Consider the following 69,055-nt stretch of genomic DNA (forward strand, 5'->3'; position numbering starts at 1 on the left):
CTAAACTCCAACACCGGAATCTTGTTAGACTCCTTGGCTGCTGTGTTGATGGGGAAGAACAGATGTTGGTCTATGAATACATGCCAAACAAAAGTTTGGATGCATTTCTCTTTGGTTAGTTCATGCTTATGGCTTTATTAGTATCTTCCAATATTACAATCTAAAATGATCTACATCACGAGACAAACGGGAATGATATTCTTGGTTTTGGTATTTTAGTCTCTAAGATCATACTATGTCTATGTGACTTCACCAAATTTATTTCTATTACATGAAAAAAAGCAAATAAACTTGCTTTTGGCGGCATAAAGTCTTAGGGCCTAATTCATCTCATAAAACCGATTCTATAAGAAAGGGTTGCTCATTCTTTATAAACATGCATATGATCTTGTCCATAGGCAATGTGGGATTATTCTTTAACACCCTCCCTCAAGTGTAGGCCGGTATTTTTCTTGGTCCTTATCACGGGGTAAGTAGTGTATGCCTAATTTACCCTGTGGTAGGCTCTGATACCATGAAAGAAAGCAAATAAACTTGCTTTTGGCGGAATAAAGTCTCAGCTTCGTTCACATTGTATTTATGGGGAAAGAGTTACAATTGAAAAACAACTAGGAGGAGAACTAATACAACTAAAACTAGGAGAACTAATACAACTTGAACTAAGAGAACTAACACAACTAAGAAACTTAATACAAAGAGAGATAAAACCACATAAAAGATAATACTAGAGTAGCATCGAATCTAAAGAGGATAAATCTGTTTTGGATAAATCTAGAACAGAGTTTGCGTAGGACTCTACTACTGCAACTACTGGTTCGTTAACAGTACAAACATGACGTTCATTCACCTTTCAAGTTTTATTTGAGTGTAGTTTATTTTTCTAATTTGTTTAGAATAATTTCATTAGATTCAATCAAATCAAAAGTACTAGATTGGAGAAGACGCTTCAACATTATGGAAGGAATTGGTCGAGGTTTGCTGTACCTTCATAGGGATTCCAGATTAAGGATTATTCATAGAGATTTAAAGGCAAGTAACATCTTGTTAGATGAAGAGCTAAATCCAAAAATATCAGATTTTGGCATGGCTAGGATTTTTGGGGGTAATGTAGATCAAGCCAATACTACAAGGGTTGTTGGAACATAGTAAGTACCTATGTTTTACCAAATTCATTACGATACAAATCATAATATTTGAGATAACTAGATTTGTATGTGTCTTATTGTTAAAATTCAGTGGCTACATGTCCCCTGAATATGCAATGCAAGGGCGCTTTTCAGAGAAATCAGATGTCTTCAGCTTTGGAGTGTTGTTATTGGAGATAGTAAGTGGGAGAAGAAACAATAGCTTTTATGATGATGACCATGCCATGCACCTTCTAGGATTTGTAAGTCTCCCTCTATCTCATTGCCGCATTTTTTCTTTTTTCTTTTTGGGTTAAGTACTTTTTTAGTACTTCGGTTTGCAATTTTTTTATTTTTTTCTCTCTAAGTTTCCAAAACGGTCAAATCTGGTACCTCACCTTTGGGAAAATATAAAATCAATACCTCGTTAGTTTCCGTCAGTCACAATTAACGGCATTCCACGTCATTGCCATGTAAATGAGCTGTCAGACCGACATCTGACCCTAGTTCCACGTTACCACATGTAATCGGCCACATCATCTAACCGGATTCCTCGTTCTTCTTCAAACCCGAGCTCGATTCGGATGTTGATAATGTGGCCAGGGTTTAGGAGGAATCCGGTTAGATGATGTGGCCAGTTAAATGTGCCAACGAGGAACCAGGGACAGACGTCAGCCTTACAGCTTATTTACATGGCGATGACGTAAAATTTCGTTAATTGGAACTGACGAAAATTAACGAGGTATTAATTTTGTATTTTCCCATAAGTGAGGTGCGAGATTTGACTGATTTGGAAACCTAAGAGGAAAAAATAAAAATCAAAAAGTGCGAACGGAGATACAAAAAAAGTACTTAACCTTTTTTTTTTTAGAACTTTCATTACTTGTTTCTTATGAGTTTTAGTATTGACGCGCGCAAAGAATTTGAATCCTGTTTTCATGTTTCCAGGCATGGCAAATGTGGAATGCAAACAACATTGTGGCATTAACAGACCTGATGATACGTGAACCCTGCTTTGAAATGGAAATTTTGAGATGCATACACGTCGGGCTGCTGTGTGTGCAAGAAGTTGCTAAAGATAGGCCAACTGTCTCCACTGTTATTTCCATGCTTAAAAGTGAGACTCTTGATCTGCCTCTTCCAAAGCAACCTGCATTCACGGAAAGGCAAATTGCCCCAGATGCTCAACAGAACCCAAGTAAATGCTCTGTTAACAATGTTACTGTTACAATGGTTCAAGGCCGATAGCTAGTATGTTAGTTTGATTTTGGACTTGTTAATTATATGATTTACGTAGTAGGAACAGTTTTATCATAAATTGCTCTGCGGCAATTTTTTTCTTACAATTCTAATTCAAATCATTCAAGAATCATAAAAAGCTTACCCCTTGAGTTCTCTTGAAGCTTTTACTTCTCCACAAGCCCCTCTCTCCTTCCTTAGCTTTCTCTATCTTCCTTTCTCAAGTCTCTCTCCCAAACTCCTTCTCAAAACTCTCTTGTGTCGCTCTCTGTTTTCTCCACGGCCTTTCGAAGACATTGAAGAGAACAAAACAATCCAGTTGAGCAATATTCAAGATGACCAGTGGGGTTCATGAGATTCCCTTATGGGATCCATTCCAAGCAGACAGGGCAAATACAGGGCATTACAGCGGTCCAACGTAGCTCCCTCTGAGGTGACTTTAACATCTGTTTTTCTAGGTTGTTAATTCTGCAAGCAGTTGAGGCCTGTTTTGTTTCACGTGGAGAATTCAACGACTTCTTTATGAACTCTGTCAAGTTCTCAGTTAGGAAACTAGAAAACAAGGAAGGAAGAAGAGGACTGAAAACAGAGTAGTTTGGAGAATGAAATGATTCTCTGATATTATTGAATAATATGAGATTACAGATATATATACACATGTAATAATACGTGGATCAAAGACAATCAACAAGTTTAACTAACTGCCAACTCATCTTAACTAACTCAGCTAACTTCAACTAATCCAACTGTCAACAACTCAAAAGAACAAGTGGAGTGGAGGGGGATCTCCACCCCATTGAAGAGGTGGTGGGGCCCCACCCGCCACCTCTGCTTTTATTTTTATTTTGTTAAACATAATTAAAATTTTTTACAAACTAGTTTGTGTTTATTACGCGACTGTAGGTGACTTAACAACTTGGTAATGTGGAAAAAACTAATAGAATGAATGATTTTTTAAAGTAATTAAATCATAGGAAATGATTTTATATATATATATAATAAAAAAGTAATAAAAAAGCTTATGGAGTAATTTTTAAGAAAGTTAAAAAAACAAGGACATTTTGTTATTTTCCCTACAATTTTTATCATATTCCCCGTCAAACTATCAATTATTTATGCATGTAATATTGTATATTACCTAAATCTTACCTAAATCTTACCATAATAGACAAGTTCAATTCCTTTTAGCACAATATGGTAAATGACATTATAGCCTTGGTTATAACTTTTGGGGGAAACTACATTTAATTTTTGCAATGTCTTTTCCAATGTTTGCATTTTTGTAATGTCTACATATGCTCAATAATCGGACTGTGGAAGAGGAAGAAATGGTAAAGATGTTTTTAGCAGTCTTGTACTTTTTAAAGATATGCAATCAAAGATAGAGTTTACATGGGTGAGCCATGTACTTGGAAACTCTTTTCTTTATTCCTTCCTTTGTGTTTGGCGGCAAGTATCACCCTTCTACATCACATGGCTAAAAGATGATCCTACAATTTAACTTGATATCGTATAAAGATTACATTGATGACAAGAAAAACGTGAGATTCAGATTCCGCCACAAGCCTTTAAACTTCCAAATCTTAATCAATATGATTTGTGATTCAAATGTACTATAGATCTGAATATTTATTCCTTATCTATATATTAATGGAGAGACATTACAAAATAGATAATAGCAAAAGGACAAATATACTTAACCCAAACTTTTGTCTACACTATGCTCATTAATCGGACCGTGGGAAGAACCAGTGGTAAAGATCTTTTAAGAATATGATAACTTAAGATAAAGTTCACATAAGTGGGCTATTTACTTGAGGACTTTCTCTTTATTCCTTCCCATTTAAGTATTACCATTTCTATATCACATGGCTAAAGCGGATTCTACACTTTAACTTTTGTTGAATATATATGTATGAGTGTAAAAAGGATAGAGTACTATATATATACGTAGGAGAAATGTAAGAAGTATGAGTAGTTAATATAGCATGGTTGGGTCCAAACCCATAAGCTTAAACTTTTGGGTTGAGTGGTGTATAACATGCTATATTATACACTCATTAAAAGATTCCCCAAGTATCAATACCGTATAAAGGTCACCTTGACTACAAGATGCATATGAGAATCCAATTTGGCCTTAAGCCTTTACACTTCAAATCATAATCCATATCACTTGTGATTCAAATGTGTTGAGCTTAGAAATCCCGTGATTCCTTTCGTGGATAATGGCATGATCCATTGTAAAGCTAGAGGAACAATTTCCTTGTACGCCAATATCTTTTTGGTAATTAACAAGTGCTCCATTTGCTTCTAGAACAATTATCGAGCTAGATAGGAAATAGAGACAACTTTGGGACCCAATATAGCTCATATTGTCGGTGCACTACTCGTGAGCCTATATAAGGGTGACTGAGCGAGTTGAGATATATACATGCAACTTTCTCAAACTTCAAATTAAATGTTGAACGACAATTAAAACTTGAGATTCAAAATTCACTTCCCTATCTATTCTTTGCATTTGTTTTCTCACCAACCCGCAACAGGTATGTGGTTTTTCCTTTTTTTAGGTTCTATAAGAGCTACCATGCACCTGCCATCAATGTATTTATGCAATCCTTGTGTATGTGTTTATAGTTTGTCCATAAAGTTCGTCTTCACCATTGTCATTTTTATTCAAAATTATTTAGTCTTTGTGTGGATACAATTATTCTAATAGAAAAGCAATTTCCAAACTTTGATTTACACATATTAATTGATCTGCTATATTAACAAATTATTAGTGACGTGCGAATCTTGATACGTCACTAATTAATGATGTGTCACTGTTCACACGTCACTAATTAATGACATGTGGATATTAACACGTAACTGAATTTTTTTTTTTAAAATTTTAGTAGTGACGTTTTACTCCTTGACACGTCACTATTTGGTGACGTTTTGAAAACCAAGGTACTGTAGACATGTTACTAAATCCTGAATTTTTTTGTAGTGAACTCTAGTTAATTACCAACTATTATATTGAGTGTATTTATGTTCAAGTGTCATAAATTGTCGTTCAAAATAGCAGAATATAAATCTATACACTTAAAAACTAACACTTAAGACTTGTGATGTTGAACAAGGTGAAAGAAAGGAGAAAGAAAATTAAGCAATCAAAGGAAGGATATGTTTAGCCACATCTTTACCGTAGTGAATGAGAAATTTGACGAATGGAACATCCAGTTTTTTGTTCTATCGAGTCTCCTACTACAGGCCATTCTAATTCTGGTTTGCACCATTCAGAAAGAGAACAGAAAGTTGGAAGGTACTATTGTTGATCTGGTCAACCTATATACTGGCCATTTGGACCAGTAACTTTACAGTGGGACTTATTTCCAATGGTAAAAAAATTCCAAAACCTCATGATTGCTCTGGCATTCTGGCGTTTTGGGCTCCCTTTCTTCTGTTACACCTTGGTGGTCCAGATACCATAACTGCTGTTTCTTTGGAGGATAATGCCCTCTGGCTAAGGCAGCTGGTTGGGCTCCTAGCCCAGTCCGTTCTCTTCGTCCAATCCTTCAGCCGATAGGCCCAATACCAACCCAGAAACAAGTTATGGCTCCCTACTTTCCTTCTGTTTCTCGCTGGAACCATCAAGTATGGTGAGCGAACACGTGCTTTATATCGGGCAAACCTGAAAAACTTCCGGAAATCAAATCTAACAGCACCGGACCCAGGGCCTAACTATGCAAAGCTCATGGAGGAATACGCTTCGAAGAGAGAGGCCAGCCTCCCAACTCAAATAGAGTTGATACGAGAACCTAATCAAGAATCCAAGACTTCACGTTACCCAGTCGAAGAAGGCAGGCGGGGTGATCTTGCGGCGGTGAAGCATGCTTATCACTTCTTCAAAATCTTCCAGGGTCTCGTTGTGGATATCATCTTTAGTTTCTTTAGTTTCCGGGAGCGCGAAGAGAGCCGGCTATTTTTCCAGAACAGAGACTCAGAGGATGCCTTTCAAGTGCTAGCTATTGAATTCAACTTCTTCTACGAACTTCTCTACACCAAAGTTATTGTACTGCATTTGAAGTTTGGATACTTTGTTCGATTTACATCGTGGTGTGCTCTTGTGGCAGCCATTTTAACCTTCTATTCAATAGATAAGAATGATTTTCGCAAGATTGACGTTGGAATTACATATACCTTGCTCTTTGGTGCCATATTCTTGGATACAATTGCTCTGTTTATGATGGCTTTCTCTGATTGGGTTGCCGCTGCCATCCAGTTGTCATCCAGCCAAAATAAGTACATAGTAGCTGTAAAGAAATGGTTCCTCCTAAAAGCTGTAAAGAAATGGTTCCTCTTTCTCCTCCGAAACTATCTCAAGCTCAAGAGGATAAACTGGCCGCAGACAGCAGATACAAGTCGCTATATATGGACGGGCTGGACAAATCCTATTCCAGAGGTGGTCTGAATCTCTACGTCAATACAACTTGATACATTATTATTTGAAAGAACGTCGTCGAAAGATTAATGATTTTGTCCGTAAATTGATTGATTTCTTTGAGCGATGGGACCCTGAGGATTTCTTTAAGAATATGTATGAAAAGAGGACGTATGTGTCCAAGACACGATTTACAAAACTGCTATGGGATTTCATCTTTAACGTGCTGAAAAAAAAAAATTCTTATTTTCTAGAAGATCCCGAGTCTGACATTACGAAGAGGATATATTCAACTCGAGGAGAATGGGTTCTCCAGAATGCTGATCTTCTTGAGAGTAGCAAGTTGAAGTTGATGCATTATAGAGTCGACGTAAAATTTGATCAGAGCCTTATATTATGGCATGTTGCTACAGAACTCTGCTTCCAGAAGGAGAAGGAGGAGATTCATGAAGACAGTAGTAGTGATCATCGTCAATTTTGTATAGAAATGTCTGATTATATGTTATATCTTCTAGTTATGCAGCCCACAATGATGTCTGCTGAAGCACGTATTAGCGAAATAAGATTCCGCGATACCTGTGCCGAGGCCACACACTTCTTTCATAGAAAGCTCGACGACCATGGATAAGAGCAATTTTATCAAGAGCATAAAGAGGCATGTGCTAGAATCCTTGAAGGAAATACTGAAGTGGAACCTGTTGCTGTGAGGGGAGACAAAAGCAAATCTGTGTTGTTTGATGCATGTATTCTCGCAAAAGAGCTACTAAAGTTGCAGGAGGAGCAAAGATGGGGTGTAATCAGTGAAGTGTGGGTGGAAATGTGTTAAGGCATGTGACTTAAAGCCATCAAGCATGTGCTTGTGGGACCCAATCGGTTTATTGTCCTACAAAGGCTTGGAATTGGTTTTCCTTTTTTGGGTCAACTATGACTCCTTGCCTTGCACGGACTTGGAGTTGTTTCTCTTTGCCAAAATTGAATTCCTTCTCCTAGTTGTATTGGTGTCTTGCACAACCGACTTATGACACTATAAAAGGACTTGCTACGTCCTTGTGAAGTGTGCCAAGCCATATTGCTTCATAAGTGTACTAAATTGTGAGCACCAAAAGGAGGAGAAAATAGAGAATTTGAGAGAAGGAGGTACAAGGGATGCCACGGTGTTTTCTTCTTGGTGGTTTTTGGAGGAGCCAAAAACAAGTAATTAGAAGAAAAGTTGCCGCAAAGTGAGAGAAGATAATAGAGATCAGCCGCTATCTGTTCCAACAAAATAAGAGTTTGTATATCTGTCTTTTGTATTCTATTTTGGGAATAATCTCTCTTGTGTGATAGTGAGATTTGGATGTGTTGGGGCTTTGGGATCTGAGTGATTTTCTCTCTACTATTTTTGTACTCCATCTTTTGATAGTAGATTTTCTCTGGGTCGTCTCTGCTAGTGGATGTAGGCTTGTTAAGCCGAACCACTTAAATCTTTGTGTCGTGTGTGATTGCTTATCTTTGTTATTCCGCATTCTTCTTATCTTTCGCAACTCACGGGTCTTGGGAAATAAGATTAATTTCCTAATAACTGGTATTATAGCTTTTGATTCGAGTGGGAGCGATGGCAGGTGAAGAAGGAAAGATAGGAATCGAGAAGTTCGACGGCAAAGATTTTGGGTTTTGGAAGGTACAGATCAAAGATATTCTTTATGGGAAGAATCTTCACCAACCTCTTTTGGAAGAACAACCCAATGACATGGATGATAGCAAGTGGCTTTGCTTGATCATAAAGCCCTAGCAGTTATCAGGTTATCACTGTCAAAATCAGTTGCACACAACGTTGTAAAGGAGAAGACCACAGCAGGTGGCTTTATCAAGTATGTATGAAAAACCGTCGGCTAACAACAAGGTGCATTTGATGAAGAAATTGTTCAACCTAAAGATGGCAGAAGAGGCTTCAGTAGCACATCATCTCAATGAGTTCAACACTATCGCAAATCAATTGTCCTCGGTGAAAATTGATTTTGATGATGATGTTCGCGCATTGATCGTCTTGGCATCTTTGCCAAATAGCTGGGAAGCAGTGAGGATGGCTGTGAGTAACTCTGTAGGAAAGAGTAAACTGAGCTATGAAGACGTCAGGGATTTGATTCTCAGTAAAGAGGTTCGCAGAAAAGATGCGGGTGAAACCTCTTGTTCTGATGCTGCTTTAAATCTCAAGACTCGGGGCAGAGGACAAGACAGAAACTCTGGTCAAAGCAGATCAAATTTCAGAAAAGGGAGAAGCAAATCCAGATTCGGACAACAACCTGAGTGTTGGAACTGTGGCAAGACTAGTCACTACAAGAAGAATTATAGGGAACTGCGGAAGGAGACTGAGAATGATTATGCAAACGTAGTGACAGAAGAAGTATATGATGCCCTACTTCTCTCTATTGACAGTCCCCTTGATTCTTGGGTCTTAGACTCAGGAGTATCTTTTCATACGATAGTGATTCGTGAAATTCTCGAGAACTATGTTGGTGGAGATTTTGAGAAGATGTATTTGGCTGACAGAACGGCGTTGGATGTTGTGGGCCTAGGCGATGTTCGCATTAGAGTTCACAGTGACTCGGTATGGAAGCTACAGAAGGTCAGGCATGTTCCGGAGCTGAAGAAGAATCTGATTTCAGTGGGACAGCTTGATGAGGGAAGGGCATTCAATTCATTTCCACGGTGGAAAGTGGAAGGTCAGCAAGGGAGCCATGATTTTGGCTCGTGGTCATAAAACGGGTACCCTCTATATGACGACGAATAACAAGGATACAGTTGTTGTTGCAGATACGGGTGCTAACTCAAAACTATGGCCCCTAAGGCTTGGGCACATGAGCGAGAAAGAGATGAAGGTACTTATGTCAAAAGAGAAACTACCGAAGTTGAAGTCAGTTGAGTCTGATTTGTGTGAAGGCTGCATCCTATGGAAGCATAAGAAGGTGAGTTTCATGGAAGTTGGCAAAGCACCTAAGCTTGGAAAGATGGAGCTAGTACACATGGATTTGTGGGGTCCCGCACCACTGGCATCGCTTGGAGGCTCGCGGTATTACATCACATTTATTGATGACTCAAGAAGCAAGGTATGGGTTTATTTCTTGAAAAGTAAATTTGATGTATTTGAGACTTTTAAGAAATGGAAGACCATGGTTGAGACTGAAATGGGCTTGAAGCTCAAGCGTTTGAGATTAGAGAATGGAGAAGAATACGAAGACATGGGGTTAAACAGTTTTGCGCAGTGAATGGGATTAGAATGGAGAAAACTATCCCGGGAACGCAGCAGCAGAATGGCGTGGCTGAGTGCATGAATCGGACTCTCAATGAGCATGCTAGGAGTATGAGGTTGCATGCTGGGTTACCAAAGACTTTCTGGATTGATGCGGTGAGCACTGCTGCATATCTGATGAATAGGGGGTCTTCCGTTCCCCTGAGCCATAGACTACTGAAAGAAGTCTGAAGTGAAAAAGAGGTAAATCTTTCACATCTAAAAGTTTTTTGTTGTGCTTCGTATGTCCATGTTGAGTCTGATGCTATGAGTAAACTAAATGGTAAATCTAGTAAGTGTTTCTTCATTGGATATGAAGATGAGGCCTTCGGTTATCGATTTTGGGATGATCAAAATCGAAAGATCATTAGAAGTCAGAATGTGACTTTTAATGAGTGTGCTATGTATAAGGATGGATCAAGTGCAGAACCTGAAGTTACAGAGCAGGAACCGAAGAAATTTGAGTTGTTAACTTAGATGAGCTTTCTGAAAGTACAGTGCAGAAAGAGAAACAATTCGTGGAGGTGGAGCTTGATGAACATTGTTCACTCACAAATGAATGTAAAGACAGAGAATCTTCAAGAGACTTACAGCACCGGGAAGAGTATTCTTTAGCAAGAGGCAAAGAGAAACGTAATCGAAAAGCAACCAAGAGGTATGGGTTGAGGATACGGTTTCTTTTGCTCTGACAGCTAGTAGTGGAGATCCATCGTCTGTTCAAGATGGTATACTGAAAGAGGTGGAGTTACTACGGAAAGGTAAAACTTGGGAATCAGTAGGATTACCCAAGGGAAAGAAGGCTAAAGGGTGCAGATGGGTCTATAGGAAGAAAGAGTCATCAGCGAAAGCTGTATGGTCGACGGGACTAATAGGGAGGCATGGTGTAATGTCTAAATCAAGTCTTATGCTCAAGTTCAAGAAGCGTTTGGACTTGAGTGATACTTGTGGAGTGTGATTGCTCTTAAGGGCTGAGGCGGAGACATCCGGAGGAGACACGTTTTGTTAGACTTGATGGGTTTCAAGTCAAGGTGGAGATTGTTAAGGCATGTGACTTAAAGCCATCAAGCATGTGCTTGTGGGACCCAATCGGTTTATTGTCCTACAAAGCCTTGGAATTGGTTTTCCTTTTTTGGGTCAACTTTGACTCCTTGCCTTGCACGGACTTGGAGTTGTTTCTCTTTATCAAAATTGAATTCCTTCTCCTAGTTGTATTGGTGTCTTGCACAATCGACTTATGACACTATAAAAGGACTTGCTACGTCCTTGTGAAGTGTGCCAAGCCATATTGCTTCATAAGTGTACTAAATTGTGAGCACCAAAAAGAGAAAAGAGAGAATTTGAGAGAATGAGGTACAAGGGCTGCCACGATGTTTTCTTCTTGGTGGTTTTTGGAGGAGCCAAAAACAAGTGATTAGAAGAAAAGGTTCTGCAAAGTAAGAGAAGAAAATAGAGATCAGCCGCCATCTGTTCCAACAAAAGAAGAGTTTGTATATCTGTCTTTTGCATTCTATTTTGGGAATAATCTCTCTTGTGTGATAATGAGATTTGGGTGTATTGGGGCTTTGGGATCTGAGTGATTTTCTCTCTACTATTTTTGTACTCCATCTTTTGATAGTGAATTTTCTCTGGGTCGTCTCCGCTAATGGATATAGGCTTGTTAAGCCGAACCACTTAAATCTTTGTGTCGTGTGTGATTTAATATATTTGTTATTCCGCATTCTTCTTATTTTTCGCATCTCACGGGTCTTGAGAAATAGGATTAATTTCCTAACAAAATGTTGTCTTATGCTGCAAGACATTGCAAACCCAATGTTCATGCTGCTCAACTAAACAGAGGAGGAGAGCTTATCACCTTTGTTTGGTTATTAATGGCTCATTTGGCTTAGGAGATCAGCTCCAATGAAATACCAACGATGTAAGAGCAAAATCGATTGTGGGTATATAAATTGAATAAGCTAGTAGTCAATCCAATGGTTTAGCAAGGCAATTATCGGGATGGTGGTACCCAATATAAATTAAAAGTTAAAGATGAGCTATCAAAAATAATTGTTAAAATTCAGTGGCTACATGTCCCCTGAATGTGCAATGGAAGGTCAATTTTCAAAGAAATCAGATGTCTTCAGCTTTGGAGTGTTGTTACTGGAAATAGTTAGTGGAAGAAGGAACAACAGCTTTTATGATGATGAGCATGCCATGAACCTTCTAGGATTTGTAAGTCTCCCTTTATCTCATTTCCTCATATATTTTTTTTTTTTTAAAAAAAAAGATTTTCATCGCTTGTTTCTTATGAGTTTTAGTATTGACGTGCGTTAAGAATTTGAATCTTGTTTTCATGTTTCCAACAATGGAAAATGTGGAATGCAGACAACATTGTGGCATTAATAAACCCGATGATACGCAAAGCCTGCTTTGAAATAGATATTTTGAGATGCATACAAGTCGGGCTGCTGTGTGTTCAAGAATTTGCTAAAGATAGGACATCCGTATCCATTGTTATTTCCATGCCTAAAAGTGAGATTATTGATCTGCCTCTTCCAAAGCAACCTGCATTCATCGATAAGCAGATTGCCCCAGATGCTGACTCCTCTCAGCACAACCTAAGTAAATGCTTCGTTAACAATGTTACTGGTGCAATGGTTCAAGGCTGATAATTAGTATGTATTATTTTTTTTCAAAAAAAAAGAAAATAATTTTATGGTTATACATGTTAAAAGACTTTTAGCACAACTGAGACATTTGTCAAAGATATATGTTATGAATCTTGTGGTTATTCAAATTTACCATAGTTCTAATATCCATTCTGTTTGAGAAATATTGATAAGACCATGTTATGATCTTAAGTGTACTTGAGGATTGAACTTTGAACAAGACTCCCACCCCAAATAGATTCAACCTTTTGTTCAAGAACAAATTAGAATGAAAATCTTATTCTTAATTTTTGTAGAAAGTTTGTAGGATTTTGCATATGGAACTAAAAGTTTTTTAAAATTAAAATTACTTGTTACACAAATAATAGAATTCTCTCAATTTCAAGTAAAATGAAAATAAACCATTTCATAGTTCGGATTAAATTTTACATTTGTAGTCATTGTGTACACAATTAAATACAACAAAATAAAACCTAATAAGTAAAATGGTTTCTCAATTTAAAGTGGGGAGATCCTTTTTTCTACTCAAGTAATGTTACTCGTCAATCTTCACACTCATTTATTACATTTATTTTACATCGACGGACTGAAGTATGTATTTTAAGTGGCTGATATAAAAAGTCACTTAGGTTATGAATATGTGTGAATCGTCCAATTAATAAGTCCGTCGATATGCAAAAAGTGTAAATAGGTATAGCGCATTACTCATGGTCAAGTGGAAAATTGAAGCGTCCAAAACGTTTGTATCTTTGAATGATAAGAAGTCTAAACATTGAACTCTTGGTAGAAATATCTGTCCATAAAAATTACGTACGAAGACGAGAAGCAATGAGTCAATAGAATACAAAAAGGTAATAAAATTTAGATATGCTCTTGGTCAAGGAGCTGCAACAGCCTTTGCAATTGATATTGAAGAGGCTGTGCATACAAAGGAGAAGTGAAGCAAGATTCCTTGAGAAGGAGACAACAGGTAACTCTGAGGTTAATTAGGGACACATCTTTAGTTTTACAACCATCGGCGTAGACTTATTTACATGGTTGTGGAGATTCTTTTGGTTTTAATAAGAGCTTCTTAGGGCTCTTGTGGCATGATACTGGAATGACTTGTATTGTTGCAGTTGGTGAAGTATCTTCTTAAAGTGCATGAAAAGTGGGAACAGAGAGGCAGATCTAAAAATCTCAAAAAAAAAAAAAACTTCTCTTTTTCGTATTTTCTCTTCTCTGCTTAATATCCGCCCTATTGACGTCCTGTTCACTTCATTTGCCATCTGCATGTACTTGAACCTTAGTTTCTCCTCTTAGATGTAGTAAATCTGTATAATTTGAAACTGTTCTTGTTTCTATAAATCTAAATTCTTAGTTCATTTTATTGTTGTCTTGGTTTTAGTTTATTTGATAGGAAGTCTTGTGCCATAATTTGAGCTTTTTGTTTTTTTAGTTGAAAGTGGTTATTTGTGGGCGATTCCTAGAAGGCCTGAGTCAGACTATAAGATATCCCTATTCTTTCTTCTTCTTAATTCTGCCTCCTGGAATCCAAAATCTGCATTCCCACAACCGAGCAGCTTTGAAACTATGGGACTTGTTCGAAATACCAACTTGTCAGCTCTTCTTGTCTTGCTATGTTGCTTTCGTTTAGAGTTTGGCTCTGCCACAGATACCATCACAGCCGCAAAATTCATTAGCGACCCTGAAACCATAATCTCCAATGGGGGTGACTTCAAACTGGGATTTTTCAGCCCCCCAAATTCTATCTTTCGCTATGTTGGAATATGGTATGCTAACATTTCTGTGCCCACTTTCATATGGGTTGCCAACAGGAACAACCCCCTCAAGAGTTCCTCTGGGATTCTTACCATATCCCAAGACGGCAATCTGGTAGTATTAGATGGCCAAAAGAAGGTTCTTTGGTCATCAAATTTAACAAATTTTGTTGTCAATTCGAGTGCCCAGCTTTTAGATTCTGGAAACCTTGTCTTGCAAGGAAACACTACAGGGATATTCTTATGGGAGAGTTTCCAACATCCTTCTAATACATTCATCGAAAAGATGAAAATTAGTACTAATGTTAGAACGGGTAAGAAACTGCAGCTGACATCATGGAAAAGCCGTTCTGATCCATCCATTGGAAACTTCTCTGCGGGTATTGAGGTTCGTAATCTTCCTGAATTTTTTATTTGGAATGGCAGTAGACTCATTTGGCGGAGTGGTCCATGGAACAGCTGGTTCTTTATCGGAGTACCGATCATGTATTCTGCATATCGTGATGGATTTAGTCTTGTAGATGATAAAGAAGGCACATTCTATATAACTTTTACCTTTTGGAACGAGTCTTTCCCAAAACATTTTGTCTTGAATGAGCAAGGAAATCTACTTCAAGCATCTTCCATCAATGAGGAGGATTGGGAGGTCACGTGGTCATCTTTCCAGACTGAGTGCGATGTTTATGGCAAGTGTGGGGCATTTGGAAGCTGTAATTCACAGAATACACCAATTTGCAGCTGTTTACGGGGGTTTGAGCCAAAAAACACAGAAGAATGGAACAGAGGAAATTGGACTAGTGGATGTGTGAGGAGGACACCCTTGCAGTGTGAGAGGGTGAACAATGGCAGTGATGGGGGCAAAAAAGATGGATTTTTGAAACTGACGATGATGAAAGTGCCAGACTTGGCAGATTGGTCATCTGCTCGTGAAGAAAATTGTAGAAACCAATGCTTGGAGAATTGTTCTTGTATTGCTTACGCATTTGATGCTAGCATTGGCTGTATGCCATGGACAAGAAGCTTAATTGACCTACAGAAATTCTCGAGTGGCGGAATTGATCTTTATGTTCGTTTGGCCTATTCAGAACTTGGTGAGTTGTTTCTGTTTTCTGTCAAAATTTATCTTATGCTTCAAAGCATCCACTCCTGATGCAATTGTTTCGTTACTTTCTGTTGCAAAATTGATAAAATTGTGTTACAGTTCAACCCCTATCATGTTGAGGAGATAAACAGCTTGAGAGTTGTTACTGAGCTTGGGCCGGGCCTTCTTAGGTATATTAAGTAATATATATATATATATATTCTCAATGTGAGACTTAACACTCATAAGTGCACTCAGAACAACCTCCCCTTCAACCGGATGCATATGGACACCCGTACACCCGTTCCAGGAAGCTAAACACTCTCACAAGTACACTCACAACAATCTTCCCTTCAACCAAATGCATCTGGACACCGGTACACCCGTTCCACGAAGCTAAACACTCACACAAGTGCACTCATAACAATTTCATCCTCAACCAGACACATCTGGATGCCGTACAACCGTTCTAAGAAGTTAACCACAGCTTTGATACCACTTGTTGCGAGATAAAGTGCTTATGAGAGTTTTTACCAAGAGAACGTTAATATATATATTTGAACACCACTCCAGCACAAAAGCCTAAGCTAATAGTTTGGGTCTTCTTAGGTATATATTAACTACTATTTTTTCTTTATATTTTCTCAATGTGAGACTCAACATTCACAAGTACACTCACGACACATCATTCCCTAACTTTCCAAGCTAAGGAAGTCTTTGGATGAATTAGTTTGATGTTTTCTCTGAATTTACAGATACAAAAGAAAAAGTGAAAGTAATCATCACAGTCACAGTGATCATAGGATTAATATTCATTGGCATCTGCACTTACCTATTGTGGCGTTGGATGGCTAAACAAAAAGGTAATATGCACATTCCTTTTCACTTAGAAAATAGTCTTGATATCTCAGTGGACTAAGAACTGTTACCAGATTTCTACAGAGAGATTACTTACAACTATTGTATAAACACCCAGCAGGGAGAAGGAAATCAAAAATGTTATTGTACAAATTTTCTGGTGAAGAGAAGCTTGGAGACAACGTGAACCAAGTTAAACTACAAGAGCTATCGTTATTCAACCTTCAGGAGCTGGCAAGTGCAACAAACAACTTCCATCAATCCAACAAGCTTGGGCAGGGTGGGTTTGGTCACGTATACAGGGTAATGGTTGCTCTTGTAGAGGCTTATTACCTAACAACTTTAATATGTAGTCAATTAGTTGTTTCTTTGTTTACAGGGAAAATTGTCAAATGGACAAGAAATTGCAGTAAAAAGACTTTCAAGAGCCTCTGGACAAGGGCAAGAAGAATTTATGAATGAGGTGGTGGTGATATCTAAACTCCAGCACCGAAATCTTGTTAGACTCCTTGGCTGCTGTGTTGAAGGGGAAGAAAAGATGTTGGTTTACGAATACATGCCAAACAAAAGTTTGGACGCATTTCTCTTTGGTTAGTTCATGCTTATGCCCTTTGTTAGTATCTTCCAATAGTACAATCTAAAATTATCTACATTGAGAGGAAAAAATGAAATGATATTCTTAGTTGTGGTATCTTAGTTTGTAAATGCATACTTTTCTTATGTGACTTCACCAAATATTCAGCTTTTACAAACATGATAGAGTTCACCATGCAAGTTCAAACCGAGTGTACTTTTTTTTTTTCTTTTCTTATTTGGTTAATTTGAATAATTTCCTTTAGATCCAGTCAAAGTAAAACTACTAGATTGGAGAAGACGCTTCAACATTATCGAGGGAATCTGTCGAGGTCTACTGTACCTTCATAGGGATTCCAGATTAAAGATTATCCATAGAGACCTAAAAGCGAGTAATATCTTGTTGGATGAAGAGCTAAATCCAAAAATATCGGATTTTGGTTTGGCTAGGATTTTTGGGGGCAATGGAGATCAAGCCAATACTGCAAGGGTCGTTGGAACATAGTAAGTACCTTTGTTTGGCCAAATTCACAAATATAATTATACTAATATTCCATGTAACAAGATTTGGATGTGTTTTATTGTTAAAATTCAGTGGGTACATGTCCCCTGAATATGCAATGAAAGGGCGATTTTCAGAGAAATCGGATGTCTTCAGCTTTGGAGTATTGTTACTCGAGATTGTTAGTGGAAGAAGAAATTCTAGCTTTTATGATGATGAGCAGGACATGAGCCTTCTAGGATTTGTAAGTCTCCCTTATATCGTTGCCTCATTTTTTAAAGAACTTCAATTGCATGTTTCTTATGAGTTTTAGTATTGATGCTAAGAATTTCAAATCCCGTTTTCATGTTTTCAGGCATGGAAAATGTGGAATGCAGACAACATTGTGGCATTAACTGACCCAATCATATGTGAACCATGCTTTCAAATGGAAATTTTGAGATGCATACATGTCGGGCTACTGTGTGTGCAAGATTTTGCTAATGATAGGCCAACTGTATCCATTGTTATTTCGATGCTTAAAAGTGAGATTATTGATCTGCCTCTTCCAAAGCAACCTGCATTCACCGAAAGGCAGATTGCCCCAGATACTAGCTCCTCACAAAACAACCCAAGTAAATGCTCTGTTAACAATGTTACTGTTACAATGGTTCAAGGCCGATAGCAAGCATCTGTTCTTTGAAAAAACCACTTCGTGTTTATAGGTGTTGAAAGATTTCAGGGTTATATTATGAGAACCCTTTACCGAATCACCTCTTGACTTTCCCTTTGGTTATTTGTATAAGTCTTTGGAAATAGTTTGGGTTATCCAGCATTTAATTTGCTTTGTGATATTGTTGTCCCTGTTCCAATTTGAAAAGGGATTACGTCATCCTTGTAGTTTTTAGGGTTGGTTAATTCGTTGTTCAAAAAGGCAATTAATTGTTTATGTAAAGCTTGGTTTGGTATATGTTCATTGGTGCTTCAAATGGTTGAAGCTTTGGTTGCATGCTCATTCGCTTGTGGTTTGAACGGCATTCCTCTGTACAGAAACCCGAGAGTTTCGTTCACTACACGCTCGCAAAAGTGTCCGAACGTGTAGCGAAAGAAGGCATGACATACTTTTACCGGTTCCAATAAAACCTTAAAAGCCAATGTCATCTATCAATTAAGGAAGCATTTTTTGGGGAAACTTTCTTGGACTATCTTGCCTCTTAGACCTAACATTTTCAAGTTTTCCCCTAGCAGGATCTGAAAATATTACAAGTCCTACTATTTATAGGAAAGAAAACTAACAAACTATTCTAAGTAAACTTGGCCTGGCCCTAACATGATTGGCTGAACAATGGCAACTGGCCATTGGTTCCCTAAATCTGGCAGTAACTTCTCATTGGTTTTCCTTAATTGGCGGAAGCTTCTTATTGGTCCTCGGTTGTTGGCAAGGTCAGTTCTGACATTATTCCTTTGCGGCTCTGACATAACTTTGCGGCCTTTAACTTTGCGGCTTTCCCGACTGTGGTTCTGACATCACTGTCCTTCTGATATTCCGACCCTAATATATTCATGTCCTAAGTTCTGACAATATTCTTTTGGCACTGGCAGATTCTGTCAGATATCAGAATTGAGCTTCCCAAGTATGCCTCGGTCAAGGGTGCCTCGGTGTTTCCCGAGTATTCCTTGGTTCTTGATTTCCCTAGCCGAGGCTTGACCCTCGGTTTGATTGAACAATACTCTGTGGCTGAGTATTCCTCGGTTCTTGATTTCCCGAGCCGAAGCTCGACCCTCGGTTTGGCTGAACAATGCTTGGTGGACTGTCCTACATGTTCGGCCCTCGGTTCGGCTGAATAGTTCTCAGTGGATTGTCCTACATCAGCTTTGCTGCCCAATTTGTCAAGGCTCAGCAGAATCGTTCCATCACATTTTTTTTTGAGTTGCCCTTTCGCCAGAATTTTGTGGAGGAATTCTCAATGGCCTCTAGATACGTTGGCCTTCTCCTCTCTTCCTTTTGACTCCTAGATTAAGGCTATTCTCAACGCCCACTCGGCACTGAGGCGTTCCTTGGAAAGAAGCCAGAAATTTTCAGATTTCGGCTTTGATAATGATGGATCAGATCTGGCTGGCTCAGAATAAATTGATTCATGATTCCATTCAACCAGCCCCCCTCTCGGTTTTGAAGCTTATTAAGATCACCACCCATAATCACCTCTCTGTGTGGAATTCTGGAGACCATGCCTCTTCAAATTGGGTTTCGCCCTCATTATGCTATCTCAAGGTGAATTTTGTCGTGGTCATTAGGCCTAATTTTGCTGTTGCTACTGCAAATCATGAATGAAATTTTCTGGCTATGAATACCTTGAAGCTCCTTCCTATGGAAGCAGGCATGGGTGAAGCTCATGTAGCCCTTCTGGCTTCCAGAATTGCAGTCTCCTTTGTTTGCCCTCGCTTGATCATTGAAGGGGATTCCCTGCTTACTATCCTTGCTGTAAAGGATCCCCACCTCTTCTTGAACTAGAACTCAGTGCCTGTTATTTCCAATATTCAGCTCCAATTGCTTTCCATCTCATAGTGGAAAGCTGTGAAGATTTCCAAATCTACGAATATAGGTGCACACCTTGTAACTAGATAGGCCGCTTCCCACTTAATGTTCGGAAGCATTCCCATTATTTCTCATTTTCTTTCCTCTATCAAATTAAGGAGTGACAAAGACCCTCCTTTATAATTCCCTTTCCTGTTTCTCCTTTATTTGAATAAAAAAAAAAAAAAAAAAACTCAGTTAACAACAAGAACAACCAAAAAATTGTCATACTTCATACCAACAACAAAGATAGAAAACCCTCTCTCTCTCACCATCATTTTTCCAAATTCAGTCAAAAATTTAGAAAAGAAAAAATAAGCAATTTGAATAAAAGTAAAATATAAATTAGAGTAGAAGATAAAGACACAAAAGAACAAAACCATATGAAATAAAGTCAAAAAAAAAAAAAAAAAAAAAGATAAATAGTACTAATCTAATACAAAAGAACTATCTTTTTTCTGTACTTTTTCCGGTTTTAATAAATTTTATAGATATAGGAAGAAGTCTTGTCAAATAAAGATTTTTTCTTCTTACCATCTTGCTCATGTAAAAAAAAAAAAAAAATTACAAAGATAGGAAATTCTCTCTCGTAAAATTTATAATGAAAAAAAAAATCAATTCAAGTAAAAATTAATTAGAAAAGAAAATTAGGACAAAAAAAAGAACGAAAGTTGAAAAACAAAAACACTGGAAACAAGGACAAAAAACGAAGTAAAACAAAAAAAAAAAAAAAAAAAAGGAGAGAGAGAGATCGAGAAGAGAAACGTGAATACCAGCCGTCATCCACTTTGTTGGACTATATGGAATTTCAGGAATCACCATCATTCACATTGGGAAAGCTACAATGGACGATTTCCGTTGGATTTGATATTTCTTGGATATTCACTTTCCTATTTTTTGAATCTTCAAAAGTTTTTCATTGTTAATCTTACAAGTTAGGGGAAACTTTACTAAGGACCTCTAAATTTTCATCCGTTTTGAAATACCCCATAAACTTTAAAATCTCTAAATTTAGTTCTCTGAACTTTCAATTGCTCTCAATTTGGACCATTCCGTTAATTTTAACCGTTAAAAATTCAAAAAAAATCAAAATATCCCTAATTTTTGTTTTTTTAAAATAAAAAAAAAACGTTTTAGAAGTTGAAATTTTATACAAAAGTCAGGGGTATAAACGTCATGTGACGTTTAAAATCTGACGGAGGGGTTTAAATTAAAAGCAATTGAAAGTTCAGGAGACTAAATTGAGAGATTTTGAAGTTCATGGGAGTATTTCAAAACGGGTAGAAGTTTAAGAGTCCTTAGTGAAGTTTTCCCTACAAGTTAAGCATCTCTAAAGCTTTTATATGAAGATATATTTTTCCCGGGCCAAATCATGTTCACAACGCAATTAATAACTCTTAAATATAGGAACTTTTTTAATGTTGTGGATGATATATTTTTATTTTTATTAAGTTGAAAGGCTTCGAAAGTTTTTATTGTGTCAATTTTATGGCACATTAGTTTGCTAAATGGACTGTTTCTAACTTTGTGTTTGGAAATATTCTCAAACGATCTTTCATTCTTTTTTTTATTCATATTAAGAGTAAAAATGATATGATCTTCCATTGTAACATTTTTCCGTATTTGATTAAAAAAAAAAAAAAAAGCTAATGAATTTATCAAATGCACCTTCTCTTAAGCCTTAAGGTAGAAGTCATTCACAACAAATGGGAGGCTTCGTTGACATTGACCAACTTTCCACCAGGAAACTGATATGGGTTTATAATTATTTTTTTTCATAGACTACTTTTCACCAATAAATTTAATTATTTAATTTATATTCTAACCCACTTATTCCAAATATAATATTTACAATTTAAATGACAAATAAAAGATAAACGTTACCATATATTTGAACTTGAAATGTGTTGCTGACGTTGTGGATGATCTGTTTGAACTTGAACCGAGGCTAGCTTTATCTCTAACATTGATGATGTTAGACCACTTTCATGGTGAAGCGGACAATTGAAGGCTGAATTTTAACACGTGTATAAACTAAATAAACTAACTTTTTCTGTTAGTAAGTTAGTTAGTTTAGTTAGTTTTTAAGTTCAATTTGTTAAATTGCTTTCACAGTTTCAGTTGCTTCATTGGAAGCTTGTATATAAGCTTTTTTTTTGCTTCTACTTGTAATCCATGCGAGTTTATTATGCTAATGAAGAACTTCTCTCCTTCTCTGCTCCATCTACTTGCTTCTTCTTTCTTTTTCTTCTTTTGTTCTTCTTCCACATAGCATATGCTCTGTTTTCCTTTGATTCTATTCATTCTTGAATAGTTTGACATGGTATCAGAGCCATAATCACAAACTGTGATTTCTCTTCATATTCTAGTCCATCTTCAATGGCTGATTGTTCACCATCTTCCGCTCATGCAAACATTCTACCTGAATTTTCACCAAACATTTCCCCTGTTTTCTCTGCTTCAATGGCAGAAAATCAACCACACAATCATAATCTTTCTAACAATCCTTTCTTTGGTCCTTTCAAAAATACTTGTCCCATTGATCCATCTAGACAACTCTTTCTTCAAAGTGGTGATAATCTTGGACTTTTACTGGTTCCTTAGCCACTCACAGGAGAGAATTATAGCACTTGGAGCCATGCTATGCTTGTTGCTTTGAGTGCAAAGAACAAGCTGTGCTTCATTGATGGTTCACTGCCAAAACCATCCATTTTTAAGAGTTATTACAATGCATGGTTTGTTGTAATGATCTTGTAGTTTCATGGATCTTGAACTCAGTTTCCAAAGAAATCTATCCTACTGTGATTTACATCACTTCTTCTGATGATATGTGGCTGAACCTCAAAGATAGATATTCTCAAAGGAATGGTCTTCGGATTTTTCAGTTGCAAAAAGCTATTTCAATGGTTGCTCAGGAGAATTCCACTGTAAGTCAGTACTATACTCACATCAAAACTCTTTGGGAAGAATTAAATAATTACTGGCCTATCTCTATATGCAATTGCTGCCATTGTGGTCATATGCAATCTATTCTTGGACTCTTTAGTCAAGAACATGTCTTACGGTTTTTGATGGGCTTGAATGATTCTTTTTCTGTTGTTAAAGTTCAGATTCTATTAACATCTCCTCTTCCCTCGATTAATAAGGTTTTTTCTCTTATCATTCAAGAAGAAAAACAAAGGGAAATATGTGTGAGTTCCATTAGTCATGATATTTCTTCTGCCTTAATGACTAAATCAGCCTTGTCCAAACCTTCTCCTTCAATTCATCCTGAACCTATTGCATATATGACCAAAACTTCACCAGGGCCTAGGTTTTTTAAGCAAAAATATAATAGAGATCATCCCATATGTTCACACTGTGGAGTAGCTGGTAATACTATTGAAAATGCAACAAAATTCGTGGTTATCCACCTGGTTTTAAGCTCGCTTGAACCAGACCAGTGTCACATCAGCCAATCAAGTGCAATTGCAAGGAATTGACCTTAGTGGTCCTATTTCTCATGCTCCTCAATTAAGCAATTCCATTCAGTTGAATGATTCTTCGCAGTTGAGTAGTCCTTAGTTGAATGGTGATGAGTTGTCCATGATTTCTGCTCAATGTCAGCAACTGATGAATTTACTGAATCAGCATCAATACCCTCAATCATCTACCAACTCTGTTGTTGGTACTTCAGGTATACTCAATCCTAAGCATTCAGTTTTTTCTGCATATGTTAATATAACTTCTCATTCAAATCAGAAAAATCACTCTTGGATTATCGATACTGGAGCAACTGATCACATGATCAATTGTTCATTTATGTTTACCACCATCACTACTACTGTATCCACTCATGTTAAACTACCTAATGGTTCAATAGCTACTGTTACACACATTGGGACTGTTACAATCTCAGAAACTTTTACACTAACTGAAGTTTTGTGTGTTCCTTCTTTCACTTTCAATTTGATTTCAGCTAGTAAACTCATGAAGTTTTTACCTTGTTGCCTTATATTTCTTGCTGGATATTGTTTTATACAGAGTTTACACAACTGGACAACGATTGAGGTGGGTGAAGAAGTTGTTGGTCTGTTCTATTTGATGCAAGCAAACAAGGTTTCAGTCAATGCATCTATTTTAGTTCCTTGTATTCCTTCTTTTGTCAAACATTTATCTTTTAGTTCAATAAAGGACCCCTCATGTGATCTGTGGCAATACAGATTGGGGCATCCTTCTCAGTCTAGAATAAAGTTGATACAAACCATTGTTCTTTCTATTTCTTGTAAACAAGATTCGGTTTGTCCAATTTGTCCATTGGCTAAACAACACAAATTACCATTTCCTGTTAGTAGTTCTTTTTCAAAGTCTGCTTTTGATTTACTTCATTGTGATGTATGGGGTCCTATGGCCACCAATTCCCTTAATGGATCCAGATTTTTTCTCACAAATGTAGATGATTACACACGGTTCACTTGGGTCCATTTGATGCAGCATAAGTCTCAAACTTCTTCAATCATTCAATCCTTTTCTACTATGGTCCAAACTCTGTTTCAAACTAAAATCAAAATGTATCAGATCAAACAATGGTACTAAATTTCACATGAGAGACTTCTTTTCTGCCCCAAGGCATTATTCATCAACTAAATTGTGTAGAAACCCCACAACAAAATTCTATGGTTGAAAGAAAACATCTACACCTTTTGAATGTAGGTATATCCTTAAGATTTCAATCCAACCTTCCTTTACCTTTTTGGGCAGATTGTTGTTAAGTGCTAAAATATTCATATTTTTAGCCCTTAACTTACATGTTTTAATCCTTTAGTTTTAATTAATTAGGTTATTTTAGCGCTTTTATTTGTTTTCCGTGATTTTGTAGGTCATTGGAAGAAATTTCAGAAGTTTTGGACTTAAAAAGAGCTATTTTGGAAATTGGAAGGCTCTGGTTGTGCGATCAATCACAGGGAAGCTGCAATCGAGTGCACTACAAGCGAGGACCACAACATGTGAGGCAACCGCGATCGAGCGCCAGGCAAGAGGATAGATCGCAGACTTGCAATAGATCGCACACGGGCTGCGATCGAGCGCACCTGTGCGTGATGGCCAAGTCAACCGCTAGCCTTAATAAGGAAAAAGCAACTTTTAGGGTTTTTGTAGCTTAGTGCGAACTAGGGCTCAAGCACAATGATTTTTAGGGTTTCTAGAGTATTCCTAAAGGCCTATAAATAAACCCTTAAGCCTCTAGAATAGATATACTTTCCAAGGAGAAGAATTTGAGCTCTTCAAGTTCAAGTTCAAGTTTCGGGTTTATTCTTTTCCTTTCTCTTATTTTATTTTATGAAGATGTTTAACATCAAACTTATGTGTAACTAATTTATTTAGTAGGGCTAGATTGAAGCCCTAGTTATGTTTAGTTGATATTCAATATTGGCGCCCTTGTGATGATCTTGTTGTGATATTTAACTTGATTAATGTCTGCTTTCATGAATTCATTATATGTGTGTGCTGATCAACATATGCATGTGGTATGGACTAGTTAGTTAAATCAATTTGGATGACCGAGTCCTGGGTTTAATAAAAGTAACAAAAAAAATCCACACTGGGTTCTTGGGTTAATTAACATGGGGAACCGGGAGTAGACACCCATCCCCTAGGCCTCATGTGTTTGTCGATTTTCACAGTTTTATGCTTTTTTAAAGAACAACTTAGTAGACACCCATGTCAAATCCTTTAAGAAAGAAAAAAATTACAGTAGACACTCATGCCTAATTCGTTGCTTAGGAAAATCAATAGTTTAAGAAGTAGACACCAATGCCCTGAGGTTGACAAACATTAGATATTCATAACATGATCAAAACATTGGCATATTGATATATTAACTAAATATAATTTGTGGTGGATATCAAAGCCCTACCTTTTTATTATTATCAACTCAATCCAATTTTTGTTTTATTTTACTTTTGGAATTAATTTTAAGCAAAATTTAGCAATCCACGTGGGAATGATCTCGTACTTGTACCCTATACTACTGTGTTGACCTCGTGCACTTACGAGCAAAACATCCAATTATTTGCCTATTAATTTAGGTAGATATTTGTGACAACAAGTTTTTGGCACCGTTGCCGGGGATTGCGGCAAATTTTGTTTAGAATTAATTTCCTTTAGTTGCATTATTTTTCAATTTTCAATTTTGGTTTTTCCTTTAATTTATGTTTTTTGTTTTAAATTTTTTTTGTTTTTCTAATTTTTTTTGCAGTTCCTGTTTTGTCTCTGGAGGTGCGCTTAAGCGCCCAACCAGGGCGATCGAGCGCACCTTATGGTGCAATCGATCGCACATCTAGAGAGCAGCACAGTTACTACACTAACTATAGATCTGATTTTTTTCTTTTGTTTCATGTAGGGACATACGAATCTGCATATTAGTAAGTTTTCTTTTTAAATTTCATTTTTTCCTTTTTATTTTAACTTTTTGTTATTTTATTCACACATGTGGGGAGGCGTTCCAACACCCCATGGACCATGTTCTTTATGCCATGACCCTTATCACCATGTTAGAGAATGTCTTGTAATGAAACAATTTCTAACAAATTTAATGGGTATAAGAACACAACGTTCTTTAGATGGGGGAACGGCCGCTATTTTGATTCCTGTAACCCTACATGGAGCCAACAGTCCAATCTCTCATGGCAAGCTCAAGCTCCCGGAATTCATGCTCAACAATCTCATGGACTGCAACATCACTCATCTCAGCAATTCTATGGTCATGTATATTCCTCTCAATTAGCTCCATAACAACAATGTCAGGCGGAACCACCTTCTCTTATAGATATGATAAATACATTGATTAAGACTACATTGCAAGCATCTGAGGAGATGAAGACCTACTTCAAACCGAAAGGCAATAGTCTCAAAGAAGAACAAGCATATCAAGAGGAGCCATCTTCCACCTATTGGCCTCCACAATACCAAGAAGAGGAGCCACCTCTCATATATGATCATTTGAATTCTTCTCCACATCAACAATATCAAGAAGAACCACCTCCTCTAAAAAGGTCTGTCTTACAAGAAGCAGTTGCTGCCTTAGAAAAACAGTATGCTGACTTTACAAAACATGCAGCAACTCATCTTAGCCGCACGGAGGAAAGAGAGCAATCATTTGAATGGATGGGGGCCAACCTCAAGAAAAAATCAGATACACTTAAAGAAGAAGAAGAAGAAGACTGTCAAAGTGAGTTGGTGGCCAATCCTAATGAGCATTACATGGAGGAAGAGTGCACCTACTATCATGAGCAAGTTGTCACGTTGAGAAGAGAAGAGGTGGTTGAAAATCAAGTGGAAGAGAAGAATGGGGAGCAAACCAAAGTTCTAAAAGAGCTACATCGGGAAAAGGAAGACAGCACTGAAACTTCTTCAACATCTATTCCCGAATTCCTAAGAATTTTAAGTTAATCTTTTTTTTTTTTTTTTTTTTTTGAATCTTTAGTTCTGTTTCTTTTTACTTGCTTTTATGTTCTCTTATTTTGTAGGGACAAGTATGCTTTAATTCAAGTTTGGGGGTGTGCTATGAGCCATGCTTTCCAAGACTATGTCGTCCATCTCCCGGATACATTCTTTCCTTAATTTATACACATTGGGAACAATGTAGCATTTAAGTTTGAGGGTATGGGCACACATGTTGTTCACACAAATCTTGTCCCAATTTCATGTTATTTGTTTTGTATGTTTGTTTGAAAAAAAAAACAAAAAAAAAACAAAAAAAAAACAAAAAAAAAAAAAACAAAAACAAAAACAAAATTTTGAGTTAATCTAAAAGAATTGTGGCTTAAATTCTCAGTGAGCTTAAAATTTTTGAACACATGATCTGATGAGAGAAATTGTTAGTTTGATTACTTGCTTATGATAGTTGAAAAATCACATGTTTGATCTGATCACACAAGCACATTAGCACATAATTTGTGAGGTATGACATGTGGTCTGATATATGTGTTTTTGTATCTTGGATGAAATTGGATGACTTATTAGATAGACACTTTGGCATATATATATGATGAAAAATAAATAAATAAATATATAAATAAATAATCATTGATAAGCTTTTCACTGGGTAACTGGACATCTTGCCTCAAAGGATTGAGTGTTCACGTCAAAAGGTGAAAAATTTGGATTTGTAGCTTTTTTTTATTTGAGTTAGTAGGTCTTAGGGATGTCTCTATACCTAATACCCTAAAACCATTTGGTTTGAGAGTCATTGACTTAACACTCGCTACATGAGTCAATTAGAAAGCTTAAGGGAACCAAACATTGCACAACCTAACCAAAAAAAAAAAAAAATGCCATTGTTGTTCATTCTAATAAGAATTTCGATGAATTTTGAAATATGGAGACATTACACATTTGAAGGATCTGGAAGCCTCATAATTTTGTGCTAATTCACCTTACACTATTTCAAACTTGTGATGATTTAGCGTGTCCTTTGTAAGTAATTGAACTTTGAGATTCCAATTCATTGTGAAGATGGGGTTCATCTTTTTAAGCTTGCTAATGAATGAAAATTATGATCTTGAAGTGATGCTTTAATTTTTTGAATAACATGAACTGTGCATGATGTTTGTGTGTAACATCCCTGGAAAACTCTTACGAGACGTCACTCGTCCTCTAGGGAATTCCTAGGAGTTTAAAAGGCTTGTTGCATATACTAAATGCTATCGTATATCCCACGAAAGATGGATTTATCTTTTTGTTCTCTGTTTTTCATTTTTGTTTTTAGTTTTGTATTGCTAAGGGACTAGCAATATGTAAGTTTAGGGGTGTCTTAAGTGCTAAAATATTCATATTTTTAGCCCTTAACTTGCATGTTTTAATCATTTAGTTTTAGTTAATTATGTCATTTTAGCTCTTTTATTTGTTTTCCTTGATTTTGTAGGTCATTGGAAGAAAAAGAAATTTCAGAAGTTTTGGACTTAAAAAGAGCTATTTTAGAAATTGGAAGGCTTTAGTAGTACGATCAATCGCAAGGGAGCTGCGATCGAACGCACCAAGCGCCAGCCAGGAGGATCGATCGCAGACCTGCGATCGATTGCACATGGACTGCGATCGAGCGCACCCATGCGTGATGGCCAAGTCAGCCGCTAGCCTTAATAAAGAAAGAGCAACTTTTAGGGTTTTTGTAGCTTAGTGCGAACTAGGGCTCAAACCCTACGATTTTTAGGGTTTCTAGAGTACTAAAGGCCTATAAATAGATCCTTAAGCTTCTAGAATAGATATACTTTCCAAGGAGAAGAATTGGAGCTCTTCAAGTTCAAGTTCAAGTTCCGGGTTAATTCTTTTCCTTTCTCTTATTTTATTTTATGAAGATGTTTAACATCAAACTTATGTGTAACTAATTTATTTAGTAGGGTTAGATTGAAGCCCTAGTTATGTTTAGTTGATATTCAATATTGGCGCCCTTGTGATGATCTTGTTGTGATATCTAACTTGATTAATGCCTGCTTTCATGAATTCCTCTTATGTGTGTGCCTGATCAACATATGCATGTGTTGTGGACTAGTTAGTTAAATCAATTTGGATGACTGAGTCCTAGGTTTAATAAAAGTAACAAAAGAAATCCACACCGAGTTCTTGGGTTAATCAACATAGGGAACCAGGAGTAGACACCCATACCCTAGGCCTCATGTGTTTGTCGATTTCCAGAGTTTTATGCTTTCTTAAAGATCAACTTAGTAGACACTCATGCTAAATCCTTTAAGAAATAAAAGAATTAGAGTAGACATCCATGCCTAATTCGTTGCTTAGAGAAATCAATAGCTTAAGGAGTAGACACCAATGCCCTTAGGTTGACAAATATTAGATATTCATAACATGATCAAAACATTGGCATATTGATATATTAGTTAAATATAATTAGTGGTGGATATCAAAGCCCTACCTTTTTATTATTATCAACTCAATCCAATTTTTGTTTTATTTTACTTTTTGAATTAATTTTAAGCAAAATTTAGCAATCCTCGTGGGAATGACCTCGTACTTGCACCCTATACTACTATGTTAACCTCGTGCACTTGCGGGTAAATCATCCAATTATTTGCCTATTAATTTAGGTGGATATTTGTGAGAACAATTGTGTTTTAATTGCAGCTCATATTATCAATAGAATTCCAACACCTCTTCTATCCAATAAATCTTCACATGAACTATTATTTTCCATTGTACCATCTTATTCACACCTCAAAGTGTTTGGATGTTTAGCTTATGTTTCAACTTTGTCTAGAAATAGAACAAAGTTTGATCCAAGAGCTACACCTTGCATTTTCGTAAGTTATCCATATGGCATGAAAGGACATAAGTTTCATAATCTTCATACTCATTCTGTTTTCATTTATCGAAATGCCATATTTCATGAAACCATATTTCCTTACGCTTCTTCTCTAGGTCAGTCCTCACCTTCAATGCATATGCATGATGCTGTTTCCCCTTCTATTTCTTTTCCAATGCCTCCTGACACAGAATTTTTTGATTCCATACCATCAAACATCCAACCACCTCCTACTGTTCCATCACCAAACCACAATTCTACAGATATATTATCTTCTTCTTCTGTAGACATCATTTTACCTATTCATTCTAAATCTGCAGAAATTTTAACTTCTCCTTTTACAGACACAACTTCACATTATGATTCTACAGAAAATTCATTTTCTCCTTCTGCAGACACCATTTTCTAGGTTCCTAATGCAGCACCTTCTCCTATTCTTAGAAGGTCAGCTAAAATCAAACACAAACCTAGTTACTTGCAAGATTATCACTGTAAACTGGTTTCTGCTTGTTCACCTCAATCGGCTTCAAATTTTGACAATTTAGGTAAACCTTATCCATTGTCCAATTTCATTTCTTGTGATAGCTTGTCTTCTTCTCATAAGCATTTCTGTCTTTCCATTTCATCTCAACCTGAGCCTAAATTTTATCATCAAGCTGTTAAGAATCCACTTTGGTGTGAGGCTATGAAAGCTGAGATTAAAGCTTTGGTGGAAAATAAAACTTGGGTAGTCACTGATTTGCCTTCTAATAAACATCTCATTGGTTGTAAATGTGTTTATAAAGTGAAGTACAAATCTAATGGAAGCATTGAAAGATACAAGGCTAGATGTTTCCCGGCACTTGCAGCAGCAAAGGATTGGGTTTTACATCAATTAGATGTAAACAATGCATTTTTTGCATGGGGATTTAGATGAAGAAGTGTACATGTCTATGCCTCCTCGTTTTGGCACTAAAGGGGAGACAAAGGTTTGTAGGTTAACTAAATCTTTGTATGGATTGAAGCAGACATCTAGGCAATGGTTTTCAAAATTTTCCACTGCATTGATTGAGCTTGATTTTACACAATCCAAGGCAGATTACTCATTGTTCACTCGACTCAAAGGATCTTCTTTTATTACTTTGTTGGTTTATGTTGATGATGTAGCTATTGCAATCAATGATCCACAGGCAGTGTCCTTTTTTATTACTCTTTTGAATGACAGATTTAAGTTGAAGGATTTAGGGTCATTGAAGTACTTTCTTGGTCTTGAGATTACTAGGTCTACAGAAGGACTTTCTGTTTGCCAACAAAAGTATGCTCTTGAAATCCTAGAGGATTCAGGTTTATTGGCTGCTAAACCTGTTAAATTTCCTCTAGAACAAAATTTGAAACTCTCAAAGGATGAAGGTGATCTCATTTCTGATTCCACAAGCTATAGAAGGTTAGTTGGCATGCTACTTTATTTGACAATTACAAGACCAGACTTAGCTTTCTCAGTTCAAATATTTAGTCAGTTTATGGACAAGCTACGACAACCTCATCTAAATGCTGCTCATCAAGTCCTGAGATACTTGAAAAATTCTCTTGCTGAAGGCTTTACTTTCTCTACCAAATCAGATTTTCACCTTAAAGGCTTTTCCGGATATTGGGTAGGTTGTTTAGATACTAGAAGGTATATCATTGGTTTTTGTGTGTTTATTAGTGATTCACTTGTGTCTTGGAAATCAAAGAAACAGCACACAGTGTCAAGATCATCTACGGAGACAGAATATCGAGCTCTTGCTTCCACATGTTGTGAGTTGATGTGGCTGACTTCTCTTCTCAAGGATTTCAGAATTCCTCATCCACAGGCTGCTCTTTTGTTTTGTGACAGTCAATCAGCCCTTCATATTGCTGCAAATCCAGTTTATCATGAAAGGACCAAGCACATCAAAATTGACTGCCATCTAGTTCGTTCTACTTGCTTCTTCTTTCTTCTTCTTTCTTCGGTTCTTCTTCCACATTTCATATGCTTTGTTTTTCTTTGATTCTATTCCTTTGCTCCCGAAAAAAAAAAAATAATAATAATTGAAATAAAAAAATAATAATAATCAATAAATAAAAAGTTAGTTTATTTAGTTTATACACGTGTTAAAACTGAAGCGTCTAGTCCAAAAAGGCAGCTTTCAACGATAGAAAGTCGAAAGCATTGACAGAAAAACGCGTTTGATAGAAATATCTGTCGAAGGAAAGTATGAGGACGAGAAGCAAGGAATCAATAATGCTCGTCGTTCCTGCCATTCAAAATCTGTATTCTCACAAACAAGAAGCGTTGAATCTATGGAACTGGTTCGAAGCACCAACTTGTCTGCTTTTCTTGTCTTGCTATCTTGCTTTTGTTTACAGTTTGGCTCTGCAACAGACACCATCACAGCAGCTAAATTCATCAACGACTCTGAAACCATCATCTCCAATGGGGGTGACTTCAAACTGGGATTTTTCAGCCCTCCAAATTCTACCGATCGGTATGTTGGGATATGGTATGCTGAAATTTCTGTGTTCACTGTCGTATGGGTTGCTAACAGAAACAATCCCCTCAAGAATTCCACTGGAATTCTTACCATATCCGAAGATGGCAATCTGGTAGTGTTAGATGGGCAAAAGAAGGTTCTCTGGTCATCAAATTTAACAAATTCTGTTGTCAATCTGAGTGCCCAGCTTTTAGATTCTGGAAACCTTGTTTTGCGAGGTAACACTACAGGGACAATCATATGGGAGAGTTTCCAACATCCTTCTAATACAGTCATAAAAAATATGAAAATTAGTACGGATGTTAGAACGGGTAAGAAAGTGCAGACGACATCATGGAAAAGTCCTTCTGATCCATCCATTGGAAACTTCTCTGCCGGTATTGAGGTTCGAAATATTCCTGAATTTTTCATCTGGAACGACAGTAACACATACTGGCGGAGTGGTCCATGGAACGGCCAAGTCTTTATCGGAGTTCCGAACATGTATTCTCTATATCGTGATGGAGTTACTCTTGTACCTGATAATGATGGAACATTCTATTTATTATTTTCCTTTTCAAACGAGTCTTTCACAACAAATTTTGTCTTGAATGCACAAGGAAATATACTGGAAACACATTTCGACACTGGGGATGATCGTTGGGTGATCGGGTGGTCAGCTTTGAATACTGACTGCGATGTTTATGGCAAGTGTGGGGCATTTGGAAGCTGTAATTCACAGAATTCACCAATTTGCAGCTGTATACCGGGGTTTGAGCCAAAGAACAGAGAAGAATGGAACAGAGGAAATTGGACTAGTGGATGTGTGAGGAAGAGACCCTTGCAGTGTGAGAGGGTGAACAATGGCAGTGATGGGGGCAAAAAAGATGGATTTTTGAAATTGACGAGGATGAAAGTGCCAGACTTGGCAGATTGGTCATCTGCTGTTGAAGAAAAATGTAGAAACCAATGCTTGGAGAATTGTTCCTGTATAGCTTGCGCATACGATTCTGGCATTGGTTGTATGCTATGGACAAGAAGCTTAATTGACCTACAGAAATTCTCAAGTGGCGGAGTTGATCTTTATGTTCGTTTGGCTTATTCAGAACTTGGTAAGTTGTTTTTGTTTTCTGTCAAAATTTATCTTATGCTTCAAATCATCCACAGCTGATGCAATTGTTTGGCTACTTTAAGTTTGATGTTTCGTCTGAATTTACAGATAAAAAGGGAAATGTGAAAGTAATCGTAACAGTCACAGTGATCGTAGGTGTAATATGCACTGGCATATGTACTTACTTATTGTGGCGTTGGATGGCTAATCAAAAAGGTAATATGCACCGTCCTTTTCACTTAGAAAATAGTCTTGAATGCTACCGAGAGATTACTAATAACTATTGTATAAACGCCCAGTAGAGAAAAGGAAAAGGAGGATGTTAGTGTTCAACACGGGGGAAGCATATAAAAAATTTTCTGGTGAAGACAATCTTAAAGACAACGTGACCCAAGTTAAACTCCAAGAGCTACCGTTATTCAATCTTCAGGAACTGGCAAGTGCAACAAACAACTTCCATCAATCAAATAAGCTTGGCCAGGGTGGATTTGGTCCTGTATACAGGGTAATAATGGTTGCTCTTGTAGAGTGTTATTACCTAACAACTTGAATATGAAGTCAATTACTTGTTTGTTTGTTTGTTTACAGGGAAAACTTTCAAATGGACAAGAAATTGCAGTAAAAAGACTTTCAAGAGCCTCTGGACAAGGGCAAGAAGAATTTATGAATGAAGTGGTGGTCATATCTAAACTCCAGCACCGGAATCTCGTTAAACTCCTTGGCTGCTGTGTTGAAGGGGAAGAAAAGATGTTAGTTTATGAATACATGCCAAACAAAAGTTTGGACACATTTCTCTTTGGTTAGTTCATGCTTATGCCTTTGTTATTATCTTCCAATATTACAATCTACACTTATCTACATAGAGAGACAACAATGAAATGATATTCTTTGGTTGTTGTATCTTAGTCTGTAGATACATACTTTTCTTATGTGACTTCACCGAATTTACTTCTATTACAAACATGACGGAAGATCACATTGCAAGTTCAATCCAAGTGTACTTCCTTTTTCTCATTTGGTTAATTTGAATAATTTCCTTAGATTCAATCAAACCAAAACTACTAAATTGGAGAAGACGCTTCAACATTATCGAGGGAATCAGTCGAGGTCTACTGTACCTTCATAGGGATTCCAGATTAAGGATTATTCATCGAGATCTAAAAGCAAGTAATATCTTATTGGACAAAGAGCTAAATCCAAAAATATCAGATTTTGGTTTGGCTAGGATTTTTGGGGGCAATGAAGATCAGGCCAATACTAAAAGGGTCGTTGGAACATAGTAAGTACCTTTGTTTGGCCAAATTCACAAATATAATTACACTAATATTTCATGTAACAATATTTGAATGTGTCTTATTGTTAAAACTCAGTGGGTACATGTCCCCTGAATATGCAATGGAAGGGCGATTTTCAGAGAAATCAGATGTATTCAGCTTTGGAGTGTTGTTACTCGAGATTGTTAGTGGAAGAAGAAATTCTAGCTTTTATGATGATGAGCAAGACATGAGCCTTCTACGATTTGTAAGTCTCCCTTATATCATTGCCTCATTTTTTAAGAACTTCAATTGCATGTTTCTTATGAGTTTTAGCATTGATGCTAAGAATTTGAATCCTGTTTTCATGTTTCCAGGCATGGAAAATGTGGAATGCAAACAACATTGTGGCATTAACAGACCCGATGATACGTGAACCCTGCTTTGAAATGGAAATTTTGAGATGCATACACGTCGGGCTGCTGTGTGTGCAAGAATTTGCTAAAGATAGGCCAACTGTCTCCATTGTTATTTCCATGCTTAAAAGTGAGACTCTTGATCTGCCTCTTCCAAAGCAACCTGCATTCACGGAAAGGCAAATTGCCCCTGATGCTAACTCCTCTCAACACAACTCAAGTAAATGCTCCGTTAACAATGTTACTGTTACAATGGTTCAAGGCCGATAGCTAGTGTATTAAAAATGTTTTTACATGTTGAAAGTGTTTTAGTAGAATCAAAATATTTGCCAAAGATATATGTTATGAATCTTTTGGTTATTAAAAGGGGTCATTTGTATTTCCAAACTTTGATGTGCTAAAAGCAACTCTATTAAGTAGTAGGTTCTGCTTTTTAATTTTTAATTATATGATTTACGTAGTAGGAACAGTTTTATCATACATTGCTCTGAGGCAATTTTTTTTATTTCAATACTAATTCAAATCATTCAAGAATCATAAAAAGCTTACCCCTTGAGTTCTCTTGAAGCTTTTCCTTCTCCACAAGCCTCTCTCTTCCTTTCTCAAGTCTCTCTCCCATACTCCTTCTCAAAACTCTCTTGTGTCGCTCTCTGTTTTCTCCACAGCCTTTCAAAGACAATGAAGAGAACAAAACATTCCAGTTGAGCAATATTCACGATGACCAGTGGGGTTCATGAGATTCCCGTATTGGATCCATTCCAAGCAGACAGGGCAAATGCAGGGCATTACAGCGGTCCAACGTAGCTCCCTCTGAGGTGACTTTAACCTCTGTTTTTCTTGGTTGTTAATTCTGCAATCAGTTGAGGCCTGTTTTGTTTCACGTGAAGAATTCAACGACTTCTTTATGAACTCTGTCAAGTTCTCAGTTAGGAAACTAGAAAACAAGGAAGGAAGAAGACGACTGAAAACAGAGTAGTTTGGAGAATGAAATGATTCTCTGATATTATTGAATAATCTGAGATTACAGATATATATACACATGTAATAATACGTGGATCAAAGACAATCAACAAGTTTAACTAACTGCCAACTCATCTTAACTAACTCATCTAACTTCAACTAATCTAACTGTCAACAACTCAAAAGAACAAGTGGAGTGGAGAGGGATCTCCACCCCATTGAAGGGGTGGTGGGGCCCCACCAGCCACCTCTGCTTTTATTTTTATTTTGTTAAACATAATTAAATTTTTTTACAAACTTACGCGACTGTATGTGACTTAACATACAGTTTTTATAATTTGGAGGAAAAAACTCAAAATAATTTGGAGGAAAAAACCAATAGAATGAATGATTTTTTAAAGTAATTAAATCATAGGAAATGATTTTATATATATATATATATATATATATATATATAATAAAAAAATAATAAAAAAGCTTATGGAGTAATTTTTAAGAAAGTTTAAAAAACAAGGACATTTTTTTATTTTCCCTACAATTTTTATCATATTCCCCGTCAAACTATCAATTATTTATGCATGTAATATTGTGAATTTTATATTAGACCAACATGGAGATCTTACCTAAATCTTACCATAATCGACAACTTCAATTCCTTTTAGCACAATATGGTAAATGACGGTTACAACTTTTGGGGGAAACTACATTTAATTTTTGCAATGTCTTTTCCAATGTTTGCATTTTTGTAATGTCTACATATGCTCAGTAATCGGACTGTGGAAGAGGAAGCAATGGTAAAGATGTTTTTAGCAGTCTTGTACTTTTTAAAGATATGCAATCAAGATAGAGTTTACATGGGTGAGCCATGTACTTGGAAACTCTTTTCTTTATTCTTTCCTTTGAGTTTGGCGGCAAGTATCTCCCTTCTACATCACATGGCTAAAAGATGATCCTATGTACAATTTAACTTGATATCGTATAAAGATTACCTTGATGACAAGAAAAACGTGAGATTTAGATTTCGCCACAGGCCTTTAAACTTCCCAATCTCAATCAATATGAATTGTAATACAAATGTACAATAGATCTGATTATTTATTCCTTATCTATATATTAATGGAGAGACATTACAAATCAGATAATAGCTAGAAAAGGACAAATATACTTAACTCAAACTTTTGTCTAAACTATGCTCATTAATCGGACTGTGGAAGAACGAATGGTAAAGATCTTTTAAGAAATATGATAAATTAAGATAAAGTTCACTTGATAGCAGAATATAAATCTATAGATTTAAAAACTAAAAGTTGTGATGTTGAACAAGGTGAAAGAAAGGAGAAAGAAAATTAAGCAATCAAAGGAATTGAAGGATATGTTTAGCCACATCTTTACCGTAGTGAATGAGAAATATGACGAATGGAACATCCAGTTTTTTGTTCTATTGAGTCTCCTACTACAGGCCATTCTAATTCTGGTCGCACCATTCGGAAAGAGAACAGAAAGTTGGAAGGTACTATTGTTGATCTGGTCAGCCTACATACTGGCCATTTGGACCAGTAACTTTACAGTGGGACTTATTATCAACGGTAAAAAAAATCCAAAACCTCATGATTGCTCTGGCATTCTGGCGTTTTGGGCTCCCATGCTTTTGTTACACCTCGGTGGTCCAGATACCATGACTGCTGTTTCTTTGGAGGATAATGCCCTCTGGCTAAGGCAGCTGGTTGGGCTCCTAGGCCAGTTCGTTCTCTTCGTCCAATCCTTCAGCCAATACCAACCCAGAAACAAGTTATGGCTCCCTACTTTCCTTCTGTTTCTCGCTAGAACCATCAAGTATGGTGAGCGAACACGTGCTTTATATCAGGCAAACCTGAAAAACTTCCGGAAATCGAATCTTACAGCACCGGACCCAGGGCCTAACTATGCAAAGCTCATGGAGGAATACGCTTCGAAGAGAGAGGCCAGCCTCCCAACTCAAATAGAGTTGATACGAGAACCTAATCAAGAATTCAAGGCTTCATGTTACCCAGTCGAAGAAGGCAGGCTGGGGGATCTTGCGGCGGTGAAGCATGCTTATCACTTCTTCAAAATCTTCCAGGGTCTCGTTGTGGATATCATCTTTAGTTTCCGGGAGCGCGAAGAGAGCCGGCTATTTTTCCAGAACAGAGACTCAGAGGATGCCTTTCAAGTGCTAGCGATTGAACTCAACTTCTTCTACGAACTTCTCTACACCAAGGTTATCGTACTGTATTTGAAGTTTGGATACTTTGTTCGATTTACATCGTGGTGTGCGGTTGTGGCAGCCATTTCAACCTTCTATTCAATAGATAAGAATGATTTTCGCAAGATTGACGTTGGAATTACATATACCTTGCTCTTTGGTGCCATATTCTTGGATACAATTGCTCTGTTTATGATGGCTTTCTCTGATTGGGTTGCTGCTTCCATCTAGTTGTCATCCAGGCAAAATAAGTACGTAGTAGCTGTAAAGAAATGGTTCCTCATAAAAGCTGTAAAGAAATGCTTCCTCCTTCTCCTCCGAAACTATCTCAAGCTCAAGAGGATAAACTGGCCGCAGACAGCAGATACAAGTCGCTATGGACGGCCTGGACAAATCCTATTCCAGCGGTGGTCTGAATCTCTACATCAATACAACTTGATACATTATTGTTTGAAAGAACGTCGTCAAAAGATTCGTTCTTCTGTCAGAAAATTGATTGCTATCTTTGAGCGACGGGACCCTGAGGATTTCTTAAAGAATATGTATGAAAAGAAGACGTATGTGTCCAAGACACGATTTACAAAACTGCTATGGGATTTCATCTTTAACGAGCTGAAGAAAAAAAAAATCTTATTTTCTAGAAGATCCCGATTCTGACATTACGAAGAGGATATATTCAGCTCGAGGAGAATGGGTTCTACAGAATGCAGATCTTCTTGAGAGTAGCAAGTTGAAGTTGATGCATTATATTGTCGACGTAAAATTTGATCAGAGCCTTATATTATGGCATGTTGCTACAGAACTCTGCTACCAGAATGAGGAGGAGGAGGAGGAGATTCATGAAGACAGTAGTAGTGATCATCGTCAATTTTGTAAAGAAATGTCTGATTATATGTTATATCCTCTAGTTATGCAGCCCACAATGATCTCTGCTGAAGCACACTTCTTCAATAGAAATAAGATTCCGCGATACCTGTGCCGAGGCCACACACTTCTTCAATAGAAAGCCCGACGACCATGGACAAGAGCAATTTGATCAAGAGCATAAAGAGGCATGTGCTAGAATCCTTGAAGTAAATACTGAAGTGGAACCTGTTGCTGTGAAAGGTGACAAAAGCAAATTTGTGTTGTTTGATGCATGTATTCTCGCAAAAGAGCTATTAAATTGCAGGAGGAGCAAAGATGGGGTGTAATGAGTGAAGTGTGGGTGGAAATGTTGTCTTATGCTGCAAGCCATTGCGAGCCCAATGTTCATGCTGCTCAACTAAACAGAGGAAGAGAGCTTATAACCTTTGTTTGGTTATTAATGACTCATTTTGGCTTAGGAGATCAGTTCCAAAGAAATACAAACGATGTAAGAGCAAAATTGAGGTCTGTTGTACCTTCATAGGGATTCTAGATTAAGAATTATTCATAGAGATCTAGAAGCAAGTAACATCTTGTTGGATGAAGAGCTAAATCCAAAAATATCAGATTTTGACATGGCTAGGATGTTTGGGATCAATGAAGATCTAGCCAATACTACAAGGGTCGTTGGAACATATTAAGTACCTTAGTTTGCTAAATTAACTAAGATAATAACCCTAATGTTTGTGATAACAAGATTCAATGTCTTATTGTTAAAATTCAGGGTTACATGTCCCCTGAATATGCAATGAAAGGACGATTTTCAGAGAAATCAGATGTCTTCGGTTTCAGAGTGTTGTTACTCGAGATAATTAGTGGAAGAAAAAATTCTAGCTTTTATGATGATGAGCAGGCCATGAGCCTTCTAGGATTTGTAAGTCTTCCTTATATGATTGCTGCATTTTTTAAGAACTTCAATTGCATGTTTCTTATGAGTTTTAGTATTGATGCTAAGAATTTCAATCCTGTTTTCAGTAAGGGAAAATGTGGAATGCATACAACATTGTGGCATTAACAGACCCAATCATACGTGAACCATGCTTTGAAATGGAAATTTTGAGATGCATACATGTCGGGCTGCTGTGTGTGCAAGAATTTGCTCATGATAGGCCAATTGTATATATTGTTATTTCCATGCTTAAAAGTGAGATTATGGATTTCCAAAGCAACCTGCATTTACTGAAAGGCAGATTGCCCCAGATGCAAGCTCCTCTCAGCACAACCCAAGTAAACCCTCTGTTAACAATGTTACTGTTACAATGGTTCAAGGCCGGTAGCTAGGAATCTGTTTGAGTCTTTGGAGGGTTATCCATCATTTCCTTTGCTTTGTGATCTTGTTTTCCCTATTCCAATAGTTAAAGGGGCTACCGTCATCGACTTTGTAGGGCTTCCACCATCATTCACCTTGCTACGCAGTCAAAGATTGAGGAAAGCTACAATGGACGATTTTTTTTTTTTTGGAAAAATATAAAAAAGCTCCCCAAACTACCAGCCGTTTTCGATTTAGCCCCCTAATGTTCTAAAAGTGATAAAGTAGTCCTCCAAACACCCAAACTATTGCATTTTGGCCACCCCGTTAGTCAAAACCGTCAGTTTGGACGGAAACTGCAAAACGATGTTGTTTTGTTACGAGTAAGTTACTACAATGCCCTTTTATGAAAAAAAAAAAAAAATTGGGAAAAATATAAAAAAAACCCCCCAAACTACCAGCCGTTTTCATTTTACCCCTCTAATGTTCAGAAAGTGATAAAGTAGCCCCAAAACTACCAAACAGTTGCAATTTGACCACTCCGTTAGTTATTACTGTCAAATATGAAGAAAAATTTAAAATTACGTCATTTTGGCAAGGGTAAGTTACCAAAATGCCATTTTTTGAAAAAAAAAATCATATTAAAACAAGCAAGCAAAACAGTGTCGTTTTGCTTGAAATTAGGGTTTCCTTACACTTACCAAAACAACGCCGCTTTGGTAAGTGTTAGGAATTAAAAGAAAAAATCTTAGACCCCACGCAGGTGACCCACGAAAAAAACCCCCAACCCCAGTTTATCTCTCTCCCCAAAACCGCCAGCCACCACGTCGTTCTATATCCGGCAGCCTGTAAATCTTACCCATAACTCAATCTTTTTATTGTATTTCATGGTATTGTTGTCGGGTTGGTGTTGTTTATCTACGAATGTGGTTTTTTTGTTTGATTTCTACAATGGGTAAGAATTTTTCGGTGGCGCTTCGTAGCCACTGGATGGTGTGGCCGACAGTGATGGATGGTGGTGGCAGGGGCAGCCAATTTTGAGAGAGAGAGAGCGGCGTTGCGTTTTTTTCACTTGAGGGAGAAGGTTGCCAGAGATAGAACGTCGTGGTGGCCGGCGGTTTGGGGGAGAGAGATAAACTAGGGTTGGGGTTTTTTTCTGCGTGGGGTCTAAGGTTTTTTCTTTTAATTCCTAACACTTACCAAAACAACGTCGTTTTGGTAAGTGTAAGGAAACCCTAATTTCAAGCAAAACGGCGCCGTTTTGTGTGCTTATTTTAATATGATTTTTTTTTCTAAAAGGGCATTTTAGTAACTTACCCTTGTCAAAACGACGTAATTTTGAATTTTCCATCATATTTGACCGTAATGACTAACGGAGTAGCCAAATTGCAACTGTTTGGTAGTTGGGGGCTACTTTATCACTTTCTGAACATTAGGGGGCTAAAATGAAAACGACTGGTAGTTTGGGAGGCTTTTTTATATTTTTTTCAAATTTTTTTTTTTTCATAAAAGGGCATTGTAGTAACTTACTCGTAATAAAACGAAATCGTTTTGCAGTTTCCGTCCAAACTAACGGTTTTGACTAACGGAGTGGCCAAAATGCAATAGTTTAGTAGTTTGGGGGGCTACTTTATCACTTTTGAAACATTAGGGAGCTAAATCGAAAACGGCCGGAAGTTTGGGGGGCTTTTTTATATTTTTCCCTTTTTTTTTTTTTTTGGATTTGGTATGATTTATGTCTAGGAAAGTCACTTTCCTTGAAAACTTCTTACCCATATTGTAAGATTTGAAAAAAAGAAAACTTCTTACCCATATTGTAAGATTTGAGAAAAAAAAGTGCCTTAAACTCTACGATTTGAAAAAACCTACAAAATGCCAAAATCAAACGCATTCTTATGCTAAGAAGCCATTCATAAACATACGTGGATATGTTTATATCCACATATCTCAAGTTGTAGTCTAAAAGGGCATCTTTGAATGATAGAAAGTCTAAGCTTTAGACTTTTGATAGAAAAATTAAGAGTAAATTAATATACATATTAGGACATCACTTTTAACCCAAAAGCTTAAGTCAATGGGCTTGTGTCTACTTAGGTATATTAACCATTTTTATTTGTTATACTTTCTCAATGTGGGACACAAACCTCACAACTGCATGCACAATAAATCTCCCCTCACTTGTAAGTCTCTTTTACATTGACCAAACTTCCCCACACACAAGAGTGTTACGCATACTCCAAGAGAGCATCAAACCAAGACACTCAAGCAGAATCTAATCATGGGCTCTAATACCAATTGTTAGGGAGAGCAATACCATGAAGAGTAAACTAGGAGTAAATTAATATACATATTAGGACATCACTTCTAGCCCAAAAGCTTTAGCTAATGGGCTTGGATCAACTTAGGTATATTAACCATTTTTATTTGTTATATTTTCTCAATGTGGGACACAAACCTTACAAGTGCATGGACAGCAAAATCAATAGAATACAAAAAGGTGTTAAAATTTAGATATGCTCTTGGTCAAGGAGCTGCAATGTCTTCGCAATAGATATTGAAGAGGCTTTGCATCATGCAGTATCAAGAAGCACCAAACACAAAGGAGAAGTTAAGCAAGATTCCTTGAGAAGGAGGCAACAGGTAACTCTGAGGTTAATAAGGAACACATCTCTCGTTTTAAAACCATCGCATACACTTCTTTTACATGGTTGTAGTGATTCTTTGGTTTTAAGAGCTTCTTAGGGTTCTTGTGGCAGGATACTGGAACAACTTGTATTGTTGCAGTAGGTGAAGTCTCTTCTTAAAGTGCATGAAAGTGGGAACAGAGGCAGATGTTAAAATCTCAAAAAAAAAACTTCTCATTTTTGTATTTTCTCTTCTTTGCTTAATATCCGCCCTATTGACATCCTGTTCACTTCATTTGCCATCTGCATCTACTTGAACCTTAGCCTCTTCTCTTAGATTGCAAATATCTGCCCCTTTTAGTAAATTTGAATAATTTGAAACTGTTCTTGTTTCTATAAATCTTATTTCTTACTTCATTTTATTGTTGTCTTGGTTTTTGTTTATTTGTTAGGAAGTCATGAGCCATAATTTGAGCTTTTTGTTTTTTCAGTTGAAAGTGGATATTTGTAGGAGATTCCTAGAAGGCCTGAGTCAGACTATAAGATATCCCTATTCTTTCTTCTTCTTCTTAATCCTGCCTCCTGGAATTCAAAATCTTCATTCTCACAAACGAGCAGCTTCGAAACTATGGGACTTGTTCGAAATACCAACTTGTCAGCTCTTCTTGTCTTGCTATGTTGCTTTCGTTTAGAGTTTGGCTCTGCCACAGATACCATCACAGCCGCAAAATTCATTAGCGACCCTGAAACCATAATCTCCAATGGGGGTGACTTCAAACTGGGATTTTTCAGCCCCCCAAATTCTACCTTTCGCTATGTTGGAATATGGTATGCTAACATTTCTGTGCCCACTTTCATATGGGTTGCTAACAGAAACAATCCCCTCAAGAATTCCTCTGGAATTCTTACCATATCCGAAGATGGCAATCTGGTAGTGTTAGATGGGCAAAAGAAGCTTCTTTGGTCATCAACTTTAACAAATTCTGTTGGCAATTCGAGTGCCCAGCTTTTAGATTCTGGAAACCTTGTTTTGCGAGGAAACACTACAGGGGCAATCATATGGGAGAGTTTCCAGCATCCTTCTAATACATTCATAAAAAATATGAAAATTAGTACGGATGTTAGAACGGGTAAGAAAGTGCAGCTGACATCCTGGAAAAGTCCTTCTGATCCATCCATTGGAAACTTCTCTGCCGGTATTGAGGTTCGAAATATTCCTGAAATTTTCATCTGGAACGACAGTAACGCATATTGGCGGAGTGGTCCATGGAACGGCAGAGTCTTCATCGGAGTACCGAACATGTATTCTGTATATCGTGATGGATTTAGTCTTGCAGACGATAAAGAAGGAGAATTCTATTTAACTTTTTCCTATTCGAACGAGTCTTTCCCAAAACATTATGTCTTGAATGAGCAAGGAAATCTACTTCGAGTAGATAGCAAAAATGGGGAGGATGGGGAGGTCACGGCGTCAACTTTCCAGACTGAGTGCGATGTTTATGGCAAGTGTGGGGCATTTGGAAGCTGTAATTCACATAATTCACCAATTTGCAGCTGTTTACGGGGGTTTGAGCCAAAAAACACAGAAGAATGGAACAGAGGAAATTGGACTAGTGGATGTGTGAGGAGGACACCCTTGCAGTGTGAGAGGGTGAACAATGGCAGTGATGGGGACAAAAAAGATGGATTTTTGAAACTGACGATGATGAAAGTGCCAGACTTGGCAGATTGGTCATCTGCTCGTGAAGAAAATTGTAGAAACCAATGCTTGGAGAATTGTTCTTGTATTGCTTACGCATTTGATGCTGGCACTGGTTGTATGCCATGGACAAGAAGCTTAATTGACGTACAGAAATTCTCGAGTGGCGGAGTTGATCTTTATGTTCGTGTGGCCTATTCAGAACTTGGTGAGTTGTTTTGGTTTTCTGTCAAAGTTTATCTAATGCTTCAAATCAACCACTGATGGTGCAGTTGTTTGGCTAATTTATGTTTCAAAATTGATAAAATTGTATTTCAACCCTACGACCATCACTCCCCAACTTCCCAAGCTAAGGAAGTCATTGTAAAAGATAAATCTGTTTTACCAAAAAAAAAGTACATATTCTCTAGCCTATTTTGGATGAATGAGTTTGATGTTTTCTTTGATTTACAGAAAAAGAGGAAAATGTGAAAGTAATCGTGACAGTCACAGTCACAGTGATCATAGGAGTAATATTTACTGGCATATGCACTTACATATTCTGGCGTTGGATGGCTAAACAAAAAGGTAATATGCACATTCCTCTTTATAGCAGGAAGGAGCCTCCAGTTCCCCTCTATATCTTCCTTTCTCTCCTCTTTCATTACTACTTACCACCCCAAAAAAAAAAAAAGATGATATGCATATTCCTATTAGCTCAGTGGCCTAAGAAAAGTTACAACATTTCTACATAGAGATTACTAACTACTATTGTATAAATACCCAGCAAGGAAGAAGAAAACCAAGGAGATGTTACTGTTGAACATAAGGGAAGCATATCCAAAATTTCCTGGTGAAGACAAGCATGGAGACAGATTGAACCAAGTTAAACTCCAAGATCTACCGTTATTCAATCTTCAAGAGCTAGCAAGTGCAACAAACAACTTCCATCTATCAAATAAGCTTGGGCAGGGTGGATTTGGTCCCGTATACAAGGTAATGGTTGTTCTTGTAGAGGGTTATTGACTAACAATTTTAATATATAGTCACTTGGTTGGGTAATGGTTGTTCATGTAGAGGGTTATTGACTAACAATTTGAATATATGGTCACTTGGTTGTTGTTTATAGGGAAAACTGTTGGATGGACAGGAAATTGCAGTAAAAAGACTTTCAAAAGCCTCTGGACAAGGTCTAGAAGAATTTATGAATGAGGTGGTGGTAATCTCTAAACTCCAACACCGAAATCTTGTTAGACTCCTTGGCTGCTGTGTTGATGGGGAAGAACAGATGTTGGTCTACGAATACATGCCAAACAAAAGTTTGGATGCATTTCTCTTTGGTTAGTCCATGCTTATGCCTTTATTAGTATCTTCCAATATTACAATCTAAAACGATCTACATCACAAGACAAACGGGAATGATATTCTTGGTTTTGGTATTTTTGTCTCTAAAATTATACTATTTCTATGTGACTTCACCAAATTTATTTCTATTACATGAAATAAAGCAAATAAACATGCTTTTGGGGAAATACAGTCTTAGGGCCTAACTCATCTCATAAAACTAGTTCTATAAAAAAGGGTTGTCCATTGTTTATAAACATGCACATAATCTTGTCTACAGGCAATGTGAGATTATTCTTTAACACCCTCCCCCACGTAGTCACGTGTAGGCCAGTATTTTTCCTAGTTCTTATCAAGGGGTAAGTAGTGTAGGCTTCATTCATCCTGTGGTAGGCTCTGATACCATAAAATGAAACAAATAAACTTGCTTTTGGTGGAATAAAGTCTCAGCTTCGTTCACATTGTATTTATGGGGAAAGAGTTACAATTGAAAAACAACTAGGAGGAGAACTAATACAACTAAAACTAGGAGAACTAATACAACTTGAACTAAGAGAATTAACACAACTAAGAAACTTAATACAAAGAGAGATAAAACCACATAAAAGATAATACTAGAGTAGAATCGAATCTGAAGAGGATAAATCTGTTTTGGATAAATCGAAAACAGAGTTTGCGTAGGACTCTACTGCTGCAACTATTGGTTCGTTAACATTACTAACATGACATTCATTCACCTTTCAAGTTTTATTCGATTGCAATTTATTTTTCTGATTTGTTTAGAATAATTTCATTAGATTCAATCAAATCAAAAGTACTAGATTGGAGAAGACGCTTCAACATTATGGAAGGAATTGGTCGAGGTTTGCTGTACCTTCACAGGGATTCCAGATTAAGGATTATTCATAGAGATTTAAAGGCAAGTAACATCTTGTTAGATGAAGAGCTAAATCCAAAAATATCAGATTTTGGCATGGCTAGGATTTTCGGGGGTAATGTAGATCAGGCCAATACTACAAGGGTTGTTGGAACATAGTAAGTACCTATGTTTTACCAAATTCATTACGATACAAATCATAATATTTGAGATAACTAAATTTGTATATGTCTTATTGTTAAAATTTAGTGGCTACATGTCCCCTGAATATGTAATGCAAGGGCGCTTTTCAGAGAAATCAGATGTCTTCAGCTTTGGAGTGTTGTTACTGGAGATAGTTAGTGGGAGAAGAAACAATAGCTTTTACGATGATGACCATGCTATGCACCTTCTAGGATTTGTAAGTCTCCCTCTATCTCATTGCCTCATTTGGGTTAAGTACTTTTTTAATACCTCGGTTTGCACTTTTTTATTTTTTTCTCCCTAAGTTTCCAAAACAGTCAAATCTGGTACCTCACCTATGGGAAAATACAAAATCAATACCTCGTTAGTTTCCGTCAGTCACAATTCACGGAATTCCACGTCATTGCCACGTAAATGAGCTGTAAGACCGACATCTGACCCTGGTTCCACGTTAGCACATGTAATCGACCACATCATCTAACCGGATTCCTCCTTCTTCAAACCTGAGCTTGATTCGGGTGTAGATGATGTGGTCAGTGTTTAGGAGGAATCCGGTTAGATGATGTGGCCAGTTATATGTGCCAACGTGGAACCAGGGACAGATGTCAGCCTTACAACTTATTTACACGGCGATGACATGAAATTCCGTTAATTGGAACTAACGAAAATTAACAAGGTATTAATTTTGTATTTTTCCATAAGTGAGGTACTAGATTTGGCTATTTTGGAAATCTAAGAGGAAAAAATAAAAAAAAAGTGCAAACCGAGATACTAAAAAAGTAATTAACCTTTTTTTTTGTTTAGAACTTTCGTTACTTGTTTCTTATGAGTTTTAGTATTGACGCGCGCTAAGAATTTGAATCCTGTTTTCATGTTTCCAGGCATGGCAAATGTGGAATGCAAACAACTTTGTGGCATTAATAGACCCGATGATTCGTGAACCCTGCTTTGAAATGGAAATTTTGAGATGCGTACACGTTGGGCTGCTGTGTGTGCAAGAATTTGCCAAAGATAGGCCAACTGTCTCCACTGTTATTTCCATGCTTAAAAGTGAGACTCTTGATCTGCCTCTTCCAAAGCAACCTGCATTCACGGAAAGGCAAATTGCCCCAGATGCTGACTCCTCTCAACAGAACCCAAGTAAATGCTCTGTTAATAATGTTACTGTTACAATGGTTCAAGGTCGATAGCTAGTATATGAAAAATGATTTTACATCTTGAAAGTGTTTTTGTAGAATCAAAATATTTGCCAAAGATATAAGTTATGAATCTTTTGGTTATTAAAAGTTACCATGTAGTAGGGTCATTTGTATTTCCAAACTTTGATGTGCTAAAAGCAACTCGATCTATTGAGATTCCCGTATTGGATCCATTCCAAGCAGACAGGGCAAATTCACGGCATTACAGCGGTCCAACGTAGCTCCCTCTGAGGTGACTTAACCTCTGTTTTTCTAGGTTGTTAACTCTGCAATCAGTTGAGGCCTGTTTTGTTTCACGTGGAGAATTCAACATCTTTATGAACTCTGTCAAGTTCTCAGTTAGGAAACTAGAAAACAAGGAAGGAAGAAGACGACTGAAAACAGAGTAGTTTGCAGAATGAAATGATTCTCTGATATTATTGAATAATCTGAGATTACAGATATATACAGACATGTAATAATACGTGGATCAAATATAGTCAACAAATGTAACTAACTGCCAACTCATCCTAACTAACTCAGCTAACTTCAACTAATCTAACTGTTAACAACTCAAAAGAACAAGGTGGAGGGGGATCTCCACCACATTGCAGAGGTGGTGGGCCCTCACCCGCCACTTCTGCTTTTATTTTTATTTTGTTAAACATAATTAAAATTTGTTACAAACTAATTTGTGGTTCTTACGTGACTGTAGGTGACTTAACAACTTGGTAATGTGGCAAAAACTCTATAAATAATTTGGATGAAAAAGCTAATAGAATGAATGATTTTTTAAAGTACTTATATCATAGGAAGTGATTTTTAAAAAAAAGCTTATGGAGTAATTTTTATGAAAGTTACAAAAACAAGAACATTTTTTTATCATGTTCCCTGTAACTTTTAATGCAAATTATCAATTATTTATGCATGTAATATTGTGAATTTTATATTAGACCAACATGGAGATCTTACCTAAATCTTACCATAATAGACGGCTTCAAATCCTTTTAATACATTATGGTAAGAGCCTGTTTGAAATTGAGTTTGAGAAATAGAGTTTTTAAGTTAAAAAGAAGTTTTGATCAAAAGCTTCATTTTTAAGCTTTTGTCAAAAGTGGTTTTTTTGGCAATTTTTAGGCTTTTTGGACCATTAAAAAAGCTTTTAATTTTATTACCAAACGAGTATTTTTTTGCTTCAAACGGACTTGTTAAATATTAAAAGCACTTTTAGGCCTCTTAAACGCAATCTTAAACAGACCCTAAAAGACATTATAGCCTTGGTTATAACTTTTGGGGGAAACTACATTTAATTTTTGCAATGTCTTTTCCAATGTTTGCATTTTTGTAATGCCTACATATGCTCAATAATCGGACTGTGGAAGAGGAAGCAATGGTAAAGATCTTTTTAGCAGTCTTGTACTTCTTAAAGATATGTAATCAAGATAGAGTTTAAATAGGTGAGCCATGTACTTGGAAACTCTTTTCTTTATTCCTTCCTTTGAGTTTGGCAGCAAGTATCACCCTTCTACATCACATGGCTAAAAGATGATCCTACAATTTAACTTGATATCGTATAAAGATTACCTCGATGACAAGAAAAACGTGAGATTTAGATTCCGCCACATGCCTTTAAACTTCCAAATCTCAATCAATATGAATTGTGATTCAAATGTACAATAGATCTGATTATTTATTCCTTATCTATATATTAATGGAGAGACATTACAAAACAGATAATAGCTAGAAAAGGACAAATATACTTATCTCAAACTTTTGTCTAGACTATGCTCATTAATCGGACTGTGGAAGAACGAATGGAAAAGATCTTTTAAGAAATATGATAAATTAAGATAAAGTTCACATAAGTGGGCTATTTACTTGAGCACTTTCTCTTTATTCCTTCCCATCTAGGTATTACCATTTCTACATCACATGGCTAAAGCGGGTTCTACACCTTAACTTTTGTTGAGTATACATGTGTGAGTGTAAAAAGGACAGAGTGCTATATACGTAAGAGAAATGTAAGTAATTAATGACGTGTCATTGTTTACACGTCACTAATTAGTAACATGTGGATATTAACACGTCACTAAATTTTTTTTAGCAGCTTTTTACTCTTTGACATGTCACTATTTGGTGACGTTCTGAAAACCAGGGTACTGTAAACACATCACTAAATCCTGAATTTTTGTAGTGAACTCTAATTAATTACCAACTATTATATTGAGTGTATTTATGTTTAAGTGTCATAAAATTGTCGTTCAAAATAGCAGAATATAAATCTATACACTTAAAAGTTGTGATGTTGAACAAGGTGAAAGAAAGGAGAAAGAAAATTAAGCAATCAAAGGAATTGAAGGATATGTTTAGCCACATCTTTACCGTAGTGAATGAGAAATATGACGAATGGAACATCCAGTTTTTTTGTTCTATTGAGTCTCCTACTACAGGCCATTTTACTTCTGGTCGCACCATTCAGAAAGAGAACAGAAAGTTGGAAGGTACTATTGTTGATCTGGTCAGCCTACATACTGGCCATTTGGACCAGTAACTTTACAGTGGGACTTATTTCCAACGGTAAAAAAAATCCAAAACCTCATGATTGCTCTGGCATTCTGGCGTTTTGGGCTCCCTTTCTTTTGTTACACCTCGGTGGTCTAGATACCATAACTGCTGTTTCTTTGGAGGATAATGCCCTCTGGCTAAGGCAGCTGGTTGGGCTCCTAGGCCAGTTCGTTCTCTTCGTCCAATCCTTCAGCCAATACCAACCCAGAAACAAGTTATGGCTCCCTACTTTCCTTCTGTTTCTCTCTGGAACCATCAAGTATGGTGAGCGAACACGTGCTTTATATCGGGCAAACCTGAAAAACTTCCGGAAATCGAATCTTACAGCACCGGACCCAGGGCCTAACTATGCAAAGCTCATGGAGGAATACGCTTCGAAGAGAGAGGCCAGCCTCCCAACGCAAATAGAGTTGATACGAGAACCTAATCAAGAATCCAAGACTTCACGTTACCCAGTCGAAGAAGGCAGGCTGGGTAATCTTGCGGCGGTGAATCATGCTTATCACTTGTTCAAAATCTTCCAGGGTCTCGTTGTGGATATCATCTTTAGTTTCCAGGAGCGCGAAGAGAGCCGGCTATTTTCCAGAACAGAGACTCAGAGGATGCCTTTCAAGTGCTAGCGATTGAACTCAACTTCTTCTACGAACTTCTCTACACCAAGGTTATCGTACTGTATTTGAAGTTTGGATACTTTGTTCGATTTACATCGTGGTGTGCGGTTGTGGGAGCCATTTCAACCTTCTATTCAATAGATAAGAATGATTTTCGCAAGATTGACGTTGGAATTACATATACCTTGCTCTTTGGTGCCATATTCTTGGATACAATTGCTCTGTTTAGGATGGCTTTCTCTGATTGGGTTGCTGCTTCCATCCAGTTGTCATCCAGGCAAAATAAGTACGTAGTAGCTGTAAAGAAATGGTTCCTCATAAAAGCTGTAAAGAAATGCTTCCTGTTTCTCCTCCGAAACTATCTCAAGCTCAAGAGGATAAACTTGCCGCAGACAGCAGATACAAGTCGCTATGGACGGCCTGGACAAATCCTATTCCAGAGGTGGAATGAATCTCTACGTCAATACAACTTGATACATTATTGTTTGAAAGAAAGTCGTCAAAACATTCGTTTTTCTGTCAGAAAATTGATTGCTATCTTTGAGTGACGGGACCCTGAGGATTTCTTAAAGAATATGTATGAAAAGAAGACGTATGTGTCCAAGACACGATTTACAAAACTGCTATGGGATTTCATCTTTAACGAGCTGAAATAAAAAAAATCTTATTTTCTAGAAGATCCCGATTCTGGCATTACGAAGAGGATATATTCAGCTCGAGGAGAATGGGTTCTACAGAATGCTGATCTTCTTGAGAGTAGCAAGTTGAAGTTGATGCATTATATTGTCGACCTAAAATTTGATCAGAGCCTTATATTATGGCATGTTGCTACAGAACTCTACTACCAGAAGGAGAAGGAGAAGGAGGAGATTCATGAAGACAGTAGTAGTGATCATCGTCAATCTTGTAAAGAAATGTCTGATTATATGTTATATCTTCTAGTTATGCAGCCCACAATGATGTCTGCTGAAGCACGTATTAGCGAAATAAGATTCCGCGATACCTGTGCCGAGGCCACACACTTCTTCAATAGAAAGCCCGACGAGGCGACGACCATGGACAAGAGCAATTTGATCAAGAGCATAAAGAGGCATGTGCTAGAATCCTTGAAGTAAATACTGAAGTGGAACCTGTTGCTGTGAAAGGAGACAAAAGCAAATCTGTGTTGTTTGATGCATGTATTCTCGCAAAAGAGCTATTAAAGTTGCAGGAGGAGCAAAGATGGGGTGTAATGAGTGAAGTGTGGGTGGAAATGTTGTCTTATGCTGCAAGCCATTGCAAGCCCAATGTTCATGCTGCTCAACTAAACAGAGGAGGAGAGCTTATAACCTTTGTTTGGTTATTAATGGCTCATTTCGGCTTCGGAGATCAGTTCCAAAGAAATACAGACGATGTAAGAGCAAAATTGAGGTCTGTTGTACCTTCATAGGGATTCTAGATTAAGAATTATTCATAGAGATCTAAAAGCAAGTAACATCTTGTTGGATGAAGAGCTAAATCCAAAAATATCAGATTTTGGCATGGCTAGGATTTTTGGGATCAGTGAGGATCAGGCCAATACTACAAGGGTCGTTGGAACATAGCAATTACCTTAGTTTGCTAAACTATGATAATAACCCTAATGTTTGTGATAACAAGATTCAATGTCTTATTGTTAAAATTCAGGGTTACATGTCCCCTGAATATGCAATGAAAGGGCGATTTTCAGATAAATCAGATGTCATTAGTTTCGAAGTGTTGTTACTCGAGATAATCAGTGGAAGAAAAAATTCTAGCTTTTATGATGATGAGCAGGCCATGAGCCTTCTAGGATTTGTAAGTCTTCCTTATATCGTTGCCTCATTTTTTTAAGAACTTCAATTGCATGTTTCTTATGAGTTTTAGTATTGATGCTAAGAATTTCAATCCTGTTTTCAGTCATGGAAAATGTGGAATGCAGACAACATTGTCGCATTAACAGACCCAATCATACGTGAACCATGCTTTGAAATGAAAATTTTGAGATGCATACATGTCGGGCTGCTGTATGTGCAAGAATTTGCTAATGATAGGCCAACTGTATCTATTGTTATTTCCAAGCTTAAAAGTGAGATTATTGATTTCCAAAGCAACCTGCATTTACTGAAAGGCAGATTGCCCCAGATGCAAGCTCCTCTCAGCACAACCCAAGTAAATACTCTGTTAACAATGTTACTGTTACAATGGTTCATGGCCGGTAGCTAGAATCTGTTTGAGTCTTTGGAGGGTTATCCATCATTTCCTTTGCTTTGTGATCTTGTTTTCCCTGTTCCAATAGTTAAAGGGGTTACCGTCATCGACTTTGTTGGGCTTCCACCATCATTCATCTTGCTACGGAGTCAAAGATTGAGGAAAGCTACAATGGACGATTTTTTTTTTTTTGGGGGGGATTTGGTATGATTTATGTCTGGGAAAGTCACTTTCCTTGAAATCTTCTTACCCATATTGTAAGATTTGAAAAAAAAGAAAACTTCTTACCCATATTGTAAGATTTGAGAAAAAAAAGTGCCTTAAACTCTACGATTTGAAAAAACCTACAAATGCCAAAATCAAACGCACTCTTATGCTAAGAAGTCATTCATAAACATATGTGGATATGTTTATATCCACATATCTCAAGTTGTAGTCTGAAAGGGCATCTTTGAATGATAGAAAGTCTAAGCATTAGACTCTTGATAGAAATATCAAGAGTAAATTAATATACATATTAGAACATCACTTTTAGCCTAAAAGCTTAAGCCAATGAGCTTGTGTCTACTTAGATATATTAACCATTTTTATTTGTTATACTTTCTCAATGTGGGACACAAACCTCACAAGTGCATGCACAACAAATCTCCCCTCACTTGTAAGTCTCTTTTACATTGACCAAACTCTCCCACACACAAGAGTGTCACGCATACTCCAAGAGAGCGTCAAACCAAGACACTCAAGCAGAAGCTAATCATGGGCTCTAATACCAATTGTTAGGAAGAGCAATACCATGAACAGTCAAACAAGAGTAAATTAATATACATATTAGGATACCACTTCTAGCCTAAAAGCTTTAGCTAATGAGCTTGGATCTACTTAGGTATATTAACCATTTTTATTTGTTATATTTTCTCAATGTAGGACACAACCCTTATAAGTACATGGACAACAAAATCAATAGAATACAAAAAGGTGTTTAAATTTAGATATGCTCTTGGTCAAGGAGCTGCAATGTCTTCGGCATAGATATTGAAGAGGCTTTGCATCATGCAGTATCAAGAAGCACCAAATACAAAGGAGAAGTTAAGCAAGATTCCTTGAGAAGGAGGCAACAGGTAACTCTGAGGTTAATAAGGGACACATCTCTAGTTTTAAAACCATCACATACACTTTTTTTACATGGTTGTAGCAATTCTTTAGTTTTAAGAGCTTCTTAGGGTTCTTGTGGCATGATACTGGAATAACTTGTATTGTTGCAGTAGGTGAAGTATCTTCTTAAAGTGCATGAAAAGTGGGAACAGAGGCAGATGTTAAAATCTCAAAAAAAAAAAAAAAAAAAACTTCTCATTTTTGTATTTTCTCTTCTTTGCTTAATATCCGCCCTATTGACATCCTGTTCACTTCATTTGCCATCTGCATCTACTTGAACCTTAGCCTCTTCTCTTAGATTGCAAATATCTGCCCCTTTTAGTAAATGTCAATAATTTGAAACTGTTCTTGTTTCTATAAATCTTATTTCTTACTTCATTTTATTGTTGTCTTGGTTTTTGTTTATTTGTTAGGAAGTCATGAGCCATAATTTGAGCTTTTTGTTTTTTCAGTTGAAAGTGGATATTTGTAAGAGATTCCTAGAAGGCCTGAGTCAGACTATAAGATATCCCTATTCTTTCTTCTTCTTCTTAATCCTGCCTCCTGGAATTCAAAATCTTCATTCTCACAAACGAGCAGCTTTGAAACTATGGGACTCGTTCGAAATACCAACTTGTCAGCTCTTCTTGTCTTGCTATGTTGCTTTCGTTTAGAGTTTGGCTCTGCCACAGATACCATCACAGGCGCAAAATTCATTAGCGACCCTGAAACCATAATCTCCAATGGGGGTGACTTCAAACTGGGATTTTTCAGCCCCCCAAATTCTACCTTTCGCTATGTTGGAATATGGTATGCTAACATTTCTGTGCCCACTTTCATATGGGTTGCTAACAGAAACAATCCCCTCAAGAATTCCTCTGGAATTCTTACCATATCCGAAGATGGCAATCTGGTAGTGTTAGATGGGCAAAAGAAGCTTCTTTGGTCATCAAATTTAACAAATTCTGTTGGCAATTCGAGTGCCCAGCTTTTAGATTCTGGAAACCTTGTTTTGCGAGGAAACACTACAGGGACAATCATATGGGAGAGTTTCCAGCATCCTTCTAATACATTCATAAAAAATATGAAAATTAGTACGGATGTTAGAACGGGTAAGAAAGTGCAGCTGACATCCTGGAAAAGTCCTTCTGATCCATCCATTGGAAACTTCTCTGCCGGTATTGAGGTTCGAAATATTCCTGAAATTTTCATCTGGAACGACAGTAACGCATATTGGCGGAGTGGTCCATGGAACGGCAGAGTCTTTATCGGAGTACCGAACATGTATTCTGTATATCGTGATGGATTTAGTCTTGCAGACGATGAAGAAGGAGCATTCTATTTAACTTTTTCCTATTCGAACGAGTCTTTCCCAAAACATTATGTCTTGAATGAGCAAGGAAATCTACTTCGAGTAGATAGCAAAAATGGGGAGGATGGGGAGGTCACGGCGTCAACTTTCCAGACTGAGTGCGATGTTTATGGCAAGTGTGGGGCATTTGGAAGCTGTAATTCACATAATTCACCAATTTGCAGCTGTTTACGGGGGTTTGAGCCAAAAAACACAGAAGAATGGAACAGAGGAAATTGGACTAGTGGATGTGTGAGGAGGACACCCTTGCAGTGTGAGAGGGTGAACAATGGCAGTGATGGGGACAAAAAAGATGGATTTTTGAAACTGACGATGATGAAAGTGCCAGACTTGGCAGATTGGTCATCTGCTCGTGAAGAAAATTGTAGAAACCAATGCTTGGAGAATTGTTCTTGTATTGCTTACGCATTTGATGCTGGCACTGGTTGTATGCCATGGACAAGAAGCTTAATTGACGTACAGAAATTCTCGAGTGGCGGAGTTGATCTTTATGTTCGTGTGGCCTATTCAGAACTTGGTGAGTTGTTTTGGTTTTCTGTCAAAGTTTATCTAATGCTTCAAATCAACCACTGATGGTGCAGTTGTTTGGCTAATTTATGTTTCAAAATTGATAAACTTGTATTTCAACCCTACGACCATCACTCCCCAACTTCCCAAGCTAAGGAAGTCATTGTAATAGATAAATCTGTTTTACCAAAAAAAAGTACATATTCTCTAGCCTATTTTGTATGAATGAGTTTGATGTTTTCTTTGATTTACAGATAAAGAGGAAAATGTGAAAGTAATCGTGACAGTCACAGTGACAGTGATCGTAGGAGTAATACTTACTGGCATATGCACTTACATATTGTGGCGTTGGATGGCTAAACAAAAAGGTAATATGCACATTCCTCTTTATAGCAGGAAGGAGCCTCCAATTCCTCTCAATATCTTCCTTTCTCTCCTCTTTCATTACTACTTACCACCAAAAAAAAAAAAATGATGATATGCATATTCCTATTAGCTCAGTGGACTAAGAAAAGTTACAACATTTCTACATAGAGATTACTAACTACTATTGTATAAATACCCAGCAAGGAAGAAGAAAACCAACGAGATGTTACTGTTGAACATAAGGGAAGCATATCCAAAATTTCCTGGTGAAGACAAGCATGGAGACAGATTGAACCAAGTTAAACTCCAAGATCTACCGTTATTCAATCTTCAAGAGCTGGCAAGTGCAACAAACAACTTCCATCTATCAAAAAAGCTAGGGCAGGGTGGATTTGGTCCCGTATACAAGGTAGTGGTTGTTCTTGTAGAGGGTTATTTACTAACAATTTGAATATATAGTCACTTGGTTGGGTAATGGTTGTTCTTGTAGAGGGTTATTGACTAACAATTTGAATACATAGTCACTTAGTTGTTGTTTGTTTATAGGGAAAACTGTTGGATGGACAGGAAATTGCAGTAAAAAGACTTTCAAAAGCCTCTGGACAAGGGCTAGAAGAATTTATGAATGAAGTGGTGGTGATCTCTAAACTCCAACACCGGAATCTTGTTAGACTCCTTGGCTGCTGTGTTGATGGGGAAGAACAGATGTTGGTCTATGAATACATGCCAAACAAAAGTTTGGATGCATTTCTCTTTGGTTAGTTCATGCTTATGGCTTTATTAGTATCTTCCAATATTACAATCTAAAATGATCTACATCACGAGACAAACGGGAATGATATTCTTGGTTTTGGTATTTTAGTCTCTAAGATCATACTATGTCTATGTGACTTCACCAAATTTATTTCTATTACATGAAAGAAAGCAAATAAACTTGCTTTTGGCGGAATAAAGTCTTAGGGCTTAACTCATCTCATAAAACCGATTCTATAAGAAAGGGTTGTTCATTCTTTATAAACATGCATATGATCTTGTCCACAGGCAATGTGAGATTATTCTTTAATACTCTCCCTCAAGTGTAGGCCGGTATTTTTCTTGGTCCTTATCACGGGGTAAGTAGTATATGCCTAATTTACCCTGTGGTAGGCTCTGATACCATGAAAAAAAGCAAATAAACTCGCTTTTGGCGGAATAAAGTCTCAGCTTCGTTCACATTGTATTTATGGGGAAAGAGTTACAATTGAAAAACAACTAGGAGGAGAACTAATACAACTAAAACTAGGAGAACTAATACAACTTGAACTAAGAGAATTAACACAACTAAGAAACTTAATACAAAGAGAGATAAAACCATATAAAAGATAATACTAGAGTAGCATCGAATCTAAAGAGGATAAATCTGTTTTGGATAAATCTAGAACAGAGTTTGCGTAGGACTCTACTACTGCAACTACTGGTTCGTTAACAGTACAAACATGACATTCATTCACCTTTCAAGTTTTATTTGAGTGCAGTTTATTTTTCTAATTTGTTTAGAATAATTTCATTAGATTCAATCAAATCAAAAGTACTAGATTGGAGAAGACGCTTCAACATTATCGAAGGAATTGGTCGAGGTTTGCTGTACCTTCATAGGGATTCCAGATTAAGGATTATTCATAGAGATTTAAAGGCAAGTAACATCTTGTTAGATGAAGAGCTAAATCCAAAAATATCAGATTTTGGCATGGCTAGGATTTTTGGGGGTAATGTAGATCAGGCCAATACTACAAGGGTTGTTGGAACATAGTAAGTACCTATGTTTTACCAAATTCATTACGATACAAATCATAATATTTGAGATAACTAGATTTGTATGTCTTATTGTTAAAATTCAGTGGCTACATGTCCCCTGAATATGCAATGCAAGGGCGCTTTTCAGAGAAATCAGATGTCTTCAGCTTTGGAGTGTTGTTACTGGAGATAGTTAGTGGGAGAAGAAACAATAGCTTTTACGATGATGACCATGCCATGCACCTTCTAGGATTTGTAAGTCTCCCTCTATCTCATTGCCTCATTTTTATATTTTTTTTGGTTAAGTACTTTTTTAGTACCTTGGTTTGCACTTTTTTAATTTTTTCTCCCTATGTTTCCAAAACAGTCAAATCTGGTACCTCACTTATAGGAAAATACAAAATCAATGCCTCGTTAGTTTCCGTCAGTCACAATTAACGGAATTCCATGTCATTGCCACGTAAATGAGCTGTAAGACTGACATCTGACCCTGGTTCCACATTAGCACATGTAATTGGCCACATCAGCTAACCGGATTCCTCCTTCTTCAAACTTGAGCTCGATTCGGGTGTACATGATGTGGCCAATTACATGCGCCAACGTGAACCAGGAACAGATGTCAGCCTTACAGCTTATTTACATGGCGATGACGTGAAATTCCGTTAATTAGAACTGACAAAAATTAAAGAGGTATTAATTTTGTATTTTCCCACAAGTGAGGTACCAGATTTGGCTATTTTGAAAACTTAGGGGGAAAAAATAAAAAAAGTGCAAACCCAAATACTAAAAAAGTACTTAACCTATTTTTTTTAGAACTTTCATTACTTGTCTCTTTTGAGTTTTAGTATTGACGCGCGCTAAGAATTTGAATCCTGTTTTCATGTTTCCAGGCATGGCAAATGTGGAATGCAAACAACATTGTGGCATTAACAGACCCGATGATACGTGAATCCTGCTTTGAAATGGAAATTTTGAGATGCATACACGTCGGGCTTCTGTGTGTGCAAGAATTTGCTAAAGATAGGCCAACTGTCTCCACTGTTATTTCCATGCTTAAAAGTGAGACTCTTGATCTGCCTCTTCCAACGCAACCTGCATTCACGGAAAGGCAAATTGCCCCAGATGCTGACTCCTCTCAACAGAACTCAAGTAAATGCTCTATTAACAATGTTACTGTTACAATGGTTCAAGGCCGATAGCTAGTATGTTAGTTTGATTTTGGACTTGTTAATTATATGATTTACGTAGTAGGAACAGTTTTATCATAAATTGCTCTGGGGCAATTTTTTTCTTACAATTCTAATTCAAATCATTCAAGAATCATAAAAAGCTTACCCCTTGAGTTCTCTTGAAGCTTTTACTTCTCCACAAGCCCCTCTCTCCTTCCTTAGCTTTCTCTATCTTCCTTTCTCAAGTCTCTCTCCCAAACTCCTTCTCAAAACTCTCTTGTGTCGCTCTCTGTTTTCTCCACGGCCTTTCGAAGACATTGAAGAGAACAAAACAATCCAGTTGAGCAATATTCAAGATGACCAGTTTGGTTCATGAGATTCCCTTATGGGATCCATTCCAAGCAGACAGGGCAAATACAGGGCATTACAGCGGTCCAACGTAGCTCCCTCTGAGGTGACTTTAACATCTGTTTTTCTAGGTTGTTAATTCTGCAATCAGTTGAGGCCTGTTTTGTTTCACGTGGAGAATTCAACGACTTTTTTATGAACTCTGTCAAGTTCTCAGTTAGGAAACTAGAAAACAAGGAAGGAAGAAGACGACTGAAAACAGAGTAGTTTGCAGAATGAAATGATTCTCTGATATTATTGAATAATCTGAGATTACGGATATATACACACATGTAATAATACGTGGATCAAATATAGTCAACAAATTTAACTAACAGCCAACTCATCTTAACTAACTCAGCTAACTTCAACTAATCTAACTGTTAACAACTCAAAAGAACAAGGTGGAGGGGGATCTCCACCCCATTGCAGAGGTGGTGGGCCCTCACCCGCCACCTCTGCTTTTATTTTTATTTTGTTAAACATAATTAAAATTTCTTACAAACTAGTTTGTGTTTATTACGCGACTGTAGGTGACTTAACAACTTGGTAATGTGCAAAAACTCAATAAATAATTTGGATGAAAAAGCTAATAGAATGAATGATTTTCTATTCATTCTAAGAAAGTTATAAAAAAAAAAAAAAAAAAAAAAAAAACTCAACTTGGAAGTGATTTTTTTTTTAAAAAAAAAACTTATGGAGTAATTTTTAAGAAAGTTTAAAAAACAAGGACATTTTTTTATTTTCCCTACAATTTTTATCATGTTCCCCGTAACTTTTAATGCAAATTATCAATTATTTATGCATGTAATATTATGAATTTTATATTAGACCAACATGGAGATCTTACCTAAATCTTACCATAATAGACAACTTCAAATCATTTTAACACATTATGGTAAGAGCCTATTTGGAATTGAGACTATTTAATAAATAGAACTTTTAAGTCAAAAAGAGTTTTTGGGCAAAAACTTTATTTTTAAACTTTTGTTAAAAGTTTTTTTTTTTTTTTTTTTTTTTGCCATTTTTAAGCTTTTTGGACCCTTAAAAGTGTTTTTAATTCTTTTACCAAACAAGTACTTTTTTCTTCAAACGGACTTCTTAAGTATTAAAAGCACTTTTATACCTCTTAAAAGCAATTCAAAACAGGCTCTAAAGTACATTATAGCCTCGATTATAACTCTTGGGGGAAACCACATTTAATTTTTGCAATGTCTTTTCCAATGTGCATTTTTGTAATGTTTACATATGCTCAATAATCGGACTGTGGAAGAGGAAGCAACGGTAAAGATGTTTTTAGCAGTCTTGTACTTTTTAAAGATATGCAATCAAGATAGAGTTTACATGGGTGAGCCATGTACTTGGAAACTCTTTTCTTTATTCCTTCCTTTGAGTTTGGAGGCAAGTATCACCCTTCTACATCACATGGCTAAAAGATGATCCTACAATTTAACTTTTTATCGTATAAAGATTACCTTGATGACAAGAAAAACGTGAGATTCAGATTCTGCCACAAGCCTTTAAACTTCCAAATCTTAATCAATTGAATTGTGATTCAAATGTACTATAGATTTGAATATTTATTCCTTATCTATATATTAATGGAGAGACATTACAAAACAGATAATAGCAAAAGGACAAATATACTTAAACCCAAACTTTTGTCTAGACTATGCTCATTAATCGGACTGTGGGAAGAACCAATGGTAAAGATCTTTTAAGAAATATGATAAATTAAGATAAAGTTCACATAAGTGGGCTATTTACTTGAGCACTTTCTCTTTATTCCTTCTCATATATTTAAGCATCTTGCACCCTTTCTACATCACATGGCTGAAGCGGGTTCTACACCTTAATTTTGTTGAGTACACTTATGTGAGTGTAAAAAGGATAGTGTTATATATGTTGAAGAAATATGAGTATGAGTAGCTAATATAGCATGGTTGGGTCCAAACCCATAAGCTTAAACTTTTGGGTTGAGTGGTGTATCAACATGTTATATTATATTATAGTATCAATATCCCGAACAACTTGATATAGTATAAAGGTCACCTTGATTACAAGAAGCACATGAGATTCCAATTCGGCCTTAAGCCTTTAAACAATTCCAAATCTTAATCCATATCGATCACTTGTGATTCAAATGTGTTGACTAGAGGTGTCAATGAGGGCGGTTAAAAACCGTCCGCTAACCGCTAACCGTCTAACCGCCTAACCGCTTAACCGCATTAACTGCTAACCACTTAACCGCTATAACCGCCTAGCTGTTAGTGATTATTGGGTCTACTAACCGTAACCGCTAACCGCCTAACCGCTTAACCGCATTAACCGCTAACCACTTAACCGCTATAACCGCCTAGCAGTTAGTGGTTATTGGGTCTACTAACCGTAACCGCTAACCGCCTTTTTATATAATATATTTTTATAATTATAATTGTAAAAATATTTATACATCTAACATAATCATTTGATTATTAAATCACAATTTTTTTTTAAATAATTAAATTACAATTTAAGTATTAATATATTATCACTATAATTTATATGATTATATCATATAATCACTTGATGATTAAATCACAATTTTTTAAAAAAAATAATCAAATCACAATTTGAGTATTAATATAATATCACTATAATTTATATGATTATATCACATGATCAATTGATTATTAAATCATTTGATTATATAATAATAAATTATACATATATAATATGACATAACTCATAAGTATACCAATTCATACTAATACAACAATTAAATATCTAGAGACTTATTTCCAATGTATGTTATAAACTTATAAGTCTATATAAGTCTACATATGTATATGAATAATATAAATGTATAATATCAATACTTAATCATATGATTCAATGACAATTCAAATACTTTATTCAAGACTTCAAGTGAATTATATTATTGATGTAAAATGATGATATAATTCATATAATATCAAATTAAGTAATTGATATTGGATTAAACAATGACCAAGGTGTTACTTATAAACAAAATTTAAGTATTAATGTATTATCATTATAATTGTAGTAATTTATATATTATCACTATAATTGATATAATTATATTACATGATGACTTGATCATTAAATCATATGATTATATAATAATAAATAATACATATATAATATGACATAACTTATAAATCATAAGTCTACAAGTTAATCATACGATTCATGTACAATGATAATCACAATTGATTCAATTGAATTAAACAATATATTACTTATAACTATAATTTAATTAAAGCATTATTAGATACTTTAGGAATTTAGGAATTAGGAGTTTGAACATTACCATTTACCATTAGATATTAAGTTCAATTCAAAGAAAAAAGATTATAAGTAAATATGATAATGATTTAAATAATTAATCATATGATATAATTTAATGAGATTATATGATTATATAATATCAAATTATGTGTACATGCTTGTGCCTTACTATTATTATGTTTAAGTTTTTAACTTTTCTTCTTTTGATGTCTACAGGATTTGCTAGAGGACTAAATGAGAGGATTGATGAAGTTTTAATGTTTTATTTGTATTATTTAATGTTTTATTTGAACTTATTTTATATGCTTTGTGTTGAACTTTTTTTATATGCTTTTTTTATATGTTGTGACAGTTGTCTGATTTCTGAATTTTTTTTTTTATATGTTGTGTTGAATTTTTTTTATAAAAAAAAAAAAAAATTAACCCGTTATGATTTAGTATTTAACGAAATTTTTTTAAAGTACAAGTAAATGTAAATTTTGGGTCAAATATTTATTATTTTCAATATGGGCTCTTTTTTATAGCAATTGGGCTCAAGAAGACACTAAAAATACCAACAAAAAAAAACAGAGAGTAAAAAAAAGCCCAAAAAAGGAAGCCCAAATAGGCTCAAAAAAAGCCCAATTTTGAAAAAGCGGTTAGCGGGCGGTTATCTATTTCATTAACCGCTAACCGTTAACCGTTAGGTGGTTAGCGGTTGCGATTAGTAAAATTTACTAACCGCTAAGGTGGTTATGGTTAGCGGTTATTGCCAATAACCGCTAACCGTAACCGCCTTGACACCCATAGTGTTGAGCTTAGAAATCCCATATTCCTTCTGTGCATAATGGCATGATCCATTGTAAAGCTAGAGGAACAATTTCCTTTGACGCTAATGCCTTTCTATTTTTTTCTTCTTCTTTTTTATTACCAACTACTCCATATGCTTCTAGAACAATTATCAAGGTAGGAAATAGAGACAACTTTGGGACCCAATATAGCTAATATTGTCGGTGCACTCGTGAGCCTATGTAAATGTGACTCAGCGAGTTGAGATATATACAACTTTCTCAAACTTCAAATTAAATGTCGAACGACAATTAAAACTTGGGATTCAAAATTCACTTCCCTAGCTGTTCTTTGCATTTGTTTTCTCACCACCAACCCGCAAGAGGTATGTGGTTTTTCCTTTTTTATGTTCTATAAGAGGTACCATGCACCTGCCATCAATGTATTTATGCAATCCCTTGTGTATGTACGTGTTTATAGTTTGTCCATAAAATTCGTCTTCACCATTGTCATTTATATATATATAGTCTTTGTGTGGATATACAATTATTCTAACAGAAAAAGTTATTAACAAACTTTGCTTTGCATAATTGAGCCGCTATATTATGCAGACAACTCTAGTTAATTACCTACCAACTATTATTATAAAAAACTAACACTTAAAAGTTGTGATGTTGAACAAGGTGAAAGAAAGGAGAAAGAGAAGTAAGCAATCAAAGGAATTGAAGGATATGTTTAACCACATCTTTACCGTAGTGAATGAGAAATATGATGAATGGAACATCCAGTTTTTGGTTCTATTGAGTCTCTTACTACAGGCCATTCTAGTTCTGGTTGCACCATTCAGAAAGAGAACAGAAAGTGTGACGGTACTAATGTTGATCTGTTCAGCCTACTTACTGGCCATTTGGACCAGTAACTTTACAGTGGGACTTATTTCCAACGGTAGAAAAATTCCAAAACCTCGTGATTGCTCTGGCATTCTGGCCTTTTGGGCTCCCTTTCTTTTGTTACACCTCGGTGGTCCAGATACCGTAACTGCTGTTTCTTTGGAGGATAATGCCCTCTGGCTAAGGCAGCTGGTTGGGCTCCTAGGCCAGTTCGTTCTCTTCGGCCAATCCTTCAGCCAATACCATCCCGGAAACAAGTTATGGCTCCCTACTTTCCTTCTGTTTCTCGCTGGAACCATCAAGTATGGTGAGCGAACACGTGCTTTATATCTGGCAAACCTGAAAAACTTCCGGAAATCGAATCTTACAGCGCCGGACCCAGGGCCTAACTATGCAAAGCTCATGGAGGAATACGGTTCGAAGAGAGAGGCCAGACTCCCAACTCAAATAGAGGTGATACGAGAACCTAATAAAGAATCCAAGACTTCACGTTATCGGCCAGTCGAAGAAGGCAGGCTGGATGATCTAGCGGCGGTGAAGCATGCTTATCACTTCTTCGAAATCTTCAAGGGTCTCATTGTGGATATCATCTTTGGTTTCCGGGAGCGCGAAGAGAGCCGGCTATTTTTCCAGAAGAGAGAGTCAGAGGATGCCTTTAAAGTGCTAGCGATTGAACTCAACTTCTTCTACGAACTTCTCTATACCAAGGTTGTCGTACTGTATTCAATGTTGGGATACTCTGCCCGATGTATATCGTGGTGTGCAGTTGTGGCAGCCATTTCAACCTTCTATTCAATAGATAAGAATGATTTTCGCAAGATTGACGTTGGAATTACATATACGTTGCTCTTTGGTGCCATATTCTTGGATACTATTGCTCTCTTTATGATGGTTTTCTCTGATTGGGTTGCTGCTTCCCTCCAGGAGTCATCGAGGCAAAATTTCTGCATAGAAGCTGTAAAGAGATGGTTCCTCGTTCTCCTCCGAAACTATCTCAAGCTCATCAAGAGGATGAACTGGCAGAAAGCGACAAGTTGCCATGGACGGGCTAGACAAATGCTATTCCAGAGGTGGTCTGAATCTCTACGTCAATACAACTTGATACATTATTGTTTGAAAGAACGTCGTCGAAAGATTAATGATTTTGTCCGAAAATTGATTAATTTCTTTGAGCGATGGGACCCTGAGGATTTCTTTAAGAATATGTATGAAAAGAGGACGTATGTGTCCAAGACACGATTTACAAAACCGCTATGGGATTTCATCTTTAACGAGCTGAAAAAAAAAATCTTATTTTCTAGAAGATCCCGAGTCTGACATTACGAAGAGTATATATTCAGCTCGAGGAGAATGGGTTCTACAGAATGCTGATCTTCTTGAGAGTAGCAAGTCGAAGTTGATGCATTATATTGTCGACGTAAAATTTGATCAGAACTCTGCTACCAGGAGGAGATTCAGGAAGACAGTACTGATATTCATCGTCAATTTTGTAAAAAAATGTCTGATTATATGTTATGTCTTCTGGTTATGCAGCCCACAATGATGTCTGCTGAAGCACGTATTAGCGAAATAACATTCCGCGATACCTGTGCCGAGGCCACACACTTCTTCAATAGAAAGGAACCAACAGGACGAGCAGAAAAAGAACATGAACAGGCATGCAAAATGATCCTTGAAGTAAATACTTATGTGGAACCTGTTGCTGTGAAGGGAGACAAAAGCAAATCTGTGTTGTTTGATGCATGTATTCTCGCAAAAGAGCTATTAAAGTTGCAGGAGAAAAGATGGGTTGTAATGAGTGAAGTGTGGGTGGAAATGTGTTGTGACAAATGCAAATCCAAGATCACCAAAGAAGTAAAAAAGTGCAGAATAGAAAAATAACACAATCACACAAGACACCAAGATTTAAGTGGTTCGGCTTAACAAGCCTACATCCACTGGCGGAGACGATCCAGGAGAAATTCACTAACAAAAGAGTGGAGTACAAAGAGTAGTACAAACAAAACCACTCAAACCCAAAAGCCCCAATACACCCCAATCTCACTCAAAAGAGAATTAGATACAAAAGAGAAAAATATTTTCTAAAATTCTCTAAGCATTTCAGCACTCCAAAAGTGAGATCAAAATGAAGAAAAATGGTGCATCTTCTTCTCCCAACAGCACAAGCCTTTCTCTCTCTCTCTCGGCAGTTTTTTTTTTCTTTTCTTCTTTCTCTCTTTTTCTTGCTTAAGTTGCTGCTCCCTCTCCTTGACCGAATGGCTTCCAATAAAACAACAAACAAAGCCTTTTTCTCAAAGCTTCTAGAAGAAGCTCAATAGATGGAGAAGCCAAATGCACGTGTGAGAGAGAAAGCACAAGTCAACAATATGGGATGCCATACTGTTGTGGGGCCCACGGTAAGGTTGATGAAAACAAGTCACCAATTCTGACAAAATGTTGTCTTATGCTGCAAGCCATTGCAAGCCCAATGTTCATGCTGCTCAACTAAACAGAGGAGGAGAGCTTATCACCTTTGTTTGGTTATTAATGGCTCATTTTGGCTTAGGAGATCAGTTCCAAAGAAATACCGACGATGTAAGAGCAAAATTAATTGTGGGTATATAAATTGAATAAGCTAGCAGTCAATCCAATGGTTTAGCAAGGCAGTTATTGGGATTGTGGCACCTGAGAATAAATTAAAAGTTAAAGATGAGCTACCAAAAATAGTTGATTTTATCAATAAGGATTGTCTAGAAATAACAAGATTGATTGTTTGTCGGCCTGTAGTTATGAATTTATTCTTCAACATTCCAAATGATGATAAGGAAGAATTTGGTGCATGTAATTATTAATCAGATATTTTTTAGTTAGCATTGATGTTTAATTACATTTTTTTAATTAAGAACTAGTGCAATACTATTTTTAGATGGTTAAAGATGTTTGGAAGCTTTAAGTGATTTTGTGATTTTTTTTCGAAAAGAAAATATTATTGAGTATTACGAGACAAGATGTTAGTTGATATGCTTTTGAAGCAATTTGGCGAACATGGCGAAAATCGATGCCCCGCCGCAATACTATTGGCCGGGCAGCCGCATTTTCACGGGAAATTGCTATTTTCTTGCACCAATAGCAGACAACCGCCGGCATTTGACATGATGATGGCGATAGTACATGTCTCTACAAAACTCAGAGGGTTAGAGCTACCAAAATGTACTCTCACTTGGAACTTGACTTCCATGGTGCCAA

At 36.7% G+C, this 69,055-nt stretch overlaps 7 protein-coding genes across 7 annotated transcripts in view; all 7 read left to right on the plus strand.

Moving 5' to 3' along the window:
- LOC132169971 (uncharacterized) overlaps positions 1-2,467 on the plus strand; it is a 12,772-nt gene extending 10,305 nt beyond the window's left edge. Inside the window, 4 exon segments of the mRNA XM_059580905.1 lie at positions 1-114; positions 908-1,145; positions 1,237-1,387; positions 2,073-2,467. The exon segment at positions 1-114 is cut by the window's left edge and continues 97 nt beyond it. Coding sequence (XP_059436888.1) covers positions 1-114; positions 908-1,145; positions 1,237-1,387; positions 2,073-2,372 — 803 coding nt within the window. The 3' untranslated portion in view covers positions 2,373-2,467.
- Positions 2,468-12,121: 9,654 nt separating this feature from the next.
- LOC132169972 (G-type lectin S-receptor-like serine/threonine-protein kinase SD1-13) lies at positions 12,122-12,702 on the plus strand. Its single transcript, XM_059580906.1, has 2 exons — positions 12,122-12,269; positions 12,419-12,702. The coding sequence occupies exons 1-2, from the start codon at positions 12,122-12,124 to the stop codon at positions 12,700-12,702; spliced, it is 432 nt and encodes a 143-aa protein (XP_059436889.1).
- An 867-nt stretch (positions 12,703-13,569) lies between these two features.
- Positions 13,570-18,210, plus strand: LOC132169973 (G-type lectin S-receptor-like serine/threonine-protein kinase At1g11300). Its single transcript, XM_059580907.1, has 8 exons — positions 13,570-13,672; positions 14,141-15,553; positions 16,299-16,385; positions 16,523-16,704; positions 16,781-16,991; positions 17,241-17,478; positions 17,570-17,684; positions 17,817-18,210. Exons 1-8 carry the CDS (start codon positions 13,570-13,572, stop codon positions 18,138-18,140), a joined length of 2,673 nt encoding a protein of 890 aa, XP_059436890.1. The 3' UTR covers positions 18,141-18,210.
- Positions 18,211-31,208: 12,998 nt separating this feature from the next.
- LOC132169974 (uncharacterized mitochondrial protein AtMg00810-like) lies at positions 31,209-32,330 on the plus strand. Its single transcript, XM_059580908.1, has one exon. It carries the CDS (start codon positions 31,209-31,211, stop codon positions 32,328-32,330), a length of 1,122 nt encoding a protein of 373 aa, XP_059436891.1.
- A 292-nt stretch (positions 32,331-32,622) lies between these two features.
- Positions 32,623-36,016, plus strand: LOC132170283 (G-type lectin S-receptor-like serine/threonine-protein kinase At1g11300). The gene is made up of 7 exons (XM_059581203.1): positions 32,623-33,904; positions 34,012-34,119; positions 34,206-34,408; positions 34,492-34,702; positions 34,945-35,182; positions 35,274-35,388; positions 35,519-36,016. The coding sequence occupies exons 1-7, from the start codon at positions 32,623-32,625 to the stop codon at positions 35,840-35,842; spliced, it is 2,481 nt and encodes an 826-aa protein (XP_059437186.1). The 3' UTR covers positions 35,843-36,016.
- Positions 36,017-38,207: 2,191 nt separating this feature from the next.
- Positions 38,208-38,984, plus strand: LOC132169975 (uncharacterized). Its single transcript, XM_059580909.1, has one exon. It carries the CDS (start codon positions 38,208-38,210, stop codon positions 38,982-38,984), a length of 777 nt encoding a protein of 258 aa, XP_059436892.1.
- Positions 38,985-39,025: 41 nt separating this feature from the next.
- On the plus strand, positions 39,026-60,574 carry LOC132169976 (uncharacterized). Its single transcript, XM_059580910.1, has 33 exons — positions 39,026-39,163; positions 39,421-39,601; positions 39,708-39,826; positions 39,925-40,052; positions 40,144-40,282; positions 40,384-40,533; positions 40,826-40,932; positions 43,437-43,548; positions 43,665-43,691; positions 44,044-45,439; positions 45,685-45,798; positions 45,998-46,206; positions 46,340-46,550; positions 47,352-47,589; positions 47,681-47,831; positions 48,496-48,796; positions 51,243-51,293; positions 51,454-51,831; positions 51,915-52,373; positions 52,644-53,058; positions 53,398-53,536; positions 53,634-53,783; positions 53,886-54,026; positions 54,077-54,183; positions 55,183-55,294; positions 55,742-55,820; positions 55,982-57,196; positions 57,441-57,554; positions 57,753-57,961; positions 58,099-58,309; positions 59,103-59,340; positions 59,430-59,580; positions 60,216-60,574. The coding sequence occupies exons 1-33, from the start codon at positions 39,026-39,028 to the stop codon at positions 60,522-60,524; spliced, it is 8,199 nt and encodes a 2,732-aa protein (XP_059436893.1). The 3' UTR covers positions 60,525-60,574.
- Positions 60,575-69,055: the final 8,481 nt, after the last annotated feature.

The sequence above is a fragment of the Corylus avellana genome, chromosome ca2 (genome assembly GCF_901000735.1).
Source record: "Corylus avellana chromosome ca2, CavTom2PMs-1.0".
Lineage (NCBI taxonomy): Eukaryota > Viridiplantae > Streptophyta > Magnoliopsida > Fagales > Betulaceae > Corylus > Corylus avellana.

Excerpts from the sequence above, each read along its gene's own strand:
- LOC132169972 (XM_059580906.1), top strand. The coding sequence starts at position 12,122 with ATGTCCCCTGAATGTGCAATGGAAGGTCAATTTTCAAAGAAATCAGAT. Across the intron at positions 12,270-12,418 it reads GAACCTTCTAGGATTTGTAA|ACAACATTGTGGCATTAATA; the intron begins GTCTCCCTTTAT and ends TGTGGAATGCAG.
- LOC132169973 (XM_059580907.1), top strand. The coding sequence starts at position 13,570 with ATGCTCTTGGTCAAGGAGCTGCAACAGCCTTTGCAATTGATATTGAAG. Across the intron at positions 16,386-16,522 it reads CTGCACTTACCTATTGTGGC|GGAGAAGGAAATCAAAAATG; the intron begins GTTGGATGGCTA and ends AACACCCAGCAG. Across the intron at positions 16,705-16,780 it reads GGTTTGGTCACGTATACAGG|GGAAAATTGTCAAATGGACA; the intron begins GTAATGGTTGCT and ends CTTTGTTTACAG.
- LOC132169974 (XM_059580908.1), top strand. The coding sequence starts at position 31,209 with ATGCATTTTTTGCATGGGGATTTAGATGAAGAAGTGTACATGTCTATG.
- LOC132170283 (XM_059581203.1), top strand. The coding sequence starts at position 32,623 with ATGGAACTGGTTCGAAGCACCAACTTGTCTGCTTTTCTTGTCTTGCTA. Across the intron at positions 34,703-34,944 it reads TTTGGACACATTTCTCTTTG|ATTCAATCAAACCAAAACTA; the intron begins GTTAGTTCATGC and ends TAATTTCCTTAG. Across the intron at positions 35,183-35,273 it reads AAAAGGGTCGTTGGAACATA|TGGGTACATGTCCCCTGAAT; the intron begins GTAAGTACCTTT and ends GTTAAAACTCAG.
- LOC132169975 (XM_059580909.1), top strand. The coding sequence starts at position 38,208 with ATGACTGCTGTTTCTTTGGAGGATAATGCCCTCTGGCTAAGGCAGCTG.
- LOC132169976 (XM_059580910.1), top strand. The coding sequence starts at position 39,026 with ATGGTTCCTCATAAAAGCTGTAAAGAAATGCTTCCTCCTTCTCCTCCG. Across the intron at positions 53,059-53,397 it reads TTGATCAAGAGCATAAAGAG|GGATTCTAGATTAAGAATTA; the intron begins GCATGTGCTAGA and ends GTACCTTCATAG. Across the intron at positions 53,784-53,885 it reads CCATGAGCCTTCTAGGATTT|TCATGGAAAATGTGGAATGC; the intron begins GTAAGTCTTCCT and ends TCCTGTTTTCAG.